Here is a 60,506-nt window from a genome sequence, read left to right as displayed (position 1 = left end):
AACAAATGGGAGTTTATGATTAAGAGCAGTGGCTCACGCCGTAATCCCAGCACTTTGGGAGGCCAAGGCAGGCAGATCACGAGGTCAGGAGATCGAGACCAGCCTGGCTAACATGGTGAAACCCTATCTCTACTAAAGACACAAAAAACCTGGCGTGGTGGCGGGTGCCTGTAGTCCCAGCTACTCGGGAGGCTGAGGCAGGAGAATGGCGTGAACCCAGGAGGCGGAGCTTCCAGCGAGCCGAGATCACGCCAGTGCACTCCAGCCTGGGCAACAGAGTGAGATTCTGTTTAAAAAAAAAAAAGAGCAGTTATTCACTACACAAAGCATTCCTAAGGAAATTTCCACCCTTGAAGTGTTTATATTCTAAGCTGGCAAAGGGGAGGAAAAAACATTGGTTCTTTTTTTTTTTTTTCCTTATTTCCTGGATACATAAATTGCACAGAAAGGAACAGGTTTTTCTGGGGTGAGGGGATGGTCATAAAAGAATGCTCAGAGAAGAAGTGTGCCTCTTTGCAGCAAACAAGATGGAGAAGCTTTGCAAGAGGTTTCTAGTCCTGCAAAATTGTGGTCAAGTTATCCTTGACACTCTTCCATTAAAAACACCTAAAATTCTATATTAAATATAAAAAGTATTATTTTAGATGCATGGCTAGGCTCATGAAAAAAATGAGAGGCCAGGCACGGTGCCTCACGCCTGTAATCCCAGCACTTTGGGAGGCCAAGGCAGGCAGATCACCTGAGTTTCAGGAGTTCAAGACCAGCTTGGACAGTATGGTGAAACCCTATCTCTACTAAAAATACAAAAATTAGCCGGCCATGGTGGCAGGTGCCTATTATCCCAGCTACTCAGGAGTCTGAGGCAGGCTTTAACCTAGGAGACAGAGGTTGCAGTGAGCTGAGATTGTGCCACTGCACTCCAGCACTCTGTCTCAAAAAGAAAAAAGAAACAGAACAATGGAATGTGTTAGCAGATCCTCGGTGGCCCAGTAGCCAGATTCACAGGTCTAGCACCAACGGGTGAAGATGGGAGTAGCACCACCCACTATTACCCCTAGTGACTCACTAGCAAAATTTTTGCTTCCTGTCTCTGCAGCTTTATGGTCTGCTGAGAGGTCTTAGTCTCAAGGAAGGAATGCTTCCTTCCATTAGAAGACACAACAGTGGTTCTATTGAATAGAAGTTAAGACTGCCCAGTCACTTTGGGCTCCTCGTGCCACTGAATCAACAGGCAAAAAGGGAAGTCTTGTGCTGGCTGGAGGGATTGATCCTGACTACCAAGGGGATAGTGGACTACTCCACAGCAGAGGCAAGGAAGACAATATCTGGAATACAGGAGGTCCCTTAGGCTATCGCTTAGGATTACCGTAGCTTGTGATTAAAGTCAATGGAAAACAAAACAATCCAATCCAGGCAGGATTATGAATGGCCCAGACCCCTTAGGAATGAGGGTTCGGGACACCCCACCAGGTAAAGAACCACAGCCAGTGCTTGCTGAGGGCCGTGGGAATGCAGAATGGGTAGTGGAAGAAGGTAGTTTTATGTACCAGCCATGACCACATAACCAGTTACAGAACCAAGGGCTGTCATTGTCATAAGCATGTTCTTCTTTTCTCCAGAGAGAGATTTTATTTTAAGGAATTGGCTCCCATGATTGTGAGGGCTGGCAAATCCCATATATACAGGCTAGGCCAGCAGGCTGGAGAGCCAGGATAGGGATGATGGTTGCAGCCGGAGTTCAAAGAAAATGTGCTGGCAGAACTCCGTCTTCCTTCCGGGAGGTCAGTCTTTTTTTTTTTTTTTTTTAAGGCTGTCAACTGATTTGGTGAGGCCCACCCACATTACCCACTTTACTGAAAATCCACAGATTTATTTATTTATTTATTTATTTATTTATTTTTGAGACAGAGTCTCACTCTGTCACCCAGGCTGGAGTGCAAAGGTGTGATCTCTGCTCACTGCCACCTCTGCTTCCCGGGCTCAAGTGATTCTCCTGCGTCAGCCTCCTGAGTAGCTGAGATTTCAGGCATCTCCCACCACGCCTGGCTAATATTTGTACTTTTAATAGAGATGGGGTTTTACCATGTTGGCCAGGCTGGTTTTGAACTCCTGAATTCAAATGATCAGCCCGCCTCAGCCTCCCAAAGTGCTGGGATTACAGGCATGAACCACCATGCCCGGCCCACAGATTTAAATGTTAATCTCATCTAAAAGGGCTATCTCCACAGTACCATTTAGACGAGTGCTTAATCGAGTATCTGGGTACTGCTGGCCAAGTTGACACATAACATTCATCACATGGCTGGATCATGAGCATGCATAGCTTGGAGGAAGCGCCAACGGGGTGCACTGAGAGGAGGAGAGAAGATCTGAAAGGACAGATTTTGTCCTCACCCACCTGGAAATATGGGGATGCCATTAACCAAGATGGAGAGACTGCCAAGAAAGCAGACGAGAGGCAGAGTCAAAGGTGGAGATCAGGGGTCCAAGCTTTTGAAGTCTGAGACATCTATTAGACATCCAAATAGAGGTGCTACGCTGGATATATGAATCTGGACTTTAGGAGAGAGGCTCCGGTTGGATAAAAAGTTTATATCATCTTCTCCATGAGCTTTTTGTAAGATTTCCCACACAATTCCTAAATTAAAACAAATCCTTTGTGCCCCAGTTTTGGATGCGGGAAATCACTATAATTAAAAACCGAGAGGGCTTAAAGTGTAGGGAGATGAGCTTTGCAGAGGAGGCTGCAGGCTAACCCAGGCTAGATGGTGAGGGGTGAGCAGGAGCCTGCCAGCTGAAGAGAGGCTGGAGGGAAAGTTAACGAATCGCCTTCGCTAAAAAGATGAAAGTGATACTAAATCAGAATTGCCCTGGAAAATTGCTGCCACCCAGGCACACGGTATCATGGCCAGTCGTTTCTCGGAGACATGGTTTGTGAATAAGAACAAGAGCGTGACGTCTCCACAACGAGCACAGCCCCCAGAATCCTTTTCCGGAGTTTTCATTCTAGTCCCGCAGTTCTAACCTAGGACAAGTCATCTCATTTCTCTTCACCTCCTTTCCTTCATGTTAAAATAGCATCACACTCCTGCCCACTTCCTGGGGTTGTTGTGAGAACCAAATGCTATGGCTGCATGGCCCAGAGTCCATGCTCCATAAATGTTAGCTGTGATCATGGTTACTTATCTCTCCGACTTCTCTCTAATGCTGTAAGAACCTTAGATTCATACCCACTTGTATCACCAGCTCACAGGTTAAGCAAGTGTCTGATGAGTCAAATTGAACAGGAAAGTAGCAACATCTTGTAGCATGAAGGAAAGGAATGCTGTTCCTTGAACTCTTGCACCTGGGAGCTTCCTTGCCTCTTGCCCTCCTGCGTTAACGCTTCTGCCAGACCCTCCCACCTTTTCAAGAACTGCACTCCTTCTTTCTGTTATGCCTCTCTTTTCCTTATCTCTGACCTCTCCTTAGATCCTTCCCCTCTGCATTTTAACATGCCCAGGGGTTTCCCACTTAAACAAAAATGATACAACTCACCCTTTCACCCCACAGCCCCCTCCAATTTTCTTTTCTTTTTTGAGATGGAGTCTCGCTCTGTCGCCCAGGCTGGAGTGCAGTGGTGTGATCTTGGCTCATGCAAGCTCTGCCTCCCGGGTTCACACCATTCTCCTGCCTCAGCCTCTCAAGTAGCTGGGACTACAGGCGCCTGCCACCACGCTCGGCTAATTTTTTTGTATTTTTAGTAGAGACGGGGTTTCACCGTGGTAGCCAGGCTGGTCTTGATCTCCTGACCTCGTGATTCGCCTGCCTCGGCCTCCCAAAGTGCTGGGATTACAGGTGTGAGCTACTGCACCAGCCCAGCCCCCTCCAGTTTTCTTCCAGTTTGTAAACTTCTCAAACTTTTTTTTTTTTGGATAGACATGTGATAATGAGGTTTTAAATATATGTGTATATATAAATATATATATATGTGTGTATATATAAATATATATATGTGTGTATATATATGTGTATATATAAATATATATGTGTGTGTATATATATGTGTATATATAAATATATATATGTGTATATATATTATGGGGATGCCATTAACCAAGATGGAGAGACTGCCAAGAAAGCAGACAAGGGAGGCAGAGTCAAAGGTGGAGATCAGGGGTCCAAGCTTTTGAAGTCTGAGACATCTATATATATATAAAAATATATATATATTATATATATGTGTGTGTGTGTGTATATACATTTTTTTTTTTTTTTTTGAGATGGAGTCTCGCTCTGTCGTCCAGGCTGGAGCGCAGTGGCCAGATCTCTGCTCACTGCAAGCTCTGCCTCCCGGGTTTATGCCATTTTCCTGCCTCAGCCTCCTGAGTAGCTGGGACTACAGGCGCCCGCCACCTCGCCCGGCTAGGTTTTTTTTGTATTTTTTAGTAGAGACGGGGTTTCATGGTGTTAGCCAGGATGGTCTCCATCTCCTGACCTCGTGATCCACCCGTCTCGGCCTCCCAAAGTGCTGGGATTACAGGTTTGAGCCACCGTGCCCGGCCTTTTTTTTTTTTTTTTTTTTTTTTTTTTTTTTTTTTTTTTTTTTTTTTTGAGACGGAGTTTCACTCGTCACCCAGGCTGGAGTGCAATGGCACAATCTTGGCTCACTGCAACCTCTGCCTCCCAGGTTCAAGTGATTTTCCTGCCTCGGCCTCCCGAGTAGCTGGGATTACAGGCACATGCCACCACACCCAGCTAATTTTTGTGGGTTTTTTTAGTAGACACGGGGTTTCACCATGTTGGGTAGGCTGGTCTTGAATTCCTGACCTCAAGTGAACCGCCCGCCTCGGCCTCTCAAAGTGCTGGGATTACAGGCGTGAGCCACTGCACCCAGCTGGTTTCAATGATTAAGATTTCCTGCTTGAGCAGAATACGATCGGAAGTAAAAAAATAAATAAAAATAAATTTTAAAAATGACAATTTTTCCCCTCAAGTTTTGAACAACTGGAAAGCATAAAGATACAGTCTCGAAAAAATTTAAGGAATGAGCTTAAGGTTCTAATTTTCAACCTTCATTGTTCATCCTAGATTTCTCTTTTTTTTTTTTTTACTTGAAGTTCTGGGATACATATGCAGAATGTGCAGGTTTGTTACATAGGTATATATGTGCCTTGGTGGTTTGCTGCACCTCTCAACCCGTCATCTAGATTTTAAACCTTGCATGTATTAGCTATTTGTCCTAACACGCTCCCTCCCCTTGCCCCGACCCCCACACATCCAGTGTGTCTGCATTTCCAAACTTCTGCAAAGTTGTTTACTCGTGATTTCTACGGTTCCTCTCGTCCTCACTTCCCAATTCATCGCAAAAGGCTCCAACCCAACCCTCCCTTCTGCACATGGCTTTCTCCAGGGTCACCAATGACCAATTTTTTTCTTTTTTTCCTGAATCCAACAGATACTGTAAAATCTTCATCTTACTTGCCCTTTCAGCAACATTTGGGAACCCCCCCAACCATTCCCTTTCTTGAAACACTAAACACCTTCTCCTAGTTCTCTCTTCCTTTATCTTCAGTTGGCTGTCCTCAGTCTCCCTGGCTGGCTTACCATTCTCCAGTGACTTTTTTTTTTTTTTTAAATCCGGAGACAGGGTCTGGCTCTATCACCCAGGCTGGAGTGCAGTGGTGTGATCTTGGCTCACTGAAACCTCCGCCTTCTGGGTTCAAGCGTTGGCCTCTCGAGTAGCTGGGAATACAGGTGTGCACCATCACGCCCAGCTAATTTTTGTATTTTTAGTAGAGGCAGGGTTTCACCATGTTGGCCAGGCTGGTCTCGAACTCCTGGCCTCAAGTGATCTGACCACCTCGGCCTTCCAGAGTGCTGGGATTACAGGTGTGAGCTACTGCTCTTGGCCTGAACCTGGCTTTGAATACAAATGAACGTATGTGTATGTGTCTGAGAGAGTGACAGACTGGGGAGGAAGCAGGCTAAGTGAAAAGGGAGAAAGGAGGCCAGAAGGAAGGAGGAGAAGCAAAGAGGGAAGCACTGAGTATCTACCCACCACCTGGAATCTTCTGGATCCTGCACGGCCCCAGAAATGATCTGCCTATGGCTTCAAACACGGAGACTTTAGAATGCCATCATAACACCCTCATTTTGGCAGACCTCCTGGGCCTTGAAGCTTCACCATCTCACTCAAAATTGATGGTGGCTTTTCCAAGCTAGCTTTCATTTGCGTTGAGATTGTCAGAATCACCTGGTGGTTTCCATTTTTCTTGCCTCCTCTCTCATCAATGCCAGTATTGCTTTCATACCCTAAGGACCGCTGTCTTTTAGCACCTTCTCTTTCATAACAAGTTAACTACACATCCATATCCACATACACATCCACATCCACACCCCTCGGGATCAGAAAAATAATGTGGCCTAGAAGGAGTGTAAAAGCATTTGTAAACTTTATTTGTAAATCATATACATTTCAGAAATAACGTAAAATATTTTCTTTCTTTTTTTTTTTAAGACAAAGTCTTGCTGTGTCGCCCAGGCTGGAGTGCAGTGGCACTATCTTGGCTCACTGCAACCTCTGCCCCCTGGGTTCAAGCGATTCTCCCTGCCTCAGCCTACTGAGTAGCTGGGATTACAGGCATCCACCACCACACCGGGCTAATTTTTGTATTTTTAGTAGAGATGGGGTTTCGCCATGTTGGCCAGGCTAACTCCTGGACTCAAGTGATCCACCCACCTCGGCCTCCCAAAGTACTGGGATTACAGGTGTGTGCCACCATGCCCGGCCAAATATTTCCTTAAAAAGTAGGATCTAAAGTAATTCAAGGGCTGGGCACGGTGGCTCATGCCTGTAATCCCAGCTCTGTAATCAGAACTCTTGGGTGACAGGTGCATCGTCAAAGAGCAGTAATATTTTGAAAGGAATTGTTTTGAGCATTAGGTTTCCATAGTGGGCTCAAAATATTCAGTAAACCACACTATAAACAGATGAGCTGTCAACCAGGCTTTGTTGTTCCATTTCTAGAGCACAGGCAGAGTAGATTTAGCATCATTCTTAAGGGCCCTAGGATTTTGGGAATAGTAAATGAACCCGGCCTTTAACTTAAAGTCACCAGCTGCACTAGCCCCTAAAAAGAGAGTCAGCCTGTCTTTGAGGGTTCAAAGCCAAACATTGACTTATCTTTCTAGCTATGAAAGTCCTATTAGGTGGTAGCTCACGCCTGTAATCCCAGCACTTTGGGAGGCCAAGGTGGGTGGACCATGAGGTCAGGAGTTTGAGACCAGCCTGGCCAAGATGGTGAAACTCCATCTCTACTAAAAAATACAAAAATTAGCCGGGTGTGGTGGCAGGCGCCTGTAATCCCAGCTACTCGGGAGGCTGAGGCAGAAGAATTGCTTGAACCTGGGAGGTGGAGTCTGCAGTGAGCCGAGATTGCGCCACTGCACTCTAGCCTGGGCGACAGAGCAAGACTCCATCTCAAAAAAAAAAAAAGGAGGCCGGGCACGGTGGCTCAAGCCTGTAATCCCAGCACTTTGGGAGGCCAAGACAGGCGGATCCCGAGGTCAGGAGATTGAGACCATCCTGGCTAACACGGTGAAACCCCGTGTCTACTAAAAAATACAAAAAACTAGCCGGGCGAGGTGGCGGGCGCCTGTAGTCCCAGCTACTTAGGAGGCTGAGGCAGGAGAATGGTGTGAACCCGGGAGGCGGAGCTTGCAGTGAGCTGAGATTCGGTCACTGCACTCCAGCCTGGGCGACAGAGCGAGACTCCGTCTCAAAAAAAAAAAAGAAAAAAGAAAAAAAAAGAAAGTCCTGTTAATAGATAGCATATTCTTGCAGTATAACGTTGTTTCATATACATTGAAAATCTGTTGGGCTGGGTGCGATGGCTCACTCCCGTATCCCAGCACTTGGGACGCCAAAGCAGGAGGATCACTTGAGTCTAGGAGTTTAAGACCAGGGTGGGCAACATAGTGAGACCTTTCCCTATAAAAAAAAAAATAAATAAAAACGAGCCGGATGTGATGTTGCACATCTGTGGTCCCAGCTACTCAGGAGGCCGAAGTGGAAGGATCACTTGAGCCCGGGAGGTCAAGCCTGCAGTGAGACGTGATCACACCACTGCACTTCAGCCTGGGCAAGAGAGTGAGACCCAGTCTCAAAGAAAAAGAAAGAAAATCTGTTGTTTAGTGTAGCCACCTGCATCAATGATCTTAGCTAGGTTTTCTGGAGAACTTGCTGCAGCTTCTCTATCAGCACTTGCTGCTTCTCCTTGCACTTTTATGTTATGGAGACGGCTCCTTTCCTTCAACCTCATGAACCAATCTCTGCTAGCTTCCAGCCTTCTTCTGCAGCTTCCTCATCTCTCAGCCTTCACAGAATTGAAAAGTTAGGCCTTTGCTCTGGATGAGGCTTTCGCTTGGGAATGTTATGGCTGGTTTGATCTTCTATCCAGACCACTCATACCTTCTCCATGTCAGCAATAAGGCTGTTTTACTTTCTTCTTCATGTGTTCACTAGGGTGGCACTTTTAATTTCCTTCAAGAACTTTTCCTTTGTATTCACAACTTGTCTGTTTGGCACAAGAGGTGAAGCTTTTGTCCTGTCTCAGCTTTTAACATGCCTTGCTCACCAAGCTAATCATTTCTAGCTTTTGATTTGAAGTCACAGATGTGTAACTCTTCCTTTCATTTGAACACTTAGAGGCCACTATGAAGTTATTAATTGGCCTAATTTTCAATATTGTTGTGTCTCTGGGAAGAGGGAGGCCCAAGGAGAGGGAGAGAAACAGAGTAACAGGGTTTGGTGGAGCACTCAGAACACACGCATTTATTGAATAAGTTCACTGTCTTCTATGAGTGTGGTTCATGGCAGCCCAAAATTATAAAAGTAATGTCAAAGATCACTGATCACAGGCCAGGCGTGATGGCTCACACCTGTAATCTCAGCACTTTGGGAGGCCGAGGTGGGTGGATCACCTGAGGTCAGGAGTTCAAGACCAGGCTGGCCAACATGGTGAAACCCCATCTCTACTAAAAATACAAAATTAGCCGGGCGTAGTGGTGCACGCCTGTAGTCCCAGCTACTCGGGAGGCTGAGGTGGGAGAATCTCTTGAACCTGGGAGGCGGAGGTGGCATTGAGTCGAGATTACACCACTGCACTCCAGCCTGGGTGACAAGAGTGAAACTCTGTCTCAAAAAAAAATCACTGATCACAGATCACCATAGTGGATATAATCAAAATGAAAATGTTTGAATTATCATGAGAATTACCAAATGTGACACAAACACAAAGTGAGCATATGCTGTTGGAAAATGGCATTGATAGACTTGCTCAAAACAGGGTTGCCATAAACCTTCAATTTGCAAAAAAAAAAAAAAAAAAAAAAAAAAAAAAAAAAAAAAAAAAAGCAGTATCTGTGAAGTGCAATAAAGCAAAGCGCAATAAAATGAGGTGTGCCTGTAGCATGATGAATAGGGCTGCAGGACAGAGAGATGGACGCAGAGACAGAAATGGACAGATGGGGTCATCAGAGCTAAGAGACATAGAGAAGATACTGATCACATCTGCCATGCAATTAACAAAAATGTAAATACGTTTTCCTTCCATGAGTGGAAAAAAACAGTAACTCTAAAATTCTCTGGTAGAAAATAGAGAAGTAGGGCTTTAAGGAAAAAATGAGCCGGGCGCGGTGGCTCAAGCCTGTAATCCCAGCACTTTGGGAGGCCGAGACGGGCAGATCACGAGGTCAGGAGATCGAGACCATCCTGGCTAACACGGTGAAACCCCGTCTCTAGTAAAAAAATACAAAAAAACTAGCCGGGCGAGGTGGTGGGCGCCTGTAGTCCCAGCTACTCGGTAGGCTGAGGCAGGAGAATGGCGTGAACCCGGGAGGCAGAGCTTGCAGTGAGCTGAGATCCGGCCACTGCACTCCAGCCTGGGCGACAGAGCAAGACTCCGTCTCAAAAAAAACCAAAAAAACAAAAAAACCCAGCAAATTGTAACTAATTTGAATATAAAAACAAGTTTGAAGTAAAATAATGAATAATAATAACATATAATTCTTACTCTGAGCAGGGCAACAGGGGGAAAAATGACATATAAGACATAAAATGACATATTAAGTCCAAACAGGTGTTTGGATTATAGCATTTTAAACTCTTGGCATTATCCAAGACTATAGTAGAGATATTGATTAATTTCAGACAAGTCAGAAATGAATGTTAAATATGCAAATTTTAAAAACTTCTACCCGTGGGATGGGGTAGTTGAGAAGTGGGTATAATGAAAACTCAGTTGAAACAGAAAACAAGAATAGTCTTTTTTAATCAAATAAACAACAAACATGAAAATTAGTACAATGTTATTATTTATAGTCACAATGATTGTAAACAAAGTTTCCACTACAAAACAGAGAATCACAGACAAGACATAGACAAGAAAAATTAATCTTTATAATACTGAAAAGAACCACACCCAAAGTTGAAGTATCTAGAAAGACAAACTGAAGGAAGCAGGGGGTAAGGGGAGAAATAGGTTTACCTATTTCTATTTTACCAGACAAATACGAACCAAAAGAAAGCTTGTATAGTTATTTTATTCTCAAAAAAAAAAAAAAGGAAAGATAGAAAGTATTATCAGAAATAGAAGGCTATAATAAAAGGAGCATTCCCCCACAAAAGTATAAACATTCGGAACCTGTTTTCAACTTAACAACATAATCTCAAAACATAAACCAAAAATGGACAGAATTACAAGGAGAAATTGGCAAATCCACATCAAAATCGAAGAACATATCATTTTCCCAAGAATATTTACAAAAATTGGTCACATACTAAGCTATAATGGCAAACTCAACAAATACCAAAAATTGATATAATAAAAACCAATTTCTCAAATCCAATTTCATAAAAATAGAAATCATTAACAGAAAATAAGTCCAACATGTCCATGCAATTGGAAAGTTAAAAAATAAACTTCACTATAACTCATGGGTCAAAGAAAAACTCAGCAACTATCATTTAGGATGGAATAATGTTTTTGAACATTCCCTCAATGGTGCCACTCTACCCGCTCCTGACCAATGCTGAGACAACACACACAAACACACATATACAGACACTATACTGGGAAGGGAGAAACAAAATTGTCATTATTTGCAGAAGATTCCAACAAAAAAAAATGAAAGAAGATCAAAGACAAGGCATAGGTAGAAAAGAATTTAATTAGGCTGCAGGATATAAGATGAATATACAAAAATCAATTGTGTGCCTATATGCCCACAACGAATGGCTGAAAACTGTCATTTTTTTTTTTTTTTTTTTTTTTTTTTTTTGAGACGGAGTCTCGCTCTGTCTCCCGGGCTGGAGTTGCAGTGGCCGGATCTCAGCTCACTGCAAACTCCGCCTCCCGGGTTCACGCCATTCTCCTGCTTCAGCCTCCCGAGTAGCTGGGACTACAGGCGCCGCCACCTCGCCCGGCTAGTTTTTTGTATTTTTTAGTAGAGACGGGGTTTCACCGGGTTAGCCAGGATGGTCTCGATCTCCTGACCTCGTGATCTGCCCGTCTCGGCCTCCCAAAGTGCTGGGATTACAGGCTTGAGCCACCGCGCCCGGCCTGAAAACTGTCATTTTTAAAGAATTACAAAGTAAGGTACCTAGGAATGTATCAAACAAAAGATGTATAAAATCTTTATGTTGAAAATTATAACACATCTTGAATAACATAAATGGATGAGAAAACCTCCCATTTAGAGGAGAATTCTCTCAAAACTAATATTAAATATTAATATTAAGCGCAGTTTCACACAAAATCTCAACAGGCTTTTTTTGAAGAACTTGTAAACTGATTCCAAAATGTATATGAAAGAGCAAAAAGTCAAGTACGACTAAGAACATTTCAAACAATGTGAGACTTCCTTTGCCAGTTATCAAAACTTACTAGGAAGCTATTAAATTTAAGATATCGATACTGAGATAAATATATGGTGAATGAGAATAAAGAGCACTGGGGAGCAATGGGAGTCGATTTTTAAGGGATACAAAATTACAACTAGCAACTAGACAGGAGGAAGAAGTTCTAGGGTCTTATGTCAATGCAGTATAACTGTAGTTAACAATAAGATATTACATAGTCTCAAATAGCTAGAAGGAGAATATTGAATGTTCCCAACACAAAGAAATAGTCCATGTTGGAGATAATGAATGTGCTAATAACCCTGACTTGATCACTATACATTATACATCTCAAAACATGACTCTACCCCATAAATATGTATATTATACATCAATTAAAAATCAAATTTGAAAAGGAGAGCAGCGGCCGGGCGCGGTGGCTCAAGCCTGTAATCCCAGCACTTTGGGAGGCCGAGACGGGCGGATCACGAGGTCAGGAGATCGAGACCATCCTGGCTAACCCGGTGAAACCCCGTCTCTAGTAAAAAATACAAAAAAATAGCCGGGCGAGGTGGCGGGTGCCTGTAGTCCCAGCTACTCGGGAGGCTGAGGCAGGAGAATGGCGTAAACCCGGGAGGCGGAGCTTGCAGTGAGCCGAGATCCGGCCACTGCACTCCAGTCTCGGGGACAGAGCAAGACTCCATCTCAAAAAAAAAAAAAAAAAAAAAAAAGAAAAGGAGAGCAGCAAATAAACTCATGCATACATGAAAACACAATGTGTGATAACATATGATAGCTGTTATTACAAAAGGAAAAGGATTTAACAAATGGGGCTCGACACAGTTGGTTTTCTATACGAAAAAAAATTGAACTGCTTCCTAATACCATTCACAGAAATAAATCCTAGGTGGATTAAAGACCTAAAAGCAAAACTTGAAATCAAAGGAAACAGAAAGACAAGAAAAATAGCAAAACTTGAAATAGAAGAATAGAACGAAAACAGAATATTCTTATGCTCTCAAGGATAAGAAAGGTCTGAATAGACGAAACACATCAACCATAAGGAAAAGGTTGGTAAGTTTGATGATATAAAAAAAATAAAACTTTGTTACAACCAAAGTCACCGTTGCTGGGATAAAAGTCAGCCTATAGAGCAGGAGACATACACAATACATACAACTGACTAAGAATTCACTTCCAAAACATATAAAGAATGTTTAGAAGGAATAAAGGACAGGCGTGGTGGCTCATACCTGTAATCCTAGCGCTTTGGGAGGCCCAGACTGGAGGACTGCTTGTGGCCAGGAATTCGAGACCAACCTGGCCAACATAGTGAGACCGCGTCTCTATTTAAAAAAAAAAAAAAAAACTTAAAAAATTATGCATACATATCATATATATGATATATGTATATATAATGTATATATAATATACACTATTATATGTTATATATGTATATAACAATTATATAACATATAACTAATATATATGTATATATCATAATCCATATATGTCTATATAAGGGCCAAAAACTCCAGTAGAAAAATTGGGGAAAATATAAATAAGCATTTGACAGAAGAGGGAACAAAAGGCCAAGGAAAATCAACCTCACTGGTAATCAAGGAAATGCAAATGAAAATGATGAGGTTCCCTTTCATACCTAGGAGAAAGGAAAAACTTAAATTGGACACAATCAAGTTTCCAAGGAGGCTGGGCACAGTGGCTCATGCCTGTCATCCCAGCACTTTGGGAGGCCGAGGTGAGCAGATCACTTGAGGTCAGGAGTTCGAGACCAGCCTGGACAACATGGTGAACCCTTGGCTCTACTAAAAAATACAAAAATTATCTGGGCGTGGTGGCACACACCTGTAATCCCAGCTACTCGGGAGGCTGAGGTGGGAGAATCGCTTGAACCCAGCAGGCGGAGGTTGCAGTGAGCCGAGATCATACCACTGCACTTTAGCCTGGGCAACAGAGCCAGATTCTGTCTCAAAAAAAAAAAAAAAAAAAAAGGCAGGAGGAGGTCAAGGCGGGCAGATCACAAGGTCAGGAGATCGGGACCATCCTGGCTAACATGGTGAAACCCCATCTCTACTAAAAATACAAAAAATTAGCCGGGCGTGGTGGCAGGCGCCTGTAATCCTAGCTACTCGGGAGGCTGAGGCAGGAGAATGGTGTGAACCTGGGAGGCAGAGCTTGCAGTGAGCCGAGATCGTGACACTGCACTCCAGCCTGGGTGACAGAGTGAGACTCCGTCTCAAAAAAAAAAAAACGTTTGGGAGGAAATGTGGAGTAACAAACTCTCACACATACTGACAGGGTCATACAAACACTTGGGGTAACCATTTGGACAGAGTTGGTAGACAAAGATGCTGGTACCACATAACCAAGCAACTCTATGTAGGTATATACCCAAACACTTCCACAAGGATATATGGACAAGAAAACACTTGCTGCAACATTACATGTGATGGCAAAGATTTTAAAATAGATCAACAGTGGTGCCCTTATTTGATGGACCATGATTAATAGCTGTGACAAGGAGTGCCTGGCATACCAAGCACTATGTAAGTGTTTGATGACATCATCATTGTCATCATCATCATCAGCGTAGATAAACCTCAAGAGCTCAAGTTCAGTGTAAAAAAAAAATCAACAGAAAGTTGTGCAGGGTGTGTTATTCCTGGTACAAAGTTTATGCAGTTTAAAATCATTTTACCAATGTTGTAATGCATACTTATGGATAGATACATGTGTAATGATATAAACTACGAAAAGCTGCCTGGGAATAAAAAACATGAAACTCGGGATGACATTCATCGGTGAGTGCAAAGGAGGAAAATGAAGTCAGGGAGTGCAGAAAGGGCTCCATTTGTGTTTGCAGTTTTATTTCTGAAGCTGGATAGAGGGAATATGGAAACTCCTTATCTTACTCCCCATATGTCTTTTTCTTTTCTTTCTTTTTTTTTTTTTTTGCAGGCAGGATCTTGCTCTGTCATCCAGGCCGGAGTGCAGGGGTGCACAATCTCAGCTCTTTGCAGCTTCGACCTCCCCAGGCTCAGGTGATCCTCCCACCTTGGCCTCCCAAGTAGCTGGGACTACAGGCATGTGCCACCACACCCAGCTAATTTGTGTGTGTGTGTGTGTGTGTGTGTGTGTGTGTGTGTGTGTGTGTGTGTTTGTAGAGGTTTATGTTGCCTAGGTTGGTCTCGAACTCCTGGGCTCAAAAGATCTGCCTGCCTCAGCCTCCCAAAATGCTGGGATTACAGGGGAAGGCCACCACGCTCAGCCCTCCATGTATCTTTATGTACTCAATATTTCATATTTTAAAAAGAAGTCTGGTAATGCCATGTGCCAGTGAGGATTTTCAGAAAAAGAAACTCTTACTGCTGCTGGGAATATACATTGGAATAGCCATTTTGGGGAGTAATTTGGCAAAACGTAGTAAAATCTGAATGTCTGTCTTGGGAGCCAGCAATCTGGCTTCCAGGAGCCTGTGCTAGAAAATCTCTGCTGCATATGGGAACAAAGACACTGATAAGGATGGTTAACCAACCACTGTTTATAAAAACAAATAGAAACAATTGTTTCTAAATGTCCATCAATAACAACTGACATTTACTAAGTGCTTGCCACACACTAGTGGTTGTATAGGGGGATGAACGCATAAATAGAAATAAAATGGATAAACAGAATAGCCTACTACTACTATTAAAATGACAAAGAGGACCTAAATATATCAAATATGATAAACCTAAAAAATATGTAAAAATGGTGACTAACAGGTACACACAGTATAAATTTTAAAATCATAAAATGATATCAGTGCCACTCATAAAAACATAGAGGGCCAGGTGTCGTGGCTCACACCCGTAATCCCAGCACTCTGGGAAGCTGAGGCGGGTGGATCACTTGAGGTCAGTCATTTGAGACCAGCCTGGCCAACATGGTGAAACCCTGTCTCTACTAAAAATACAAAAATTCACTGGGCTTGATGGCGGACACCTGTAATCCCAGCTACTTGGGAGGCTGAAGCAGGAGAATCCCTTGAACCCAGGAGGCAGAAGTTCCAGTGAGCCTGAGATTGCGCCACTGCACTCCAGCCTGGGTGACAGAGTGATACTCTGTCTCAAAAAAAAAAAAAAAAAAAAATCAAATAAAAAGTTGTAAAAGTGTGTATGGAGGGGATGCCCTTCAAAGAAGCAATGATTAGATTGATTTTCCACAGCAGTGAGAGAAATCAGAAGACAGTGTAAGAAATCATCTCAAAGAAAATAACTGCCAAGAAAATTTTCAAGAATTAAAATGAAATAAGAATCATTTCAACAAACAAAATTGAGAATCTGTATCAGTAGATCCTCACTGAATGAAATAGTACCAATCGTGTTTCAGGCATTAGAAAAGAGTTCCTAGTTAGAAGTTCTAAGATGAAAAAAAGGAGTAATAAATGTGTGGGCAACTATAAATAAACATTGATCGTATAAAGAATAATCATGTCTACGAAGGTTATAAAAAATGATAATACCAGACAATAGTAACATATGATTAAGAGATGATATAAGGAATAGTAGGTAGGATTTTAACAGGTAGAGATGACAGAGAGAAACGTTCTGGGTAGAAACAGAAGCTTGAACAAAGAAATAGTGGTAACAACAACATAGAGAATAAGCAATCCAGTCTGACTGAAACAGGGCAAATAAAAAGAACCTGGTGAGTGATGCTGTAGTAGGAAGGATGTGAGGACTTGGTCTTTGATGACTTGTGCATCTGGGGCTCATAGGGGTAATGGCAGACTCTTGATTAATGTCACAGGACTCCCAAAGTCTTAGAAAACAGAGACAAAACTGATGTGATTCCTGTCCTCAATAAGCTTTTAGAAGCGCAAATGAAGGAACACCAGAGATCTTTGCAGTTTATCCCTCCAATACAACGGGTAGTTCTGAAGTGAACCTCTAACAAACAGCATGTTGGAAAATTACAAAGAATACGTATTTCCTTAATCTGCCTTCGAGTCCCATCATATTTTTTTCTTAATAACAGCTTTGTTGAGATATAATTCACAAACCATAAAATTCACCCCTTAAAGTGTACAATTTAGTGGATTGTAATGCACTCACAGAATTGTGCAATCATCAACCACTATCAAATGTTATATTTTTATCACTCCAAAGAGAAATCCATACTCATTAACCATTGCTTCCCATTCCCTGTTCCCTGCAGCCCTTAGCAACCACTACTCCACTTTCTATCTCCATGGTTTTGTGTATAATGGCTATTTCATGTAAACAAAGTCATACAATATGTGGTCTTCTGTGACTGGTCTTCTGTTCTTTCACTTAGCATGTTTTCAAGGTAGATCCAAGTTGCAGGATGTATTAATACTTCATTCTACTTATTGCAAATAATATTCCATTGTATGAACATGCCACATTTTATGTATCCACTCATTCATTTATGGATATATTTCTACTTTCTGGTAATTATGAATAATGCTGTAAATACTTGTGTAAAAGTTTTTCTATGGTCATGTTTTGAACTCTTTTGAGTGTATACCTAGGCATGGCATTCCTGGGTGATATCATAACTCTGTTTTTTAACATTTTGAGGAGCTACCAAACTGTCTCCCAAAGTGGCTACACTATTTTTTATTACCCCCAACCATGTATGAGGGTTCTAATTTTTCTACTTCATCAACACTTGTTGTCTGTTTTATTATATCCATGTAGTGGGTGTGATATGTCTTTGCAGTTTTGATTTGCATTTCCCTGCTGATGATGTTGAACATCTTTCATATGCTTACTGGCCATTTGTATATCTTCTTTAAAGAAGTGTCGGCCGGGCGCGGTGGCTCAAGCCTGTAATCCCAGCACTTTGGGAGGCCGAGACGGGCGGATCACGAGGCCAGGAGATCGAGAGACGATCCCGGCTAACACGGTGAAACCCCGTCTCTACTAAAAAATACAAAAAAACTAGCCGGGCGAGGTGGCGGGCGCCTGTAGTCCCAGCTACTCGGGAGGCTGAGGCAGGAGAACGGCGTAAACCCGGGAGGCGGAGCTTGCAGTGAGCTGAGATCCAGCCACTGCACGCCAGCCTGGGCGACACAGCGAGACTCCGTCTCAAAAAAAAAAAAAAAAAAGAAGTGTCTATTCAGGTAGTTTGCCCATTTTTACTGGGCTTTTTGTCGTTTTTATTGTTGAGTTATACACTTTTTTTTTTTTTAAAGAGACGGGCTCTCAATTGGTCACCTAGGCTAGAGTGCAGTGGCACAATCATAGCTCATTGCAGCCCCGAACTCCTGGGCTCAAGTGATCCTCCCGCCTCAGCCTCCCAAGTAGCTGGGCTGACTTTTTATATTTTTTAGAGATGGGGTTTCACTACATTGTCAAGCCTGGTTTCAAACTCCCTGCCTTAAGTAATCCTCCCACCTCAGCCTCCCAAAGTGTTGGGACTACAGGTGTGAGCCACCACTCCTGGTCCCAACATGTCTCATATATATATATGTATGTATGTGTGTGTGTGTGTGTGTATATATATATATATCTCATTCCTTATCAGATATATGATTTGCAAATATTTTCTCTCATTCTTTTGGTTATCTTTTCACTTTCTTGATGGCATCTTACAAAGTACAAAAGTTTTGAGTTTTGATGAAGTCTCATTAATTTTTTCTTTTATTGCTTGTGTTTTTGGTGTTATAAATATGTAAGCAATCATAACCTAATTCAAGGCAATGAAGATTTATGCCTATGTTTTCTTCTAAGACGTCTGTGATTCTAGCTCTTACATTTAGTTGATTCATTTGAGTTAATTTTTGTATATGGTGGGAGGTGGGGGCTCAACTTCATTGTTTCTCCTGTGGATATCCAGTTGTACCAGCATCATTTGTTGAAAAGTCTATTCTTTCCCCCATTGAAATCTTGCCTTTTATTTCTTTTTCTTGTCTAATTGTCCTGGCTACAAATTCCAGTACAGTGTTGCAGAGAAGTAACAAGAGTGCCCTTCCTTGTCTTGTTCTTGATCTTAGGGTGAAAACACTCAGCATAATGTTCATTGTGACTTTTTCAGACCTTTTATCAGGTTGACAAAATTCCCTTCTGTTACTAGTTTGCTGTCTGTTTTTATCATGAAAAGCTGTTAGTTTTTTTTCATCAAATGCTTTTTCTGCATCAATTGAGATAATCATATAGTTTTTTCCACTTTATTCTATTAATGTGGTATATGACATTGATTTTTATATGTTGAAGTACGCTTGCATTCTCAAGACACATCTCACTTGATCAGGGTATATACAGTCACACGCTGCACAACAGCATTACATATGATGGTGCTCACTTGAGATAATACCTTACTTTTACTGTACCTTTTCTGTGTTTAAATACACAAATACTTGCCGCTGCGTTACAATTGCCTGCAGTATTCAATGCAGTAACATGTACAGGTTTGTAACCTAGGAGCATGGGCTATACCACACAGCCTAGGTGTGTAGTAGGCTATACCAGCTAGGTTTGTGTAAGTATATTCTATGACATTTGCACAACAAAATTGCCTAACGATGCATTTCTCACAAGGTATCTTCGTCATAAGTGACAAATACCTGTAATTCCTTTTTTATTTTTTCTTTTTCCTCGGCTCTGTCACCCAGGCAGGAGTGTAGTGGCGGGATCTCAACTCACTGCAAGCTCCGCCTTCTGGGTTCACGCCATTCTCCTGCCTCAGCCTCCTGAGTAGCTGGGACTACAGGCGCCCGCCACCACGCCCGGCTAGTTTTTGTATTTTTAGTAGAGACGGGGTTTCACCATGTTAGCCAGGATGGTCTCCATCTCCTGACTTCGTGATCCACCCGCCTCGGCCTCCCAAAGTGCTGGGATTACAGGCGTGAGCCACCGCGCCTGGCCTGTAATTCTTTTAATATGCTGCTAAATTCAGATTGCTGGTATTTTCTCGAGAATTTTCACATCTATGTTCATAAAGAATACTGGTCTGCAGTGCCTTTTTCTGGTTTTGGTATCATGGTAATACTAGTCTCATAGAATGAGTTAGGAAGTGTTTTCTTCTCTTGTTTTTTTGAAGTTTGAGAAGGTTGGTGTTAATTCTTTAAATATTGGGTAGAATTCACCAGTGACACCATCTGGTCCTGGGCTTTTCTTTGTTGGGTGGGTTTTGGGGTTTTTTTTCATTACTAATCCAATCTCCTTACTTGTTAAAGATGTATTCAGATTTTCTAATTCTTCTCAAGTTTTGGTAATTTTATCTTTCTAGGAATTTGTCCATTTCATCTAGGTTATATAATTTATTGGCATATAATTATTCATAATATTCCCTTGTAGCCCTTCTTATTCCTTAAGGCCATTTGTGATGTCCTGTCTTTCATTTCTGATTTTAGTAACTTGAGTCTTTTTTTCTTGGTCAGTCTAACTAAAAAGCTTGAAAAGAACAAAGGAGTAACTTTTGATTTTTCTCTATTTCTATTCTCTATTTCCACTAAAATCTGTGTTATTTTTACTCTTCTGCTTGCTTTGGCTTTAGCTTGCTTTACTTCCCGCCCCCACTTCCCCGCCCTCCCCCCCCCTTTTTTTTAACTTTCTTAAAAGGTAAAAGATTTTAGATTTGGTTATTGGCCTGAGCCCTCACTTTTTTTTTTTTTTTTTTTTTTTTTTTGCCCCTCTCTGTGGCCCAGACTTGAGTGCAATGGTGTGACCACCACAGCTCATGGCAGCTTCCAACTCCTGGGCTCAAGTGATCCTCCTGCCTCAGCCTTGCAAGTCCCTGGGATTATAGCCATGAGCCATTGTGACTGAGATCTCTTGTTAATATAAATTTCCTTCTAAGCACTGCATTTATTGCTTCCCATAAGTTTTGGTGTTATGTCTTCATTTTAATTCATTCCAAATATTTTCTAATTTCCCTTGTGATTTTCTTTAACCATTATTTATGAGTATGTTGTTTAATTTCCGTATCTGTGAATTTCCCAAATTTCCTTCTGTTAATAATTTCTTAACTCATTCCCTTGTGAATGAAGAGCATACTTTGTATGATTTCAACCCTTTTAACTTTATAAGGCTTGTTTTATGGCCTAATACATGGCCTATCTTTGAGAATGTTTTATGGGCCCTTGTGAAGAGTAGGTATTCTGATGTTCTTGGGTGGAATGTTCTCTCGGTGTCTATCAGGTCTAGTTGTCTACAGTGTTAAGTCTTCTATTTCCTTGTTGATCGTCTGCCTGGTAGTTTTGTCTATTATTGAAAAGGGGGTATTGCATTTCTCCCTTTGATTGTCACTTTTTATTTCATGTATCTTGGTCTTGTTGCTTTTATGGAAGAGTTGATATTCTCAGGCCTTTATTCCACCGTTCCAGAAGTGCTCCCACCCTCGACATCTGATTTGGAGCTTAGAGAATGTGTAAGCTTTTCAGTTAGAATCAATCTTGTTTTATAATATCTTCTAGGCCACAATATTGAGGTTCATATACTGTACAATGATCATATTCATTTTCTCCAAAATTATCATTTAAGGGATCTTAAACATCCATCAGTGACATAGATGAAGAGTAAGGTAAACTTGAAGATAAAAACTAATATACCAACCCTAATGCCCTCTTCAGTGTTTTTGTGTAGTAATTATAGGCACCATATCTCTGAGATCCTCAAACATTACATTTCTCCCAGGCTGTGTTTTTCACCTGAAAATCATAATCATGAAACTATACAGCTGTCAGGATTTTATCTCTGCCTAGAATTTATGTAGATGCCAACCCAGTTTACCCTAATATACTCAAGGTCTCTAAATTCTTGGTAGAAATGTTCCTGACTTACAATGAATTGACTTAAGGTTTTTCAACTTCACAGGGATGCAAGAGTAGTACCCATTCAGTAGACGCCGTACCTTGACTAATTACACAACCATTCTGTTTCCCTTTCAGTACAGTATTCAATCAACTGCATGAGATATTCAGCATTTTAAAATAAGCTGTGTGTTAAATGATTTTACCCAATTGTATGCCAATGTAAATGTTCTGAGCAAGTTTTAGGTAGGCTAGGCTAAGCTATGCAGTTCAGTAGGTTAGGTGTAGTAAATGCATTTTAGGTTTATAATAGTTTCAACTTATGATGAGGGACATAACCTTATCGTAAGCTGAGGAGCATCTATACATGGCCATATATATTAAATATTTCACTTAGATTATTTCGGTTTCTTAACTGCACACCTGAAACTCCTATCTTATAAGGTTGGTTTTTTACTACAAAACAAACCTAAAATAAAATCTAAATTGGGATTTAATTAGTCTCTATGATATAGAATTTTACTCAGTAGCTTATCCTCTAGTCTGTGTTCATAAAAAGCTCTTAAGTTGTTCTTTTCATATCAAGTTTATCCGATTGTAAATACTAAAAACTTGTTTTGCATTCAGCAGTCTGTGTTTGTCAAGTGTGAGTTTTGCTGGCAAAAAAATCTGAGCCTAAAGCTCAAAACAATTATGAAAATAGTTAAGCTGAGTCAGAGACTGAGTGGCTTATTGCTATTATAGACATCTGAAATGTAGTATGTTCTTCTGGAAGATTCCAGTGAGAGTGATTGTAATATCCTTGCCTAACACAACTTGGTGCAAGCATTCTGCATATATAATTATGTAGATATATAATCCTAGATTATCTTATTCCACTTGTGGTCATGGTTGTCAGTATTTGATTCTACCTTTTATTCAAAATATTCTTTTTATTCAAATAGAATTATTTGTTGATAGCTCATATCAAGATGGAGACTGGTGTTCACTAACAATTGAGACTTAATTTTTTCCAAATCAACTTAAATCCTGATTGACCATGTGTTATAGGCTGAACTGTGTCCCCACAAAATTCATATACTGAAGCCCTAATCCCCAGTGTGACTTTGTTTGGAGACAGGACCAATAAGGAAGTAATTAAGGTTAAATTAGGTCATAAGGGTAGGGCCTTGACCACATGTGGGATTACTGTCCTTATAAGAAGAGACACCAGAGAGCCCTCTCCCCCTCCCCCCGGCCCGACCTCTGTCTTCATATATGCACGGAGGAAAGACCATGTGAGAACATAGCTAGAAGGCAGCTCTCTACAAGCCAGGAACAGAGTCCTCACTAGAAACCAACCCTGCTGGGCTTTGATCTGCGACTTCCAGCATCCAGAACTGTAAGAAAATAAATGTTTGTTGTTTAAACTACTCAGCCTGTGATATTGTGTTAATAATGGCAGTCTGAGCAAACTAATACACCATGTTTGGCTCTAGAGGTACAAAAATGAATCAGACCTAAGTCCTACACTTTAGGAGCACATTGTCTAATGAGGAGAGACTTTCATGAAAATACAATGACAAAAAAATTCTAACTCAGCCTGGAAGCTCTGGAAGGCTCCACAGAGCACACATTTGACTAAGGTTTTCAAAGAAGTCCAACTAGGAGAAGAAACAGCAATCCAGGCAGAGAGAATCCTCAGGAAGGACTCAGAGGCATTCAAAGGTAGGATGTGTTCGGTGAACACTGAGAGGCCAGAGGGCATAGAGGGCATGAGGGCATGAGGGACTGTCAGGACAGAAGGCTGAGTAAATAGCCCAGGGCAAGATGTCTATGAAGGGCCCTGAGAGCCAATATATAAGAGAACGTTTATTAAACAATGTGTTAGTTTACTAGGGCTGTCATCGCAAACTGCCATAGACCGAGTGGTTAAATAACAGAAATTTCTTTTCTCACAGTTCTGGCAGCCAGAAGTCCGAGATCCAAGTGTCCGCAGGGTGGTTCCTTCTAAGGCGGCTCTCCTTGGCTTGCAGATGCCTCCTCACGTGGTCTTCCCTCTGTCCATGCATCTACATCCAAATTTGCTCTTCTTAAGAAGACAGCATTCATACTGGATTAGAGCCCACCCTAATGACTTTATGTTAATTTAATTACCTCTTTAAGGACCCTGTCTCCAAATGCAGTCCCATTCTGAGGTACAGGGATTAGGACTTGAAAAGATAAATTTTGGGGGGACACAACCCAGACTCTAGCAAACAACTACCACATGCATAACACAAGTTAAGTTTAAAACACTGACCTCTAGAGAAGTGATTCCTTTTACACAACTATTATACTTTTACCCAATGAACTCCCAGGCTTTTAAACATTTCGTCTGCCAAACTGCATTTATTAGCTTACAACTTCATCATTTTTTAAATTTTTTTAAATCAAAGACAAAATGTCAATCAAATTTCATCAGCAGGAAACATCTAGAATGATCATACTGAGTTGAAAAAGACTCAGTATGAAAAATCCCAGCCAAGAGAGAAACTGACATTCTAATTAAAATGTGACAACCGTTGTGGGGTAAACATGTGACCAGGGATAAACTTTCTGAAGTAGACTTCCTGAAGCGTACACACCTACAGCAGCATCCTGTGCGTGTCTGTAGTACAGCACTCAGCATACTGTATTGAAATTCTGTTTCTATGACTGGAGCCCGTCCCACACTCTGAATTTCCTGTAAATAGGGACCATGTCTCACTCATTTTTACATCTCTAGCAATGTCCCTGTGATAAGCTGTAATGAAGCCATTACTAGCTCTTCATAATCCCTAGAGACCAGAGGAGCCCAAAGCTGAAAAACACTGCTCGAGGATCTTAAATGTAAATGAGATCACACATGTGTACATACACTCATGTGTTCATATACACACAAACGCCTACTTTAAATGCCAAGACAACGCACACGAAGAGGCCTCAGAAGAATGATACCGGGGGTGCCACAGGATTCTGAGGAGGAGTTGATCAAAAGCTGGAGCACGCAGGGAAGACTTACGGGAGAAGGTGAGATGGGCTTTGAAAGACAAAGTAGAATTTGAACAAGCAGAGAAGAGGGAGAAGGCATTCCAGTGGAAAAAATGACATGAGGAAACTCAGGGATGGAAAGGAAACATTTCATGCTTTTCAGCAATTAAACACTTTTTTCTTTTTGGAGACAGAGTCTTGCTCTATCACCCAGGCTGGCATGGCCCAGGGATAGGCCCATTGTCATAGGTTAAATAATGACCACCCAAAGATATCAAGTCCTAATCCCAGGAACTTGGAAATATTACCTTATTTGAAAAAAGAGGTCTTTACCACATGCACACGTATGTTTATTGCGGCACTGTTCACAATAGCAAAGACTTGGAATCAACCCAAATGTCCATCAGTGACAGACTGGATTAAGAAAATGTGGCACATATACACCATGGAATACTATGCAGCCATAAAAAAGGATGAGTTTGTGTCCTTTGTAGGGACGTGGATGCAGCTGGAAACCATCATTCTCAGCAAACTAACACAAGAACAGAAAACCAAACACCACATGTTCTCACTCATAGGTGGGAACTGAACAATGAGATCACTTGGACTCGGGAAGGGGAACATGATACACCAGGGCCTATCATGGGGAGGGGGGGTGGAGGGGGGAGGGATTGCATTGGGAATTATACCAGATGTAAATGACGAGTTGATGGGTGCTGACGAGTTGATGGGTGCAGCACACCGACATGGCACAAGTATACATATGTAACAAACCTGCACGTTATGCACATGTACCCTAGAACTTAAAAGTATTATAATAATAATAATAAATAAAAAAGAAAAAAAAAGAGAAAAAAGAGGTCTTTATAAATGTGACTTGATCAAGGATCTGGAGATGAGAACACACTGAATTACCTGGGGGGGTCCTAAATGCCATCACAGTGTCTTTTCAAGACAGAGGCAAAGGAAGGTAAGGAGACACGGAGAGGGTAATGTGAAGGTGGGGGCAGAGATTGGAGTTTCGCAGCCACACGCTCAGGAATGCTGGGGCAGCCACTAGAAGCCGGAAGAGGCAAGGAAACTACTATAGGATAAAGTATTAAAAAAAATTATTATTTTATCATTTTGAATTTTATTAATTTGATTTTTTTTTTTTTTTTTTTTTTTTTTTGGAGACGAAGTCTTGCTCTGTTGCCCAGGCTGAAATGCACTGGAGCAATCTCAGCTCACTGCAACCTCTGCCTCCTGGGTTCAAGTGATTCTCCTGCTTCAGCCTCCCAAGCAGCTGGGATTACAGGCGCCTGCCACCATGCCCGGCTAATTTTTGTATTTTCAGTAGAAATGGGGTTTTGCCATGTTGGCCAGGCTGGTCTCGAACTTCTGACCTCAGGCGATCTGCCCACCTCGGCCTCCCAAACTGCTGGGATTACAGGCATGAGCCACCGCACGCAGCCTTTATTGTCTTGAATTTCTTAACCAGGGCATTCTCTTTCCCCGTATCAGAATACAGTTACTAATGTTTCTAATGTGGTATTATTTTGCTATATAAAGGTCCTGGGTTCAAATAAATTTGTGAAAATATTAAATAGCTTAAACAGCTTTAGGTCTTAACTTCTTGGTTCCTATGATGATGTGCTTGTGAAGCTCCAAGACGGGGGAGAAACGACATTCTGAGCCTATTTAACCTACTTCAGAGCATTTCTCAGCACTGGCATTCCATTGGCTATTTTTTGATAAATGCTGAACTGCAGCAAAGAAAGAAACAGTCTTGAAGAGATTTCACTCAGACCAGGAAGTAGCGTAATGATGAAACGTCCATGACCCACTGAACAGAACACTTCAATAGTAACCAAAATGTTTCGTCTCTAGGTTCCTCATCTCTTTCACCTGGACGGGGATGGAATCATATGGCAAAATATTCTTTTCCAAGCCCAGCTTATCTGGTTTTTATTAACAACACCTTCTTTTGATTACTTACTATTCTTTTTTTGAGCAACACAGTCTTGCTGCATTGCTCAAGCTGGAGTCATTGGTGCGATCATAGCTCACAGCAGCCTCCAACTCCTGGTCTCAGGCAATCTTCCGGCCTTAGCCTTCCTAGTAGCTAGGACTACAGGCATGTGCTACCATATCCAGCTAATTTTTTAAAATTTTGTAGAGATGGGGTTTTGCTTAGTTGCCTAAGCTGGTCTCAAACATCTGGCCTCAAGCAATCCTCCTGCCTTGGCCTCCCAAAGGAATTATTTTCTTAAATTTGTTTTTACCATTAGTTAAGCCAGATAGATTTCCCTAATCAACTAGACTTTATCTAGTGGCTACTGAGGCTGCTCTAACAATTACCACAAACTTGGTGGCTTCAAACAAGAGAAATTTATTCTCTCACAGCTCTGGAGGCTAAAAGTTGAAACTCCAGCAGGGCCTCACTCCCTCCAAAGGCTCTAGGGGAGAATATTTTCTTGCTTCTTCCAGTGTCTGGTGGCTCCACGTGTTCCTTGGCTTATGGCTGCATACCTCCATTCTCTTGCTGTCTTCCCATGGCCGCCTGCCCCTCCTCCCTTAAGAACACCTGTCCCTGCATTTAGTGTCCACCTGGAAAATCCAGGATCATCTCATCTCAAGGTCCTTAATTACATCTATAAAGACCCTTTTCCCAAATAAGGTTACATTCACCAGTTGAGTGGGCTAGGATGCTGACATATCTTTTGAGGGCCACTAACTATTCAACCCACTACAACCCTGAAGAGGTATTAGTGTCGGTCTGCCGCCAACCTCATCTCTGGGTAATTACAAAAGTTTAGACCTGCAAAATTGAGGACCGGATCACAGACAGTAAACTCATCTGGTAGTACCTTTCTGCTTCGCTATGCACCATGCCCATCACCTCTCAACCAAACAGCAGTAGAAGTCAGTATTTCCATTTTACAGACAGACAAATAAACTGAGGTTCCATGAATGTAAGTAAAGTCTCCAAGGGCACAGAACTCATCAGTGACAGAACTGGAATTCAGATCTGGGTCTTTATGACTATGAAACCACACTCTCCACTCCATCTCATTGTCTTCCACATTCCTTCTAGGACTGTTAGTCTTATCTACTTCTGAGTCATACAAAACACATATAACAGACAACAAACAATATGAGACTTTTCCAGATGTGTCAAATGCTTTATATCCTGTTTTCTCATTTCTGGTCTTAACATCCCTGGCTCCTTCAGCCTTCAGTTCGATGACATGGCTTGTCCCCTTCCCTTTTCATTCACATTCTCTAAATCTGTGGCACTTAGTCTATATGCTTCTTTAAAGAATGTTTCCCAGAGCAGACTAATTATAAACACCAATTTTTATTCAGTACTTATGTGCCAGGCTGTGTTTAAAGCATTTCAGTTGTATTACTTGAATCTTCAGTAATCCCGTTAGATAGGTTACTATTATTAGTCTCCATTTTGGAGACAAGGAGACATAGAGGTATCCTGCTCAAAGTCACAATGCTAGGATGTGAAAGACAGTATTAAAATGCAAGCAGCCAATCTCCAGGGCCCTGCATGCTTAGCCTCTACTCTCTTCGCTGCCTCTCCTTGTGCTTACTACAAGTTTGGTCTCAACTGCTGGGAGTAGAAGGAGGCCATTTCCCTCCTTCTAAATAGTATACAGTTAATGCCACCTAAGATCATATGATGGTCATATCACCTATGGGCATCTGGACACTGCTAAATGTGTGCCCAGCACTGATTCCCTTCCTCTTCCTTCTCAAAAGGATCCCAATTTTGTTCATCTATCTATCCATCCACCTCCTGAATTAGGGGATGGCAAATGAGTGGAACCATCCTCAGTGTCAGGGGTACAGTTTGACTGGCCTAAGACCTATTGTTAGTGCAGGGATGAACTCGTACTGAAGTTGACCCAAAGAGAACTGAAGGAACACTGACAATTTTCAGAGGGACTCATACCCCTGTGTATTAGTTAGCTTGGACTGCTTTAACAAAATACCATAGACCGATGACTTAAGCAACAGTTTATTTCCTCACAGTCCTGGAGGCTGGCAAGTCACTTCCTGGTGGTATGCAGATGGCCAGCTTCTGGCTGTGTTTTCACATGCTGTATGACATCATGTAACCGAATTACTTTCTTACTCCTAATTCAATTACGTTGGGAGTTAGGGCTTCAACATATGAATTCATGGGGGACACAATTCAGTCCATAGCATCCTGTACTCTTCTGTTACATAAGCAAGAGGTCAGATGTGTTTGCCTTCTACTCCTGCATTCTCTGAAAAGGAATCCCAGTCCCAGACTCTTGCTCTGTGATTTCCCTGAATAGAAGCAGTTAATTAGGTTCTGAGGCAGAGGCAGAAAGAGGACTTGGGGATGAAGACTGAAAGTCACTGATGGCTGGGGAGAGGGAAGAAAGTCTGAAAGGAGCGGCTCAGGCAAGGCAGATTCAATTCGGATAGACAACTTAGAGAAAACTCTTGCCCCTGCCCCAAGAAGCCGATGCATCTAACACTGAGACCTCTTTCCCAGTGAACGTCTGTACTGTCCATCCTTTCAGCCATTAATGGTAAAACCAGGGCAATATGCCTTTTTAAACTGTACCCTGAATGTCAGAAATATACCGATTTCAGAAATGTCAAAGGTACATTTTTTAACCACAGAAGTGGGGTATTTCCAATCCCAGCTTTTACTTGGTAAAGCCTTTCCTATTACCCTGCTGTGGGCTCAGTTTTGTTTCCCTCGAATTCTTATGTTGAAGCCCTAACCCCCAGCACCTCAAAATGTGACTATATTTGGAGAAAGGGCCTCGGAAAAGTAACTAAATTAAAATGAGGCAGTTAGAAATCCAGAGATTGGTGTTTTTTTGTTTGTCTTTGAGACGGAGTTTCGCTCTTGTCGCCCAGACTGGAATGCAATGGCATAATCTCTGCTCACTGCAACCTCTGCCTCCTGGGTTCAAGCGATTCTCCTGCCTCAGCCTTCCACGTAGCTGGGACTACGGACGTGCACCACCATGCCCAGCTAATTTTTGTATTTTTAGTAGAGATGGAGTTTCACTGTGTTGGCCAGGCTGGCCTCGAACTCCTAACCTCAAGTGATCTGCCCACCTCAGCCTCCCAGTGTTGGGATTACAGGCGTGAGCCACTGCATCCAGCCTTATTTGTTTTTGAGATGGAGTCTTGCTTGTTGCCCAGGCTGCAGTGCAGAGGTGTGATCTCAGCTCACTGCAACCTCACCCTCCCCAGGTTCAAGCCATTCTCCTGCCTTAGCCTCCCAAGTAGCTGGGACCACAGGCGCAAGCTACCACTCCTGGCTAATTTTTGTATTTTTAGTAGAGATGGGGTTTTACCATATTGGTCTGGCTGGTCTCAAACTCCTGACCTCAAGTGATCCTCCTGTCTCAGCCTCCCAAAGTGCTGGGATTACAGGCGTGAGCCACCGTGCCCAGCCTGACTGGTGTTTGTGTAAGGGATTAGAGACACAGACAAAATAGAGAGGGAAGACCATGAAGACACAAGGAGAAAGTGACCATCTATAAGCTGAGGAGAGTCCTCAGAAGAAACCAACCCTGCTGACACCTTGATCTTGGATATCCAGACTCCAGGACGGTAAGGAAATCAATCTTTAGTTTAAACCACTCAGTGTGTGCTACATGGCTACAACAGCACAAGCAGACTAACACAGGCCCCAGTCTGAAATGATCTCTCCCCTCGCTTCTCTCAGCTACCACTGGAACTTCATTTGGCATTTAATCAAGCACTGCTTCGCGTTATCTGGCCCACTAATATCTCACACAGTAAAATTGCTTACTACTTTTTTCCCATCCATTTTTTCTCGTTTCCCCAACCAGGTCCTTCACAGTCTATGAATACAGGCTTTGCCTTACAAAATACACATCTTGAAATCTTTCCATGGCTCAGCCCTCCAGGCAGAAACCACCTGCTGCCAGGCCATAGGATGTGCTGGGGGCCAGCCAAAAAGGTCTGCTAAAGTCACAAAACTGGAGAAAAAGTATGTGAAAGAGGGTGGGGATGGACAGGAGGAAAGAAGGCTAAGTATAATGGAGGGCCAGACACAAAGGGTAAAACAGCAAGCAGGTCAACATAGTGAAAGCAATGACAGAGCAGGTCCAGGCAGACTGAGGCCTGGTTTGATACAAGTCTCAAAGAGAGGGTCTTCCAGTCGCCACTGGTAAACTCAGCTCTTTCCCCACTTTGTATCGATTTAAACAGAGGACATCCAACCGTAAACAGTAACCAGGTTTTAGTCGCTGGCCAGGGAAGGAGTTCTCACTCTAAATGCCCCTTCTCCCCAAACACTAGAAGGCATGGAGTTTCTAGGACTAGGTGTGGGACAGGAGAGGAATGTTAGCATGTGCAAAGCGAGACTCTAAATGTGCACGCACGATTCATAAACATACATCTTCATGCATCACATGTACACAAAATGGTGGAGACTTTCTTTTAGGGGAGGGGATAATGATAATGATCTGAAGCCAACTAGAGGTTGCCTATCCTGTTCCACTCTGCAGTCTTATCTTCCTCTGGTATCTGATAAGGGGTCAAGAAGCTCTGGCACCATCCTGGGGCCATCTGGTTTCTTGAAGCAGTTGTGGCTATAAAGGGACTGAAGAAAAATAGTAAGAAAAAGGAGCTTTCCCAGTGATTTCATCAGCACCCTCCCCCACCTCTCCACCTCCATAAAACCATCCTAGGAGGTCATTCAGCTCCAACATGTGGATGATTAATCACTTCTGCTTGCACTGATTCCTCCCTCCTCGGAATGCAGAGCAATTTTTGCCTCTGTCGTGATTAGCTGGTGATGTCTCTTGATGGTTTTATTATTTAATTGGCTAATTTTGTTCTCAGAAAAAAACATATGCTTTTACAATTCAAGGTATCTTTTTTTAACATACTATATATTGTTACTTTTTTAGTGTCCATAAAGCCTCAAGAAAAAATAAATAACAGCATTAGAAAACTTAGCCATTAGTTTTAATCTTTCTGCACTGAAGCCTAAAATATGAAAAAATATGAAAAATACAAGTTGTGAAAGTTTCTGAGTGTCCAGTAGATTGGAATTTCTAGGACAAAATAAGTCATGTGCTCTGCCCAAAGCCTCAGGGCAATCCAGCTGAATCCCAGTTTAAGAAGTCTGTTGCAGAGCCAAATGTGTTCATACTGAAAGAGATTCAGTCTAGAATCTATGAATGGGCACAGGGAGTCCCTGACCTCTGGGCAACATTCCCAAAAGCCTACTGGAAATCATAAATCTAACTCATAATAAAACTGCTCTGGCTAAAACACAGCTCTTTGCTTTTAGCCAGAATTACAGGAACTCAGTTCAATATTAGTGACGGTCTGGAAGCCGAAATCTCTGAATGTCCGCTACACTTTTGTATTTTTGTTCCTTTAAGCCTCAGTGGGGGTGAAAGTTATATTTCTGATCAGTAAAGAAAAAAAATGGAACTGAATTACCATTTCACAAATATTTTATTTATGTTGAGACAAGGTCTTGCTCTGTCACCCAGGCTGGAGTGCAGTGGTGCAATTACAGCTCACTACAGCTTCGACCTCTCCGGGTTAAGCAATTCTCCCACGTCAGCCCTCCCAAGTAGCTGGAACTACCACATGCCACCATGCCCAGCTAATTTTTATAGTTTTTGTAGAGATGGGGTTTTGCCACGTTGCCAAGGCTGGTCTCAAACTACTGGGGTCAAGCGATCTGACCATGTTGGCCTCCCAAAGTGCTGGGATTACAGGCGTGAGCCACCGTGCCTGGCCTGTTTTTCAAAAATTTTCCATAGTTTTTTGACGAGACGAGGTCTCATTATGTTGCTCAGGCTGGTCTCCCAACTCCTGGGCTCAAGCAATCCTCCTGCCTTGGTCTCCCAGAGTGTTGGGATTACAGGTGTGAGCCACTACGCCTGGCCAAAAATTTTACTGTAAAATATTTTAAAACAAGAATTAGAAAAATATTAGCTTTAGAAAAAAATGAAAATCTTTTGAGGTGTTTAGGAAAGCTCCAAGGAACTTAAAAACAACTGATACTATCTTATTTAACAGTCCATTTACTCAGCCCATACTGTGTGCTTTACCTAAGTGTTCACATTTAATCTCTACAACCAAATGAAAGTACATAATATACCCTCACTTTACAGATGAAGAAACTGAGCTCAGAGTTCAGTTTGTCCAAGGCTGTCAAGCTGGGAAGTGATATGGCCAGGAGATTAACTCCAAAGCCCCACTGCCAGGCAGAAAACAGAACATTTCCTGTTTTCATTCCTTATCAGTAGGAGCAAAGTGTAGTTCTGTAAGCTTCCTGTTGGGTGTTTTCTGGTAAATCGTAACAAGAATGACTCCAGGTCAAGGTTTAAGCCTACCTAAAATGCAGGCCAGAACACAGCTAGAATACAGCAGTATTATCTTGCAATTTTCTTTACTAGGTTAAACTGGACTTGAATGATCTGAGACATTTATGACTTGATCACTGTGGCAAAACGGAGACAAAGCTGGCTCCTGGCATAGACCTCTAACAGCAGAAAGAAAGGCAGGATCACATCACCATGGACTCGTTTGGAATTAGGTCAAGTAGGTAAACTGACATGTCTGGATATTTATTTACTGAACATGATGACAATGACCCAACCTAACAACCATCAAAGTCCTTCGGCTCTCAGGGGTTAAGCAAATTGAAAGGGATTTTTGAAAGGCAGAGTATAGGAAAAAAGTGGCTAACACCTTTGGGGCAGTATTTCATAACCTGAGACTTGAGCTTCATTAAAAGTAACCAAATTCAATGGAGGTAGATGTCTGCGTGCAAAGTGCCCCCATTCTCCTGAGTTATAGCCAGTTTAAAGTTGTCATTTTAGTCAGCAGTGAAATCCATCCAGAAAGGCTCAAGTCAGCTACAGTGCTATTATAGACATAAATCTTTTTTATTTGTATTAGAAAAGCATCAGTTATTTCATGCTACAATGTGTAATTAAGAATTAAATGTGTTCATTATTTTGCTTACCCTTACAATAAGATATTTAGGGTTACAGGAACAGATTAATAATGTTAACAAACCCAGGACTTAACAGACCCAGGAAACATTTTGATGTCGCCGTATCTGTTAGTCCAAACTGCACCATTTTCTATGCCCCCCGCTATTTCGCAGACACTGGTCAAAGTGAAACATTCCACACGGGTTCGGGCCGCGGTGGTGGCACCTGAAATCCCAACTACTAGGGAGGCTGAGGCAGGAGAATCGCTTGAACCCAGGGGACGGAGGTTGCAGTGAGCCAAGATCGCGCCACTTCAATCCAGCCTGGGTGACAAAGCTCAGTGCCCAGGACGCACTAAGGGATCTCAGGGGCTGAAAAAAAAACAGAAGAGAAGCCACGCGACGCAAAATCAAACGTCAGCGAACGAGGGGTCCTTTAACAGGCGGTCCACACGTCCCCTCCTGGCGCCGAGACCCAGCCGCTCCGGGCCACCCCGGCCAGGTACGGCCAGCCCCGGGGCGGGGCCTCCTGACGTGAAGCGATCCCACTGGCACCTCACAGGATTCCCGAGGGTCGCGGGCGGCCTCTCCTCAGCCCTGCAGCTCCCACACACGGACACCGCGAGCCTCGGCCATGTCCACTGACCGACCTTCCTCGCCGCAGCTCCTCGCGCATGGCCGGCCCCTTAGCAGCGACTAGCGCGAGAACAGCCCGGAAGACGCGCAGCCAGCCCCACGTGAGCCGAACACCCCAAGCCGCCGCTGCCGGCGCCGGCTCCGCGATTAAGGTCGGCGCGTGCGCGCTTGCGCGAGACGGGCACGCTCAGCCCGGCGCCGGTTTCTAGGGAGCTGGGCGCATGCGCCGCGTGAGGGGCCCGGCCGGCGGAAGGAGGCGCTGCTACCGGAGGTCCCGGCGCGCTTGCGCAGTAGCTGAACGCGGGCGTTTCTTTCCTCCCTTTTTTTCGAATTGGTTTTGGGGGTAGATTCGAGTTACAAAATGGCCGCCCGGAGCGTGTTCGGCGCGGTTACTACGGCGGTCTCGGGCTGAACCGGCTCTCTCGCCTCCCTGCCGAACACAGCGTGAGGAGCTCCCCCTCCCCGGGGACATGGTGTTTGAGTCTCTGGGCTTGCCGAGCACCAAGTCCTCTGAGGCCCTCAGGGCAGCACCGGAAGCGGCCGAGCGCGCTCAGCCAGACGACCACCAGTACGCTCCAGACCCCAGCGCCGCCGCGCCCCGGGTTTCGCCGCACCCAAGACCTAGCGAGTGCTGCGGCAGCGGCCGAGGAGGTGAGGGGCGGCGGCTGGCGCAGGAGGGGAAGGGGCTGAGGGCGGGAGCCTGGTGCTGAGAGCCCAGGGCCGGTAGGGCGGGAGCGGGCTCGGGCCTGGGAGGGGAGTGCTAGTGCAGGGCTGGGGACTGGACCCTGGGGAGAGGGGTGAGGGCTCAGGGCCGGGGGACGGGCCCCTGGGGAGGGGTGCGGGGCCGGGGGACGGGCCCCTGGGGAGGGGTGCGGGGCCGGGGGACCAGACCCTGGGGAGGGGCTGGAGGACGGGACACTGGGGAGTGGGGTACAGGGCTAGGGGCCGGGACCCTAGGGAGGGAGCCTGGGTCGGGCGCGCGTGCCGGGCGGGGCGCGCGGGTGGGCAGCGACGGGTGGAGGGTGGGGTGGGATGACAGCGGCGACGCAGCGTGGGCTGTTTGTGAAGCGGGTCCTGGGCCTCGCCAGGCTGCGGCGTCCGACTCGAGTGAGGCTCGCCCCTGCGGCCCCGGCGGAGGTAGGGGGCTGGCAGGGCTGTCCTGGCGTGGTGGTCTCCGTTTCCTTCCTAGCGATTCCTCTCGATTCTCCTCTCCCCCTGGCCACCCCTCGTCGCTTTTCTCCTGGGCCCATTACCTCTCTGGCCTAGCTTCACTTTCTTACTGCGTTCCCGGGTCATTGATCACCCATTTGCTCGGTTCCATTAAGAAACAGTTTGGAGATTCGGTATTTCTGTCTCCTTAGTTGGCCCGCTTGTTCTCTCCCTTCAACAAGGCACCTCACTATTAAGTATAACGAAATCCGTGTTTTCGTTTTAAGCTGATGTTGACAAGTTGAGCTCCAAGGGCAGAGCTACACCAGATGCCAGAGACCACATAACTATATCAGGCACAAATAATGTTTTTTCCAGTTTGCCTAGACTTTCAGTCTCCTACCACGTTGCTTCATACCTAGAAATCATGTCGAATTTGGTGGTTTTTTACCCACAAGCGCAGACGCTTTTTAAATTCCCTTTTATTGATTGTTTGGTTGAGACTGGGTCTTGCTTTGTCACCAGGCCGGAGTGTAGTAGTAGCTCACTGTAGCCTCAAGCTCCTGGGCTCAAGTGATTCTCCTGCCTCAGCCTTCCAGGTAGCTGGGACCACAGGTGTGCGCCACTACGCCCGGCTAATTTTTTATTTCTATTTATTCATCTAATCTATGTCCATCTTTATTTTTGTAGCGACCAAGTTGGTTTCCGTCTCCTGGCTTCAAGTGATTCTTCCGCCTCCCTTAAGTTCTTCATAATAGTAGCTAGACATAAGGCCAGGTGGCAGGCCTTGTTCAGAATATTTTACAGAGGGTTCCCCCCCGCCCCCCACTTGTAGCATAGAAGTAAAATGTATTGTCTGAAGTGTCATGCTTTGAAATAAAATAGGGATTAGGTAAAATGTTTTTAAAAGTCTGGTTTGTAATCCAAGTTATTCTTCCATGCTACAACTTTTACGTTTTGGAGGAAAAATGGTAGTTTATAGCCTTTGCTTCTAATAACACTTGTTTGTTTAATAATTTATTAAGCCCGTCCTCTGCTCCAGGCAGTGTTCTAAGCCAATCTTTGTTTATCTTAACTTTCTTAATACTTCCTGTTCCACAGATGAAGAAACTGAGGCACAAAAATTAAATATAACTTGCCCAAGTTCTCACAGCTAGAAAATGGCAAAACTGGGACGCCAGATCTTTCAGTATTTTTTGAAATACTTTATGCAATACCCCAGCTCATTGATCTAATGATAGACAGGACACCTGCTGTTTGAGCTGGGCGCTGTTGGGACATTTGGAGTATATCTGTAAACAAAACAAAGATCCCTGCCTTTTGGTTATATACTGATCTGATGAGTGTGTTAGAACGTGGAAGCCCCTACATTTATTTAGACTATTTTGCTGTGCCACCTGTCTCTTCATTGTGGGTATGAGTTAGAAGGTAAAATTTTACTGTTACAGTTTTTGTGCATTCAGCTCCATCCCTTTTTTCTCCACAGTTAATTTTCTTTTTTCTTTGTTTTGTTTTGTTTTGAGATGGAGTCTTGCTCTGTCACACAGGCTGGAGTGCATTGGTGCGATCTCAGCTCACTGCAACCTCTGCCTCCCGGGTTGAAGAGATTCTCCTGCATCAGCCTCCCGAGTAGCCGGGATTATAGGTGCCACCACCACATCCAGCTAATTTTTGTATTTTTAGTAGAGGTGGGGTTTCACCATGTTGGCCAGGCTGATCTCAAACTCCTGACCTCAAGTGATCTGTCCGCCTTGGCCTCTCAAAGTGCTGGGATTACAGGTGTGAGGCACTGCGCCGGCCCTACAGTTAATCTTAAATAGCATATGTGACCATTGGCAACTTCTTACTTCTCCGACCCTCTGGCGGAGATGTTAGTTAATGAGTAGAAAAATTGCTAAAAGAATCTGTATAGAGGGCCGGGCGCGGTGGCTCAAGCCTGTAATCCCAGCACTTTGGGAGGCCGAGACGGGCGGATCATGAGGTCAGGAGATCGAGACCATCCTGGCTAACACGGTGAAACCCTGTCTCTACTAAAAAAATACAAAAAACTAGCCGGGCGAGGTGGCCAGGTGGCGGGTGCCTGTAGTCCCAGCTACTCGGGAGGCTGATGCAGGAGAACAGTGTAAACCCGGGAGGCGGAGCTTGCAGTTACCTGAGATCCGGCCACTGCACTCCAGCCTGGGCGGCAGAGCGAGACTCCGTTTCAAAAAAAAAAAAAAAAGAATCCGTATAGAGACCTGGTTTCTGAACAGTAAAGAATTATGTGTATTCCTGTATTTGTTTTTGTTTGTATGACAAAGATTAATGACAAAACTTAACCAAGTATTTTTGGCCGGGCATTAAAAAGAGAGGGTTCCCAGCGAATGGAAAGTGTATTCTCATACTTTATGTTTTAGAATCTTGGACTTTAATATCATTTGTAATCAGAAAAATAGCACATACTTATAAAATGTAAAAATCACTAAAATGTATTACAAGCTGACAGCCCCTGTGTAATTACTCAACTGGCCATCAAATTGTAGAGGCCTTTGGAATGCCAGCATTTGCATTTTACTTTTAGATACTAAAGAGTGATGTATCACCTTATATCTCAGTGACTACAAAGTTCTGGGAAGCTTACTCTGGTGTGTTGTGGTGTTGAGGGCAAACAAGAGTGGGGAGAATATCAGGAAGGAGTTCAAGTAGGTTTAACAAGACCTGGCAGGTCCCCAAAACTAATCAGTAAGCTCCTGGGCGAGGTGGGTAGTAGAGGAAATGGAAAGGTTTGTTTGTCCAGCTGGAGAGTTAGTGAAGAAGCCAGCATAACACTCAGAGTGGAGCTCTGGATTGTGGACTTTTTTGTTTTGTTGTTGTTATGATATTAGGATCAGAAAACAAATTGCAAATTTTAAGGGATGGACAGGAGCACCCTTTTTGGATAGGCACCGGAATCCACTGCAGAGTTCATGCTGTTCCCCCAGTCCTGCCCCTTCCACTAATGCCATGGTATTCAAGAGTTAAGCCAATGATTTATTTTTGAAAGGTTATGAGTTCTCAGAATACTAACACATCCATGTTAATCATTTTGAACTTCTAATTGTCTTGGCAATATACAATTTGAGGCAACGAAATGTTCAGTCTTGGAACCATGTATCTCTGTCGGCTGTAGCCTAAAGAACAATATTCGTGTTGTGAAGGCATTTCCAACCCATTACTTGTATTCTCACTGAAAGATACACTTCTTTAATGCATCATCTTTAAGAGAATTTTAAATATTAAAATTGTTTTCCTTATGGCAAAACTTTAAGTATATGCATAGAATAAGTTAGTTAAGGACTTTTTGATCATATATACGTACTTCAGATTCCAGATTTTTAAAAATCAATTGATAATTCATTTTAATTTTTCCAAATGGAGTTGGTTTAGTGTTGTTCAGGAGTGCTGGTGTTCCCTAGGAATCTTCTTTTGCCTCCTGGAAAAAACCTTTATTGATTTGTAACACTGGGAGTCTAACAGCACCATTGTGAAGTTTTCATTAAAGCAGTTTCCAGTGGCATCAGAGATGTTTTTATCTCACTTCATGCTAGAGTGAATTTTTTAAATTCTTTGTAAGAATTTATTCTTTTAAAGAAATGAACTCCTTACTTCTGTTTTCTATAACAGGTTCGAAAACATGGCCAAAAGAAATGCTGAGAAGGAACTGACAGATAGGAATTGGGATCAAGAAGATGAAGCTGAAGAGGTAAAAAGTAGCTTCTCTAAGAATGATTTCCTGTTTCTTCTACCTTTTAAATTCATTTTGGGGTTCCTCATGAAGATTTGTGACAGAACTAAAAGACCTTTCTAAGAACATCATGAATGGCAGATGACAAATCACATGACCTGTACTTAGTGTAGCTATTAATTACATTTCTGTGACCTCTAGTTAGTGTAGAAATGTATTAATTTCATTTAGATGTGCTTTTCCACTAGTGCCCGCTCCTTAAATATTCTCCTTAGTAGAAGCAGTTTCCTCCTGAGTTTCGTATACTTGAAGCATTCTAAACCCATGGTTTGCAGTAAGCCATTTTAGTCATGATTGAAGGCTGAGGTAGGTTATCTAGTCATGAACTTAGCACACTGCTCAGATGTGAAAGTGGTATGCCATCACCATTCGGACTGTGGTACTCCCTTTCCCTAATGCTTCTTGGAGGCCTGCTTTATTTCCTCTTCTTAATGGTAGATCTGAGACCCCTAACAATTGCATTTATAGGAATAGAATTTAGATTGGCCTAGTTCCTTTTCCAGCAAAATAAAAATGGTCTCCCCTGAGGAAATCGGATCATTTTTCCCTCATAAACAATAGGACTGGGCAACATAGAGACCCCAGTCTCTATAAAAAAATTTTTTTTTCTTTTTTCTTTTCTTTTCTTTTTTTTTTTTTTTTTTTTGAGACAGTCTCACTTTGTCACCCAGACTGGAGCACGGTAGCATGACCTCGGCTCACTGCAATTTTTATCTCCCAGGTTCAAGTGATTCTCCTGCCTCAGCGTCCCAAGTAGCTGGGATTATGGATGTGCGCCCCCACACTCAGCTAATTTTTATATTTTTAGTAGAGACAAGGTTTCACCATGTTGGCCAGACTGGTCTCAAACTCCAGACCTCAAGTGATCCGCCTGCCTCGGCCTCCCAAAGTGCTGGGATGACAGGCGCAAGCCACCACGCCTGACCCAAAAAAAATTTTTTTAAATTAGCTGAACATGGTGGCCTGAGCGTACAGTCAGAGCAGTTTGGAAAGCTGAGGCGCGAGGGTTGCTTGAGCCCAGCAGTTGAAGGTTGCTGTGACCTGTGATTGCACCACTGCACTCCAGCCTGGGCAGCAGGGTGAGACTCTGTCTAAAAAAGAGTAAAACACAGCTGTACTTACAGGATGTGGGTGAAGGATTACCCAGGTGCAGAGGCAAGAGACCGAAGGCACAAACTGTTTCAGTGTAACAAAGAAAATAGTTAGAATAATTATAATACAAATGAGATATAGAGATGATCGTGGACATTATCAATCATTAGTATAAACATTACTAATCATTAGCTTTTAATACTACTCTTTGTTGTACTACTGATATGACCAAGCAATAACCGGCAGGTATAGGGTCAGGTGCTGAAGGGACGTGGTGAGAAATGACCTAGAAAGCAAGAGGTGAGCCCTCTGTCACGCCCACATAAGGACCGCTTGAGGGCTCCTTGGTCAGGTGGTAACGCCAGTGTCTGGGAAGGCACCCTTTACTTAGCAGACCGCGAAAGGGAGTCTCCTTTCCTTGGAGGAGTCAGGGAACGCTCTGCTCCACCAGCTTCTTGTGGGAGGCTGGATATTATCCAGGCCTGCCCGCAGTCATCCGGAGGCCTGTGGTGCTGTGCTTCAGTGGTCACGCTCCTTGTCCACTTTCATGTTTCTCCCATACTGGTTCCTCTTTGAAGTTCTTAGTAGATAGCAGTAGAAGAAATAGTGAAAGTCTTAAAGTCTTTGATCCTTCTTACAAGTGCATAGAAGAAAACGCTGATGTATGCTGCCTTCCCTCTCTGCTTCGGCCCCCTTTTACCTAAAAGGGAATGGCCCCCTGTCACATGATCACGTGACTTGCTTGACCTTATCAATCTGGACGACTCATCCTTGTTACGCTGCTCCCTTGTCTTGTATGCAGTAAATATCAGCACGTCCAGCCTTTCAGGGCTACTACCAGTCTAGTGTCTTGGTGGTAAGGGTCCTCCAGGCCCAGCTGTTTATCTCTTTGTTTTGTGTCTTTATTTCTTAAAATCTCTTTTTTCCCCCTTCAGGGAGAACACCCACAAAGCCTTGCAGGGCTGGACTCTACAATAATACCTTATCAGCAGTGTGTTACCCCCAGGCCAGATGACTAAGGAAATCTGTAACCAAGTTAGCCTTTCAGGTTAACAGCATAGTGCTAAGGAAAAAAAAGAAAAATTTAAAAACTTGCAAGTGTTTCCAGGCTTATTCTTTTTTTTTTTTTTTTTGAGACGGAGTCTGGCTCTGTTGCCCAGCCTGGAGTGCAGTGGCCGGATCTCAGCTCACTGCAAGCTCCGCCCCCCGGGTTTATGCCATTCTCCTGCCTCAGCCTCCCGACTAGCTGGGACTACAGGCGCCCGCCACCTCGCCCGGCTAGTTTTTTGTATTTTTTTAGTAGAGACGGGGTTTCACCATGTTAGCCAGGATGGTCTCGATCTCCTGACCTTGTGATCTGCCCGTCTCGGCCTCCCAAAGTGCTGGGATTACAGGCTTGAGCCACCGCGCCCGGCCTACCAGGCTTATTCTTAGATTGTCATCTTTCTTCTTTCGGAATCTTTCTGGTACTAGTACTTTTTTTCTCTGCAAGTGTATCGCGTCTCATATGTTTATGAATCACAAGGATGTGAATGTTTTGACAGGGTCAAAACTGACTTGGTGCTTTTTAACTAAAATCTTTGGTTATGGGGGTTTTTGGCTTTTTGTTGTTGGTTAAGATCTTAAGCAGTTACATTCTGGGCTATAGTAACATCTAGATTACCATGTAACAATTTGCTTAGACATTAAAATATTGAGGAATGAAAGAGCTCCCATTTGAACATATGCTAATGAAATGTATGGAAAGATTACATTTAGTTAAGTCCATTTAACTTGGGGCAAGTGCAGCCAGACGTCCCCTCTATGAGTGTAGGATCCCATTAAGTTTAATATGATCTGAAACAACTATAGGTGAGCATTTTTGCACAGGAAATATTTTATTCCGACCCTACAGAGTAAAAAAAAGGTTATAAACTAAAGCCGAAGATACTCAGCAGATTTCTGATGGACATCAGATGTGTGGACATGAGTGCACTTTGAGCACATCTGGAAGAGCAGTGGTTTTCCAGCGAGGTCCTAGGTGCCTCTGTGGCCTTTTGTACGTTGGGCAGGACTCATCTTAAAAATCGTGTGTATGTTATAAATAACAAAATTAATTTTTTTGAGACAGAGTCTTGCTCTGTTGCCCAGGCTGGAGTGCAGTGGTGCTCTCTCGGCTCACTGCAGCCTCTGCCTCCCAGGTTCAAGTGATTCTCCTGCCTCAGCCACCCGAGTGGCTAGGATTACAGGTGCCCGCCACCATGTCCAGCTAATTTTTCATTTTTAGTAGTGACAAAGTTTCGCCATGTTGACCAGACTGGTCTCAAACTCCTGACCTGTGGCCTCCCAAAGTGCTAGTATTACAGGCCCTAGCCACTGTGCCTGGCCAAAATTTATTTTTTGAGAGGCCAGGCGCAGTGGCTTAGTTCTAGCTTCTTGTTGTTGAGCATTTTGTCATCTTTTTGGCTTTATCTTACTGCTGCTGAATTTGTATTGTCTTGCAGGTGGGAACATTCTCCGTGGCCAGTGAGGAAGTCTTGAAGAATAGAGCCATAAAGAAAGCAAAGCGCAGAAATGTTGGATTCGAAGTGAGTGCCTCCTTATAGCTCTTGCTATTAAATACTCATTTGATTTCTGAGTTGTACAGCATTCCCTCTGCTGGGAGCAATGATATCAACAAATCCTTTCTTAAAATGCTTATTCTTTAATGTAGATCAGAGGAGATAGAAAAAAATAAGAAACGTAAGGTCTGGACCTTAAAGAGAGCTTATCCAGTGGAGAAAATAAGATAAATACAGACAAATTCAAGTTGAGTGACAATATGGATAAAAAATGGAGAGGAGAAGAAAAACTAGCAAAGCAGTACAGAGGTGGGTGAAGTGGCATCAGATTGGAGGAAGAAAGGAAAATGCAAGGATCTTCTGAGAGTCTTGTCTGCTCCCTGGGATCGAGGCCTGGGTAGGAGGAGCCCTTTCACTATACTAGAAGCATTTTAGGTGTGGACTTTCTTTCTAGTATAGTATATTAACATGATTCATTCCTGTGCCAAGAAAGATGAAAGATGAGTTGTAACTCTTAAATTGAAATAATGTGGTGATTATTAAGCAATCACTGCATCTAAGAACTCTGCCTGAGTACATCCTCTCCCTTCAGATACATTCTAGACGCAAGAGTGTGTGGTCTTGGTGGCCTGGACATCTGGTGTTAGGCAGGAGAAGCCACTTTGAACATCCTGGGTGGCAGCTTTGAAATAAACCTACCCTACCCCACATTTTGTGATGTTTAAAACATCAAGAATAGACTATATTCTTGGGTATCTCTAATCTGAATATCCAAAGTGCTCCAATATCTGAAGCTTTTTGAGCACCAACGTGATGCTCCAAGGAGACCGTCATTGGAGGATCTCAGAGGGTCAGGTTAGAGGTGCCACACCAGTGAGCATAACGCAGACATCCCGGGAGCAGAAATCTTTCCATTTCTAAGCATTCTCCTTAAGGGACATGAAGCTTATTTCCCTTTTATTTCCAAATAAAAAGGATAGGAAAGGTATATCACTCACACTTTGAGAAGCAATGAAATTAAATTATTACAAAAATATTCATTACATTGCCAAAGTTTTGATTATAAAATTTATTAAGTTTGAAAACATGTGAGGAAGGGAGCCAGGTAGGTGGCAGTGGTGGGGAGACAGTCAGAGGTTTACAACAGCCAGTCACGCAGAGTGTCTCATAAATGATGGTACGTGTTAATGGGAAAACAATTCATATTACAAAGATCAAGTATTCACAATTTTCCTAAAATATATTACTATATATACTAATATAGTGTGATTCGAGGCAGAGATACGTAACCATACATCAAATTGATTCTCAGGTGGTTCTGGGTAGTCTTGAACTTTAGAATGCCATGGCTAATGTCATAAGTGTGTGCTCTTTCTCTGCTCCATTGCATGCTTCAGATGCATGAGAGGAGCTTCATTTCCTGACGTTGTAAAAGCTCTTTCATGTAGAATTCAGGTTAACAGGGGTTGCACTGCCAAGAAAGGAAGTAGGTACAGAGGAAGCATATCTCAGATCCAAGCTAGAGATTAGGTCTTCTGTTTTGTAATTAATTACTTATATTTTGCTTAAAAATTGTATTTCTGATTTGACAAAAATTACGTGCTTATGATGTGTACAACATGGTGTTGTTTGCAAGTGTACGATACATTTCTCCCTGCCTATTGTACAGTAAACCTCTTGAACTTCAGGTGTTTTTATTTGTTTGTTTTTTCTGGTCTGATTTTATGAATTGCCTTGACTGGTGACTAGGTGGTAGATGTAGGTGTTGAGCTGAGTGATGTTTGATGGCTCTTTCACTGAGAAGATACATGAGGGAAGGGACAGTTTAATTAAGGAGGAAATGGTTCGTCTTGGAAATGTTGTATTTGAAAGGCCTTGGGACACTCAAGTGGAGCGCCCTAGAAGACCACTAGGTAGAGAACAGGAATTAGGGCAAGGATCACAGCTCCGGGAGCTTTCGTCATGTGGGGATTGAAGCCATGGGAGTAGGCGAGAAGAGGCATGCAGGTGGAGGCCCCTACGAGGAAGGAGGAACAACAGCTCACTGCAGAAGCCGAGGGAAGCCATTCTGAAGGAGGGGCAGTCCCCCTGTGGAACCGAAGGAAGGTCAAGAGATAGAAACAGTACAGACCATAATCTACAATTAAGCTGAAGGGACGAGGCAGGGAGAGGGCAGGAGCCCTTGGGCCACTAAGGGAAATTCAATGTAGGTGGATAATAGAAATCCACAGATAATTTTAGCTGTAACTCTTAGCCTGAAGTTTTCATCAGAACTTGTATATTAGGACAATTAAATGTCATGTCACCCACCAGAACGCTGAAATGTGGCTTTTCCTAAATAGTGGATTCAATAGATCTGCTAAGCACTGGAGATATATTGGTGAGTAAAAAAGACCAAAATCTCCTTGCCCTATGGAAGAGAAACAAATAAATGCACAGCATTAATTTTTCTTCTGTAAGTGCCATGGGGAAAAATAAAACCAATGAGGGAAATTGAGGGATGTGGGGCTGTGTCAGTACCCATGCAGCCCACATGGGTATTCCCCCCCTACTTTTTTTTTTTTGAGACAGGGTCTTTGTCGCCCAGACTGGAGTACAGTGGCACAATCTTGACTCTGCAACCGCTGCCTCCTGAGCTGAAGCAATTCTCCTGCCTCAGCCTCCTAAGTAGCTGGGACTACAGGCACACGCCACCACCCCCAGCTAATTTTTGCATTTTTGTAGAGATGGGGTCTCACTCTGTTGCCCAGGGTGGTCTTGAACTCCTGGGCTCAAGTAACCTGACTGCCTCAGCCTCCGAGAGTGCTGGGATTTTATAAGTGTGAGCCACACGCCGGCCCCTTGGTGAATATCGTAATCAACTTTTACTCTCATTTTTCTGAATATCTTTTTTTTGTTTAACTTGTGGTTCTTGAATTTTTGTTATGATTCTAGAGCCAGTTTACTATCAGCAATTTCTAAAATCCCTAGAAAAACCAAGTGACTGTTAAGTTTGTGCAAAATTGAAGGCTCTGAGTTTGTCCATGAATCATTGTTTTAAAATGACAGCTATCAGTTTGGTGTATTTGGAATTTTAAATGACGAAAAATCAAATTTAGAGCAACAGAATCTAAGCTGTATTTGATATGTGCATTAAAACTCATACAAGTTAGAATTTTACATTCTTTGCCTAATTTTATTGCCATAAATATATCAGTGGTCAGTAAACATCTGAAATTCTGTAGATGAGATCGACACTTTGGTTTTGGAAAAACATGCAATAAAGTTTAGGCTAACTGGCCCATTTAGTAAATGAAGGGGTTCCAGTTTAATTTCTTTTTTTGGTGAAATCATGATTATAATTCACTCGTGGAAACTTAAGATTGGTGAACTTTCTTAGGTGTTTGGTCTGAGAAGCAGATCACTTCCTATAATGTAATCACTTCTTTGAACAACAACAAAAAAGGGCTTCTAAAAATTGTGGTGAGTTTATTTAGCAAAACACTATAAACTGAGGAACCTTTGTCCAAAAGTTCCAGGGGCAGAGAGGAGCTTTAGAATTCATAAGGAATGCCAAACATTTCCAGAGCATTTTAGATTAGAGATGTGAGCAGGCTAGCACAAAGGGAAAAGGCCTACTAGAAAAACCTTGTTAAAACAATCGAGTTTAAGGAAGCAGTGAGGAAAAGGAGAGTAAGAAGTTGTCCCGGGCTGCTCAACTAACAGGAACATGTAGATTTGAGACTTGATCATCTAAGTTTTTGTAGGCTGAAAGCAGATTGCAAGCTACCGATGTTCTTAAGAAATTAGGCAAATGGATATTCTTAGTTAACCTAACTTGATGTTTTTATAATTTCTTTAGGCAGTAAATGGTCTTTGGCTGAGTAGTACATGAAGTATCTTTCACTGGGATTTAGTTTTATTGAGACACTTCAGTAATTCTGAGGCTGGGCAGTGGGTACACAGGTTTATTGCATTAGTCTTTCTTACCTTTTATGTCCTAAAAATACACATATATTTTTTAAATGTCCTTCCTGCCTGTTTCAGGAAGGCAGCTGTGGGTTGCAAAGCCATTCTTCTGAATAGAATCCTCCCATCTCATTTCTTATTTCTGCTTGTGCCAGCAGTTTGCTTTATAATGCTGACTGCATATGGAGTCTAGGTGCTATTTAGCCAAGATGCTATAGTCACTCACTTGCTTATTTGGTAATAGAAAGTATGCTTACCTAATGTGTGCTCCTCCTTCATATTTCAGTCTGACAGTGGAGGAGCCTTTAAAGGTTTTAAAGGTTTGGTTGTACCTTCTGGAGGAGGACGGTTTCCTGGATTTGGTAGTGGCGCTGGAGGGAAGCCTTTGGAAGGACTGTCAAATGGAAACAACATAGCCAGTGCCCCTCCCTTCACCAGTGCGAAGGCAGTGGCAGAGCCCAAGGTAGCCTTTGGTAAGTAGGCTCCCATCCCCCAGCCACCTGTGTAAGTATAATCTATGGAAAATAGCTTTGCAAAGATGTTTTTCTTATACCTACCCTGTGTCTTGGAACTGTGTGAGCAAAACTAGGGTAATAATGAAAGAGATGAGACTTAGGGAGGTGTTGGTTATTTACAGAGTAAGTGGGCAGAGCACAGGCTTTTGATCCAAAACATCTCGATTTTGTTCTCAGCTCTGCCAGTTACCAGTTGTGTGACCCTGGCCTCTAAGCCTCAGAATGTTCAATTTTGAAAGGAGAATGACCCTCAGAATTGACGTAAAGTCAAGAGAGAAAAGAAAATGCTATGTAGACCCTTTGTGTGCAAGGGCTTTCTGTGTGCCTCACACCAAAGCAGCTACTGGGAACTCAGATGAGGTTCTCCGTGACCAGGGTCCCTCCCACGCTAGACTGGTTTGGGTATGGGATGTGTTGATTGCCTGATCCTGTTTTGAGGGAATTAGTCAAAAACTCTTGGAATTAGCAACATGGGTTAAAAGCTTGGAAATGATCCTGACTAGTTGGTTGTAGTTAGCTGATGATTCTGAAAGTGTGTACTGTTTGATTTTAATTTGGCAGAATGTGTAGTGTGATTTAAAATAAGCGTACTCTGTTAAGATTTTTTTTTTTTTTTTCCTGAGTTAGAGTCTTGCTCTGTCACCAGGCTGGAGTACAGTGGCATGACCTCTGCTCACTGCAGCCTCTGCCTCTGGGTTTAAGCGATTCTCCTGCCTTGGCCTCCCGAGTTGCCGGGACTATAGGCGCACGCCACCACGCCTAGCTAATTTTTGTAATTTTAGTAGAGACGGGGTTTCACCATGTTGGCCAGGATGGTCTCGATCTCTTGACCTCGTGATCCACCTGCCTCGGCCTCCTAAAGTGCTGGGATTACAGCTGTGAGCCGCTGCGCCCAGCCTCTGTAAAGATTTCTAACTACGGCCATCCCCTAGTATCCTGGGGACTGGTTTCAGCACCCCCTCGGATGTTCAAGTCCCATAGTCAGACTAACATAACTCTTAGATAGGAAACGTGAGTGTTTGTATCCACTAGTCCTCATCCCCAGAGTACTGCATTGAGACAGGGTCTCGCTGTGTCACCCAGGCTGGAGTGTATTGGTGTGATCTTGGCTCACTGCAGCCACAACCTCCGGAGCTCAAGTGATCCTCCCCCATCAGCCTCCCCAGTAGCTGGGACTATAAGTGCACACCACCACACCCAGCTAATTTTTGCATTTTTTGTAGAGATGGGGTTTTGCCATGTTGCCCAGGCTGGTCTCAAACTCCTGAGCTCAAGCGATTTGCCCGCCTCAGCCTCCCAAAGTGTTGGGATTATATGCATGAGCCACCGCACCTGGCTGAGGACTGCATTTCACACGTGTGGAACCTGCAGGTACAGAGGGGCGACTATAATACTATTCATTCCAAGAACCTTGGGTATTAAGTGTTAATGCTGACCTACTATTCTGACAGTGCTGTTTGAAATAGGCATCCTTTTGTCTACAGCCATACCACCCTGGACATGCCTGATCTCATCTCAAATAGGTGTCCTTTTGAAGGAAAAGATTATTTTTAAAATACGTAGAACAAGCATATGGTGGTTAGTGTTCTTATATAAACTTTGACTTGATCTTTATTCATCGGTTTTACTGATAACCAGTTACTAAATACTACTCCTTGAACACATACTTCTTGAGCTGTCACAAAAATAGGATACAGTAGGCCAGGCACAGTGGCTCACGCCTATAATCCCAGCACTTTGGGAGGCCAAGGCAGGCGGATCTCAAGGTCGGGAGTTCAAGACCAGCCTGGCCAACATGGTGAAACCCCGTCTCTACTAAAATACAAAAATTAGCCAGATGTGGTGGTGGGCACCTGTAATCCCAGCTACTCAGGAGGTTGTGGCAGGAGAATCGCTTGAACCCGGGAGGCGGAGGTTGCAGTGAGCCAAGATCATGCCACGGCACTCCAGCCTGGGCGACAGAACAAGACTGTCTCGGTGGAGGGGGAGATACAGTCAAAGCAGGAAGTGTAAAGGCAGAGTGGCATAAAAATTTAGATGACTTAATCAAATTAGTCTGAATAAATGGTTTAATTATTAACTTTCTATAGGTTCTCTTGCTGCAAATGGCCCTACCGCCTTGGTTGATAAAAAAGTTTCAAATCCCAAAACTAACGGGGACAGTCAGCAGCCCTCCTCCTCTGGCCTTGCTTCCAGTAAAGCTTGTGTCGGAAATGCCTATCACAAGCAGTTGGCCGCCTTGAACTGCTCCGTGCGGGATTGGATAGTGAAGCACGTGAATACAAACCCCCTCTGTGATCTGACACCTATCTTTAAAGACTACGAGAAATATTTAGCAAACATTGAACAGCAACACGGGAATGGTGGCAGGAATTCTGAAAGTGAATCTAACAAAACGGCGGCTGAAACACAGTCTCCTTCCCTTTTCGGCTCAACAAAGTTACAGCAAGAGTCAACGTTTTTGTTTCACGGCAACAAAACTGAAGATACACCTGACAAGAAGGTGGAGGTTGCATCTGAAAAGAAAACGGACCCGTCACTAGGAGCGACAAGTGCCTCGTTTAATTTCGGCAAGAAAGTTGATAGCTCTGTTTTGGGCTCATTGAGCTCTGTCCCCCTGACTGGATTTTCATTTTCCCCTGGAACCTCCAGTTTATTTGGCAAAGATACCACCCAGAGTAAACCAGTCTCTTCACCATTTCCCACTAAACCATTGGAGGGCCAAGTGGAAGGTGACAGTGGTGAATGCAAAGGTAAGTACCAGCTTTGGCATTGGGTTGAGGTTTGCATAAGATTTGTGTCTTGGGAAACACAGAGACTTTGATTCCGAATGGATCTGGATCCACATTGAGACACTGTTGTCCTCTCCATGTGTGATTCTGGGCAGAGCTAATCGGCTTCTCTGAGTTTCCAATTCCTTCTTTTTAAAAGAGTAAGACCTATTTTGTAGGGTTGTTTATAAGGATTAAAAATAAAATGAATTTGGAAACACCTGACTTTGAAACGTCTCAAACACACGTGGCTTAGCATGTAAAAAAGAAGTGAATTAAAGACGTTTTTTGAGAATTGTGTTTTGGAAAAAGTTGATCAAGTTCATCATGAATGTCCCCTGAATTGATTTGTACTTAGGAGATTTGACTGTAAATAAAGTCATGTGGCAAAACAGTACTTGACTATACATTAAAAATGTAGACTTTTCATAGCCATAGAGAACAAATCAACAGTGTTTTCCTCTTGTGGGTTTGGAGGCACCTCCTTTCCAGAGGACAGCAGTGGTGTCTAAGTGATGTCTCCTGTATGTAGCATCAGTACCCTGGACCAGGCAGAAGGTCTGGGCCTTAGTCTGGGCCCTCCACTCCCTCTGTTGTTAGCTTAAAAAGTGGGGTGATGTCATAATGCTGCTTCCTCACATGGTGATTGTGAACAAATGATGTCTGTGAAGATGCCTACTTGTAAGCAGTTAAAAATGAGGCCAGGTGAGGTGGCCCACGCCTATAATCCCAGGACTTTGGGAGGCCGAAGTGGAATGCTCAGCTGAGGCCAGGAGTTTGAGACCAACCTGGGCAACATAGCAAGACCCCATCTCTACAAAAATTTTAAAAAATTAGCCAGGCCAGGTGGTGGGTGCCTGTAGTCACAGCTGCTCAAGAGGCTGAGGGGAGTATTTCGAGCTCAGAAGTTCATGGTTGCAGTGAACCATGGATGCATCACTGCACTCCAACCTGGGCAACACAGACCTTGCCTCAACAAAAGAAAAAGTGTACTTTTCAGACATATGAACATACTGATCCCTGGAATTACGGTTTTCTAGCAGGAGGCTAGACTTCCATTGCTGTTTTGCCTTGCCCTACTTTCAAGTCTATCCTCAGGCATGGGCCCTTTGGACACAGGGTGAAATAAAGGTCTCCCCTTTTTATTTCTTCTCTGCTTCCCATAACTACAACAAATGGGGAGTCTTTCCTGAGGCAGGCACTGGGACACAGTGACGCTGGATTTGAATCGAGTCCCAGTGGATGCAGGATGCCCCTCAGTGAGCGCCTGTTCCTTGCTCTTGGTTATCAGTGTACACATCAGGAGACCGGGGAGATTGGAGTGATGCGATGGATGGTCATGTGACCGGGGAGACTGGAGTGATGAGATGGCTAGTCACGTGACTGGGGAGATTGGAGTGATGAGATGGCTAGTCGCGTGACTGGGAGATTGGAGTGATGAGATGGATGGTCATGTGACCGGGGAGATTGGAGTGGTGAGATGGGTAGTTGTGTGACTGGGGAGATTGGAGTGATGAGATGGATAGTCATGTGACCGGGGAGATTGGAGTGGTGAGATGGGTAGTTGTGTGACTGGGGAGATTGGAGTGATGAGATGGATAGTCATGTGACCGGGGAGATTGGAGTGGTGAGATGGGTAGTTGTGTGACTGGGGAGATTGGAGTGATGAGATGGATAGTCATGTGACCGGGGAGATTGGAGTGGTGAGATGGGTAGTCACGTGGCCGGGGAGATTGGAGTGCTGAGATGGATAGTCATGTGACCGGGGAGATTGGAGTGGTGAGATGGGTAGTCACGTGGCCGGGGAGATTGGAGTGCTGAGATGGGTAGTCATGTGACCGGGGAGATTGGAGTGGTGAGATGGCTAGTCACGTGACTGGGGAGATTGGAGTGATGAGATGGCTAGTCATGTGACTGGGGAGATTGGAGTGATGCGATGACTAGTCACATGACCGGGGAGATTGGCGTGATGAGATGGCTAGTCATGTGACTGGGGAGATTGGTGTGATGACTAGTCACATGACCAGGGAGATTGGAGTGATGAGATGGCTAGTCGCGTGACTGGGAGATTGGAGTGATGAGATGGATGGTCATGTGACCGGGGAGACTGGAGTGATGAGATGGCTAGTCACGTGACTGGGGAGATTGGAGTGATGAGATGGCTAGTCGCGTGACTGGGGAGATTGGAGTGATGAGATGGATAGTCATGTGACCGGGGAGATTGGAGTGGTGAGATGGGTAGTTGTGTGACTGGGGAGATTGGAGTGATGAGATGGATAGTCATGTGACCGGGGAGATTGGAGTGGTGAGATGGGTAGTTGTGTGACTGGGGAGATTGGAGTGATGAGATGGATAGTCATGTGACCGGGGAGATTGGAGTGCTGAGATGGGTAGTCATGTGACCGGGGAGATTGGAGTGGTGAGATGGCTAGTCACGTGACTGGGGAGATTGGAGTGGTGAGATGGGTAGTTAGTGTGACCGGGGAGATTGGAGTGGTGAGATGGGTAGTTGTGTGACTGGGGAGATTGGAGTGATGAGATGGATAGTCATGTGACCAGGGAGATTGGAGTGGTGAGATGGGTCGTCGTGTGACCCATCATCTGAGCACCAGAGTTGTTTTTCTTAGAATTGCTTTTTAGTGAGTTTTTATGCAACTGCCATTCTCTTTAAGAGGATCCTTTTATATATGTGGGGTTTTTTTATTTTTTTGAGACAAGGTCTTGCTCTGTCACCCAGGCTAGAGTGCAGTGACGCAGTCACAGCTCACTGCAGTCTCTACCTCCTGGACTCAAGCAATCCTCCCACTTCAGTCTGCCATGTAGCTGGGTCCACAGGCATGCACTGCCACACCTGGTTAACTTTATTTCTTGTAGAGATTGGGGGAGGTCTCACCATGTTGACCGGGCTGGTCTCGAACTCCTGGGCTCAAGTGATCTTCCTGCTTTGGCCCTGCAGTGTGCTAGGATTACAGGCGTGAGCCACTGTACCCGGCCTAATACATGTGTTTAAATAGTGTCTTGTTTAAATAATGGCCTAGGTCTCCCATGTTTGGGAGACCCCATTAGTGGGGATACCTTTGATACCAGAGCAGTGACCCATGTGGCAATTCAGACAAAGCTTAAATTACTTACACTGGGGTTTTGGAATGATTTCTCCGACAACTTGCCCCCTTGTAAAAAAAAAATATATGTATTTTTCTATCTTTGGCCATTACTGATACTTGTTGTGGATATGGTCACAGGAATATTCAGGGGTGAAGGTGTTAAAAACTCATCTGAGATGTAATTTTCCAGTGGGTAATTTGAATATAGAGTGATGATTATTTTTCTGTCATAAGCATGGAGATTTTTCCATTCTAAGGTTTTCTATATATTGGAAGTTATTTAGAATTAAGAGGTATGTTCCCATTAGAAAGGATTCTTGTTTTTCACAAAATAGTTAAAATCCAGCAGGCACTCCCTTCTGGCATCCCCCTGCGTTATGTCTCTCAGTTTACATGGAGTGCTCAGATGGATGTTTAGGGTGTTACATAACAAAACTCTCACTTTTTTAAACTCTGGATTGGAATCTTACTGAATTATTGTCTTTTTTATAAAAGGTGGAGATGAAGAAGAGAATGATGAGCCACCCAAAGTAGTAGTTACCGAAGTAAAAGAAGATGATGCTTTTTACTCCAAAAAGTAAGACTCACCAGAGCCTGCGGGTGCATGTGTTTTAGAGACATGGTAGCATGCTTCAGACCGGAGAATGTCCTTACGGACTTGACTGAGGGTCAAGTTTTCCCTGCTCTCAAGTGGAACAGGAAAGAATTCTTGGCCAGTTTATTTTAAAAACCAGTTCTAGGAATGTCCTGGTGGGCAGGTCTCACTCTTTTCTGTCACTTTAGCTCTTTTAAAGTGCTTTAGAGACAGGCTCTTCTATGATCTTCCCAATCCCATCCCGTCCCATTCCCTCTTCTCTCCCTGTGTCTTTCTCCCTCCCCTTCCTCCTCCCCCAACAAAGAAATCGCGGAGTCAGTCACTGATTTCAGGTTTGGCTTCACTTACTTTACCCTGGAAGTATCTCTGATCCCTTCCAGGAGATTTGGTTGGCCTTTCTGGATTTTCTCATAGTCAAAAAGTTATGCACAGTAACCGTCCCTTCCTGTTTAGGACCTATAAAAATTTTCATCTTCCTTTCAATTAAATGAGATTAGTTTTTACAAAGATATTTGCTGAAAAAACACTTGTGCCATTTCAGAAACTTTCAAGATGTGTTTTTGTAATGCAGAAGTTTCAGAATAATGAGCGAGCAGCTCTCCATGTAACAGGTCACCACATCCTGGGGATTCCCAGGTGTTTCAAGAACTTGTAAAAGAGGCCAGCAGTTTCTTCTGTGTGTGTTTTAAATTTCACTACTCACATGACATAAAGGAGTGACCCAACTTTAAGATTTTTAATTAGAATCAAATGAGGCCAGGCATGGTGGCTCATACCTGTAATCCCAGCACTTTGGGAGGCTGAGACGGGCAGATCACCTGAGGTCAGGCGTTCCAGACCAACCTGGCCAACATGGTGAAACCCCGTCTCTACTAAAGGTATGAAAATTAGCCGGATGTGATGGCACACGCCTATAATCCCAGGTGTTTGGGAGGCTGAGGCACGAGAATTGCTTGAACCCTGAGAAACAGAGGTTGCAGTGAGCCAAGATCATGCCACTGCACTCCAGCCTGGACCACAGAGTAAGACTCTGTCTCTAAATAAATATATAAATGAGCCATGGTTTTGTATTATTAATAACCTCAGGAGATGTATAGCATAGGAGGCTGGGAAGATATTTGATTACTTTGTTATTAGTTAGACCCTACCCAAGCATGTTTTCCAAATTTATTTAAAAATGTTGGGCAAAAACTGAAGGAGCCTTGAGGAGAATTTTTGAAATAAGAAATAGGCCAAAAAAAAGGGAGAGGTGGGTGAGATGCAGGACAGAGTCTGTCCTTTATTTGCCGCTGTCTGTAGAGGACCAGATCAGCTCTCTTGAGCTCAGGGCCAAAGGAGCAGAATAGGGAGGGAGGGGTGTTGAGCCCTGATTTTGACTGACTTGAGAACACAGTTTCATAAAGTGTTATAAAGTTTCATGGGGCCCATTGTTTAATTTGAAAAAATGGGGAGGGGGTTTTAAAATCTCTAAGCAGATTTTCTTATTCTGGTTTTTGCTCAGGCTCCTTTTGGATCGTTTAAAGATTTGTCCTGAAACTTCCTGTACTCTCATTTAATACAGATTTTCCACCCAAGTGTGAAGAGTGCTTGTTAGAAAACTGTGACTTGATTCGTCTCTGAATGCTTGATGGCACCTATTTTTCTTCTCCATAGGTGTAAACTATTTTACAAGAAAGACAATGAGTTTAAAGAGAAAGGCATAGGTACTCTGCATTTAAAACCTACTGCGAATCAGAAGACACAGCTTTTGGTGCGGGCAGACACCAATTTAGGTGGGTACCTTTTTTTCACTTGGCGCAAAATCATCATCATCACATAATATATAAAAGCCTTTGCCCTGCTGATTCAAGGTTATTAGTACGTTTTTAAACAGAGCGCATTCAGGCCAAATTCATCCTGTATTTACTTATTTCTAGTTTTGAGTCCCAGGATAATAGTGTGTAAGGAAACATAGATGTGTTAGAAACTGTAAACAAAATGGTTTTTCATTTTACTTTGTGTTAGAAATGTGACTAAGAAGCTAGAGATTAGACCGTTTAATAAACACCCAAAGGAAATTAACCTTTTAAAGGAATCCTTTTTATATAGCAAGTAATCACTAACTGATCGCTGTCCACCCTCAGTTTACCCTGAAAAGAGTCCACTGCAAGGAGCCTAGCACCCGGAGGAGGAGGAAGATGGGCAGGCTGCGGTGGAGTGGGCAGTAGTGGTAGAGAACAGGGGGCTGTGTTGCAGAAAGAAACTCCAGGGAGGCGTTTTTCTTTCCCGTAGGCTTGACTAGTAATAACATTACGGTCGTGTCACTCTTGCCCAGGGAGCTGTGCCGGCCTCTGTGACAGAGGTGTCCTTTGGTCATGTGGTGCAGTGAAGATTCTGTTGTGCCACTGTGTTCTTCCTTCAGTGCAAAAACGGACAGTTGAGAGGGCTGATGGTTCTGAGCCAGGCTGTTGGCTCAGTGAGAAACGCTGTGTGGTTGCGGAGACCCGGGCTGGAGCGAGGGCCGAAGGCCACTCCTCACAGTGAGGGCAAGTCCTCCCCGAGGCCTCCCAGTTCTCAGGGAACCAGTCCTGATTTTGAGCCATTCCTGTTGGCTCCCCATGTTAGATCCATTAAGTATAAGTTATTTCAGTGTTTAATGTTTAGCATGTTACAGACTCGTTTGGTAGAGCTGTAGCTTCTATAATTTTGATGGGTTTGGTTTTGTTTGAATGCAGGCAACATATTGCTGAATGTTCTGATTCCGCCCAATATGCCATGTACGCGAACAGGGAAAAATAACGTTCTTATCGTCTGTGTTCCAAATCCACCAATCGACGAGAAGAATGCCACCATGCCAGTCACCATGCTGATTCGGGTAAAAACCAGCGAGGATGCAGATGAGTTGCACAAAATTTTACTGGAGAAAAAGGATGCCTGAACGTGCGAAGTCGGCTGCGGAATTATTGCCAAGTTGCTGCTTCTCCCACCGCCCCTTAGTCAGTTTTCTTCTCTTCTTTGACATTCTAAGAACTTATAGATAACTTAAAACTTTTGTGAGGAAGATTAATGTGGCCAATAAAACCTTTAAATGTTGTGTCAGGAAACCGCACTCTCCCTTAAGAACTGCCTAAAGTCTAAAATACATTCGAATGCAATTTTTGGAAGATTTTTTAATGTTCGTTTGTTTATTAAACTAACCCTAAGTGATTTCTTCAAGGACTGTAATCAGGGTATCGATTCGCTTTCCCAAAGGCTCTTCCAACTCGTGGGTTTTGGGGTCCACCGCCACCACCAGAGAGGCTTTTGAACAGGTGCCTGGCTACGTTCAGAAGAAAGCTGGCTTGTGTGCTTCTCTCCGGTGGGCTCAGCCGACGTGTGAGACTCATTCTGTTACCAAATGAACTGGGCTGCCACGCTGTGACAGGTGTTTGTCCTCTGCTTTATTTTTATTTTGAAGCTAAAATGTGAGTACTAAGTGTTCACCTCATACGAATCATTGGCCTGTAACCCTGTGGGCTGCTTCACGAGAATTCAGGACCTGCATTTTCATTTTAAAAGGAAATGAACAGCTTGTGAAGGATTTTTTTGGCTTTGTAGTTTCTATTCATGAGGTAGTGTTAACTTCTTTATCCCCCTAAAGACAAAATTAAGATAACGGGGGATTGCCAGGAATGGGTTTAAAAGCACAAGTTTGGTAGCTTATCATCTATACCATGGACAGTGAACCCTTTTACGAAATGAAAGTCAAACGAGACCATCCTAGAAAAAGAAGATGCTCATAGGCATTTGTACCATAATCAACCCCACGCATAATGAAAACTATGACCAAGTGACGTGCCTGGGAGCTTTGACACATGAGCCATTTGAATTCACTAGGAAACATGTAATAAGGTAATGGAAGAGAAAATCGTGTGTAAATTTTGCCTTTAACTTTAGACAGCAGTATATTATACATTTGATATCTGAAATACCTTTACTTTTTTAAGAATAAGATTCCATATGTCTGTCTGGAAGGGAGCCATGGTTATGCTCACGAATATCGACGTCACTTCTCCAGAGTTGTCAGGTAACTAACACGAGCATTCTTTGAAGACTCTGGGCACAGGAATGAGATGCAGAATTGAATGTTTAAATTTCCACTTTGATTCCTCATGAATCGTTTGAGACTAGTGCCAGCTGATCTTGTGTACAGGCTTAGGGTCGGTGCCGTAAGGGCTCACGTGTGTGTGTTCTGATCTTCGGTGCTTTGCGCATTCGCATGTAGAAGAGAGTAGTCAGAATAATTGTGGATGGCACAAGTGGCTTTTTTAAAACTACAATCTTTAAGTGTAAAGTTTGGGGCCGGGAGCAATTTCATGATCAAATATTATGAACTCCTAGGTACCTGAGGTGTGATTGGGTCAACGCTGTCACGAGGTTCCTGAGGTGTGACTGGGCCAGCGCTGTCATGAGGTTCTTGCTCTACTTTTAGTGTTCTGATTCCACCGGGAGACTCTGGCCTAGTGTGTGGCCTTGCATGAATCCGTGCAGAGAGGTGTGCTTGTACTGTTACAGGGTGCTGTCAGACATAGCTATAATAGGCACCTAGGAAGTGGCCATTATTTTTACATTGACTTTTTAGAATTGAGAATGCATGTGAGTTTTTGTTGCCGATGATTTCTAGTAAGCAAGTGGTTGATGCTGTTAATACCGGCCCTGCCCGATTGACATTAGGTTTATTCAACTTTTAAAAAGATGAAGAACTAAGGGGAACAAATTTAAGTTTGTTGCAACTTAGCCACATGTGCTTCCCTGGTACCAGCTGGAATCAAGCTCGCAGGCATCTTTCGGACACTTAAGTGTATATGACACAGTACTTTGTTAGCGTCTGCGCGTGTATGGAAAGTCTACAAAAAATGGCATGAAAAGATCATGATTGGATTATCTTTTAAACCTGCCCCTTCTGTAAAAAATAGTTTATATATTTTTAAATTAGTGGGTATGTGTGGCTTTCTTTTTTCCTAACATTCCCAGCAAATTTTTGCTGCTAAGACTATCACTGTTAAAGTGAAAATTACAGGGAAAATGTGACACGTCTACCATAAAACTTAGAATGGGGGATTTTCTTAAAATCACTCTTGTATGCTTTAGGAACTGGTTGGTCTCCACTTTGATTATTGGTGTAAAGAGCCCGAGTATATGTGGATTTGACTGTGAAATGTAACTCCTTGTCTTTTATTTGGGGCACGGGGCCCCCGGAGGGCTTACCTGTTTTCCCCACTATGTTAACAGGTAATTCTGATTTATGCGTTTAGTTTGACTTATTTTTAACAAAATATTAGCAATTATGCTTTAAAATGTTTAATGTGGACTGAAATTTTCGTCTTTTGAGAATCTATGAAGTGTATCATATACGTGGCCTAAAGCAAGGTGTGTATTTTGTTATTCTAAAATTGTTTTGCATCTTGGCAAATACTAAGTATCCCAGTGGCCTTTTTTTTTAAAACCTGTGTATCCATCTCATCCTTTTGCGCATTCCTAGTAAGCAAAAAATTTGTTATGCCATCTTCATTATTCGAATTACAGACTTAAAATATGTCCAATTTTTAAAGAAGTTTAGATTATGTTTTCCATGGAAGGACAAGTCTGACTGTTCATGGACTGATTTTCTTTAAGAGGATTATTATATTTTACAATTTCAATTCTAGATTACAATTTTGTATATGCTGCATGCCAAAAAAAAAAGGAGAGAGAAAACTACCTTTTCTGGTGTAGAGGGGAAGAAAAACTAATATTCTCCCTTACTAGTAGAGTTCAAAAGAAGTTTTCACTGAGAGCCTTTTCAGTAAAAGTTAAACAAGTTTGTTTTTTGAGCATTTGTCAGTTATTCTGTTTCAGAAGAGTCCAAATTCAAGCACGATGTATTTTGAAGGCTTTGCAAACTCCTAAACCCCTGATGAGTCCTCTCATTCTGGAAGTGGGAATTTGAGTAGATACTGGTTTGTCCCGTAGTATGGTAGATGATGGGGAGGTCTTTTCCAATCAGGCATTCGGAACACAGGCCAGTATGTTCTCAGCCAGTAACAATCATCCTGAGGACGAAGGACTCTCCGTTTGATGCAGACACAATTGTAATGGAGATGTAAACTTCTTAGCAATCAGATGGATACATTGTTTGCTTTTTACTTTAAATAGGAAATTGTTTTCTAAAACTAAAATACTTGAATTGTCAGACAATATAATCTCAGCTTGTTAGTTTTGAATGCTCCCATCGAAGAAGTGTAACAATCCATGAAATGTGAATAAATGAAAAGTAAACAAAATCCCAGTGTATGGCAGTCTTATGTTCCTCTGTGATGCACTTGGCATTAATACAAGTCAGACCTGAGGAAAAGAATCACGCAGAAGCTGCAACCAGAAAGTTCTTGAACAACAGGAGGGTCGGCTTGGAGGTGAGTGAGAGACCAATTTATTATCAGACTCCTGGCTGGGGGTTGAGACTACTTTTAAACCATTCAGACCAAGGGTTCCTGTTGGATTAAAATCTTAACAGATTGGAATGGGAACAATTGATCCCTAATGGGCTAGTGTGCAAAGCATTGGCTAGCTGCTTTATACCTTGGTTAGTCCTCAGAGCAAACCTTTGAGACATATTTTTAACCTTTCCTACGTTACTCAGCATTTATTTGGTTTATAAGGGGTATTTTCTGGTTTAAAAAAATAGTACTGCAAAGACTGGTTATTCATCAAAGTATTTTCCTGAACTGTTAACATCTAATAGAAACTAAATGACACTAAGAGAATG

At 43.2% G+C, this 60,506-nt stretch overlaps 1 protein-coding gene and 1 long non-coding RNA gene across 3 annotated transcripts; one reads left to right on the top strand and one right to left on the bottom strand.

The window, feature by feature from the left end:
* Positions 1-33,561: 33,561 nt before the first annotated feature.
* Positions 33,562-34,415, bottom strand: LOC102143219 (uncharacterized). Of its 2 annotated transcripts, none has more exons than XR_281030.5 (2): positions 34,186-34,415; positions 33,562-34,002 (listed from the first exon to the last, which is right to left on the bottom strand). It is a non-coding gene; the product is annotated as an uncharacterized lncRNA (long non-coding RNA). The 2 variants fall into 2 exon arrangements; XR_012418636.1 differs by having other exon boundaries at positions 34,191-34,415.
* A 186-nt stretch (positions 34,416-34,601) lies between these two features.
* Positions 34,602-60,024, top strand: NUP50 (nucleoporin 50). The gene is made up of 8 exons (XM_015456944.4): positions 34,602-34,917; positions 39,058-39,136; positions 42,754-42,837; positions 47,045-47,231; positions 49,364-50,026; positions 53,644-53,725; positions 55,397-55,515; positions 56,458-60,024. Exons 2-8 carry the CDS (start codon positions 39,068-39,070, stop codon positions 56,658-56,660), a joined length of 1,407 nt encoding a protein of 468 aa, XP_015312430.1. The 5' UTR covers positions 34,602-34,917; positions 39,058-39,067; the 3' UTR covers positions 56,661-60,024.
* The last annotated feature ends 482 nt before the right edge of the window (positions 60,025-60,506 follow it).

The sequence above is a fragment of the Macaca fascicularis genome, chromosome 10 (assembly GCF_037993035.2).
Source record: "Macaca fascicularis isolate 582-1 chromosome 10, T2T-MFA8v1.1".
NCBI classification, from domain to species: Eukaryota; Metazoa; Chordata; class Mammalia; order Primates; family Cercopithecidae; genus Macaca; species Macaca fascicularis.
This window is presented reverse-complemented; position numbering and strand designations above follow the sequence as displayed.

Bases quoted from the DNA above. Each gene is read 5' to 3' on its own strand.
- NUP50 (XM_015456944.4), top strand. From the start codon at position 39,068: ATGGCCAAAAGAAATGCTGAGAAGGAACTGACAGATAGGAATTGGGAT. The intron at 50,027-53,643 runs GTAAGTACCAGC...TTTTTATAAAAG, and splicing joins TGACAGTGGTGAATGCAAAG to GTGGAGATGAAGAAGAGAAT. The intron at 53,726-55,396 runs GTAAGACTCACC...TCTTCTCCATAG, and splicing joins GATGCTTTTTACTCCAAAAA to GTGTAAACTATTTTACAAGA.